A 69,797-nucleotide genomic window follows, 5' to 3' on the forward strand; every position below is an offset into this window, starting at 1 on the left:
GTTCCCCCCAGAAAGTAGAAATTACCATTTCTACTTGAGTCAGCTTGGTATCTTTTAGGAAATAACAATGTCCCTCCAGGGAGGACTTGGGGATTGGAATTCCGGCCACCAGTTACTATGTGACCCTGTCACCTTGTGGCATGGACTAAATATTTGTGTCCCCCCTCCAACTCACCCCTTTCCTATCTTAAAACCTAATGTCCAGTGTGATGGCATTAGGAGGGGGGGTCCTTTGGGAGGCTACCAGGTCATGGGTTGGAGCCCTCTCTGACACCATTGATGTCCTTATAAAGGGGACCCCAGAGAGCTCCCTTGAGCCTTCTGCTGGATAAGGACCCTGGTTTTGGCTCTCTTTCAGGCTTGGCTGAAATGCCACCTGGTCCATGGCTCACAGGCCCCACCTCCTCGTTGGGACCCGTGCTCCTCTGCCCCTGGAGGCTCTATGTCCCTTACTGCTGTCCCCCCCCAGACCCGTCCAGGTAGCACGGAGCAGGAGGAGCTCAAGCCAAGGCTAGCCAATGTGTCTGGGAGAAGTCGCGGCTTCCCTCTGCCCAGCCCTCCTCCACCAGGCCCTTCCCAGTGCGCTCCAGGGCGAAAGCTGCCGACTGACAGGTCAGTCCCTGGCTGGGCTGAGTGGAAACGTCCAGCCTGGGTCTCTGTTGCTCCTGTTGCTTCCTGCTCTCTCAGGGTGCACAGGCCTGCGCAGGCCTTACCCCGGGACATACTGCCGGCCACCTCTCCGCTCTCTCCTTCCGGCTCAGAAACAAAAATGACACCAAACCCCTCTCGGTTCCAATCAGCCCTAATGTGGAATCCTGATGCCTTGTCTGCATCTATGATTGTTGCTGAGGGCTCGTTGTTACTGTCACCGCAGTTCTGAGATCCCCGAGGCAAATTCGGACTGCCCAAAGCAGCATCTCTGGGTGGGTGGGGCCAACGCCCTAGCGGAATCGGGGCTCCAGCTCGCTCATGCTGGTCCCCACTCCTGCTAATCTCTCTCCCCAGTCTGCCCTGGCACCTCCCGTCGGCTTTCATGGCTCAGTATGCAGCCCTGAGCCAGGGACCCAAGTGAAGGCTCTGTCTCCTCGCCCTCCCCACCACCTAGACGCAGGGTCTGAGCTCTTCAAGAACCCCTGGCACTCAGCGGGGGTGCAGCTGTGCGAGGGAACTCGGGCCATCAAAAGGAAAAGCAGGGAAAGGAAAAGGCTGCTGGCCCTGGAAGGAGTGGGGGTGCCACTGAGGACCCGAGAATCTGCAGGAAGGCCAATGGCTGGGGCTTGGCCGGGACTGTGAGACTCAGGTTACCCAAGCAGCAGGGCTACCCAGAGCTTGTGGGAACATTGCTGCATGATGGAGTAAAGGAGAGGGAGGTGGGGAGTCAAGGCTGGAACCTGGGTCTCTGGCTCTCCAGGGCCCCCGGGAAGCGAGGTCCACCTGGCAGGAACCCGGCCCTATGACAGTGTTCAGGTCCCGTGCCTATAGGCATTGGGCAGCCAGCTCCAATCCTGGCAGCTCTGGGCTTCGGTGGCTGGGAGCGTCAAGGCCTGGTAACGGGGACATGAGAGTCCAGGCATGACCCAGCCATTTGGGACAGCCTAGCACTGCTTGGTGCAGGCACAAAGACGACCTGGGGCCCAGGGGAGGGTCATCTGCAGAGGCTTGGCTAGTGGGATGTGGATGGCAAGTCCCACACCCGAAGCACCCAATCGGGACCCAGTGGAGAGCTGACCCGGAAGGAACCGGGCCAGGTGAGGTCGTAAGAGTGGGAATTATATTGATTTAACTATAAAATAAGCAAAGATACGAAGGCTCCTACCAAGCGGCTTGATTCCCACAGAATAGCGGGCGGTCTACCCCAGCACGCCTTGCTTCTGAAGTCACAGGTGTGGGGCAGGGGAGGAGGTTATCTTACGGGAGTGTCCCAAGCCTAACTCTGACCTTGGACATGCTTCTGGGCGGCAGACTCTGGGGCCTTTGTGCAGCGCACCACGTGGGTGTCCTGGACAAGCTTTGGGGGACTTTGCCTGTCACGGGGCGGGAGGGAGTAGAGGCTCACGGAGGGGACAACATAGAGAGGCCTGGGGTGGCAGTCTCCCTGTTCAACCTCTGGGGGACAGAGCGGGATGGAGGCAGAGCCTGCTGAGTGGCGAGAGTCTGGGGGTGCTCCGTGCCTTTGAAAATCTCCTCGGAGAAGGGAGGGGAAGAAATCAGATCTTGGTTTAGGTATCCAGCGGGGACAGGCCAGGAAGAGTTCTGAGGAGATGCTGGATCCTTGCCGGATGAGGGGCTGCTTCTATTGAGCCCCCGCTCCACACCATATGTTCCTACCTGGCTTTGGGCGCTGGACTGTGACCGCAGCCCCAGGGCCCCTTGCCCTCCACAGTACAAGCGGATTCAGCCAATGGGCTGCCAGGAAAGGTGGGGAGGACAGGGCTGGGGTATTCTCACCCCTCGCCAGGGTCGCACCTCCCACTGGGGAGGATACTGTCTGCACTTCTGCTCTCCCCAGGTAGGACGACGTCCTTCCTTGCCACCCCCCCTCATTTCAGGGCCCGGTTCCAGTTTCTGGGGCCTTTGTCCCTGTTGTTCCCCTTTACCTGGCCTCCCCTGCTCCCGTTAGCTCTCTTTCACTCACACCCTCTCGTTGGGACTACCTGGGGAAGGAGGGTGGGGAAGGGTCTAAGCTGGGGGTCTAGAGTTCAAAGGACCAGAGAGGAGGTGCCATGTGGAAGTGGGCACAGAGAGCAGCAAACCCCAGCCTCAACTTCAGGGGGTGCTGGTCGCCTCTCAGGGCCCCCTAACAGGTGCCCTGGAAACCATGGCTTTCGTGTGGGCAGAACTTCCGGTTCTTTCCATCTTTTTACGGGAGACCCTCAATTTTTTTTAAAGATTTTATTTATTTATTTGACAGAGAGAGAGATCACAAGCAGGCAGAGAGGCAGGCGGGGGGGGGGGGGGAAGCAGGCTCCCCACTGAGCAGAGAGCCCGATGTGGGGCCACGACCCTGGGATCATGACTGGAGACCCTCAATTTTTTTTAAATTTATTTTTTATTTTTTTATAAACACATAATGTATTTTTATCCCCAGGGGTACAGGTCTGTGAATCGCCAGGTTTACACACTTCACAGCGCTCACCATAGTACATACCCTCCCCAATGTCCATAACCCCACCCCCCTCTCCCAACCCCCCTCCCCCCAGCAACCCTCAGTTTGTTTTGTGAGATTAAGAGTCACTTATGGTTTGACTCCCTCCCAATCCCATCTTGTTTCATTTACTCTTCTCCTATCCCCCTAACCCCCCATGTTGCATCTCCACTTCCTCATACCGAGACCCTCAATTTTTAAGTGTTATCCATTTTAAAACATTTTTAAAATACCAGAAGCCAAAGACATTCACTGTGAAGAGTTACTCTCAGCCGGCGGGTGGGCTGCTGGTGCTCTGGGCTAGAGAAGGTGAAGCTTGGCGGGGGGAACAGGGGGACAGTGGCTGCTGCATCCCTCTGCAGGACACAGGTTTGAATCCTGTGTGGAGGCCCGAGAAGATCAGGGGCTGAGGTTTGGGGAGGGGAGAAGCTGTTATTTCAGGCAGGTCTGAACTTGGCCTGAGCCCAGCCAGGTCGCTGCTCTGTCCTGAAGGTCCAAGGCCGGGCGATGCCACGGAAAACTTAAGAATAACGGTGCCTGTGGGGCATTCCCTTCCCAGAGGCTGGCCCTCCACCTCATCCTGATACAGGTCCCTCCAGGTGAAGCTCCAGTCGGAGACCCTATTGCATTCATTTGGCTGTCCCGGCCCACTGCCTCTCAGTCCTCATCGCCATCGCTTCTGGGTAAAACGCTCACATTTAGCAGCGTTGGTCCCGCAGGCACTGGTGGTCCAGCAAGCAGGGCCGGTGAGCAGTGGACACCCGACCCTCCTGCTACGGTCGCACTTGCTCATCACCTGCAAGGGATCGCCCTCGTCCCTGTCCGGTGTCATGGCCCGCGGAATGGACAGAGCCTCCACGAGGCCTCTCCATAGGTCATCGCCTACCTCCACGGTCTCAGGACCTGGAGAGCGACCCAAAGCTGGGGGTGGGTCTGTCTCCAGTCTGGCACTCGGTCACACTCTCTGCACGTTGGTTGAATTAGGAATTCCGACTGGGCTTGGGAGGGGGCTAGGCTCAGAGCCAAGGGATCTCATGGGGAGAATCAAGGGGGAGGACGGAGTTGGGGTGTCCAGGGGTTGGGGCCACGGTCTCCGGGTGGGGGGCGCCGGGGTCTTCAAAGGAGGACCCAGGTCTCAGAGGGGGGGGAGGGGCGCTGGGGTGTCCAGGGGAGGAGTCAGGGTTTCGGGTCAGAGCAGGGAGCTCTGGGGCTCTCAGGGAAGGAGTCGGAGTTTCGGGGTGTCGGGTCCGGGCAGGCGGGGCTGGGTGTCCAGGCTGAAGTCGGGATCTCAGGTCAGAGCAGGGGGCGCTGGGGTTCCCAGGGGAGGAGTGGAGGTCTTGGGTCGGGGCAGAGGACCCTGGAGTTCCCAGGAGTGGGGCACCAGGGTCCCCAAGGGTGGGGCCGGGATCTAGAACCCGGAGCGCCCTCTCTCGCACCAGAGGCGTTTCCAAGCCCTCCACGCACGCCCCCTCCGGGAGCCGCGCTCGACCCCGCGTGACCGGAAGTGGCCCCCCGTGGGCGCGGGCGGGGCGGGGCCCGGCGGCGGCACTTCCGGTGCCCACGCGCCGCCGCCGCGCAGCTCCGGGGCCGTCACTTTGTGTAGCGCGGGGCGCGCAGGCCCGCCCCGGCCCCGGCGTCCGGCGGCGGCTCGCGGCGGCTCGGCCGGCCCGGCGCGCGCGCGCGGTGAGTGGGCGGCAGGTGCGGGCGGCCGGGCGCGGGGCGCGGGCCGGGTCGGACCGCCTCTCCACGCCGGCGCGGGAGGCCGCGGGGCCGGCGGGGCCCGGCCTGGGCCTGGCGGGGCCGGAGCGGCGCGCTGGCCGGGTATTCGGGGGCCGCGCCCACGGCCGGGGCGGGCCGCGGACCCCCGCCCCAAACCGCGCGAAGGGGGCGGGCTCCGACCCCCTGGGGCGGGCGGAGGCCGGCGGTGCGGAGCAGGCGGGCTGGGGAGGACACGCGCGAGTCCTCGGGAGGTGCCGCCGCCGGCTAGGCCCGAGGGGCGGGGGTTGGGCCGTGGCCGCCCCCGGGGACACACCCATCCAGAAGGGGCTGTCACCGCCACCGCCTCTGGGGAAGACCGGAGCCCGATAGCTTGCCCCCTGGAGAGATGGAAATGCTTGGCTGGGGGCCCCCATGAGCTTGCTCAGTGATCTTGGGGGCCTCGTCGGGGTCTTCGGTCTCTGCCAGTGGAAGCTCCGGTGGGGTCCTGTTCTGTCTTCTACTGCTGGTAGTCCCGTAGGCGAACCCATCCCTGGGGTTGGGCAGGGTCTGGGCTGCCCCATGTGGCCACATAAGTGGGAAGGGGGCGGGCCTTCGGTAGAGGACTAGGTGGGTAGGAAGAAGGGGAGGTGTGCAGGAGGTTCAGGCCCCTGGCTGCACCTGTGTGGGGAGACCTTGGTACTTAGTTTGGCTCAACAAGTGTTGGCAGGTGTGGGGAGCTGGCCAGCATGGTGAGGGGCTGGCCTGGGGGGAGCTGGGATGGCCTCACGCATCCAACTGCACTGGGAGTAAATCCTGGAGGGTAGGCCAGCCTGATCCATGGAGTCACAGTGAGGATTGTAGTAGTCAAGGAGGGCAGGCTTTTTGGAGGAGACAAAAACCTGAAATGCCTTGAATAACGGGTGTGGGAGGGACAGGGCCTAGATATATGGGCACCCACACATTTCTCCTGCTTCTCTACATAAGTTCCTTGAATTTGGAACTTTCGTGGAGAGTTTCTAACAGTTTTCAAACTTTTTTTCTGTTCTTGTGGTCCTCCCTTCCCTCCGTGGAGGGCGTCTCGTCATCCTCAGCTGTAAGCACCTGCAGTACTGTATCCTAGGATGGAGGGCCCCGGGAAAATAAAGGTCCGGGATGATGTGGGGGTTTATGTTGATGAGGTTGCTTACCTGACCCTCTGTGACTTCTGACCCAGAATCAGATGCCTGGAAGTAGGCAGAGTGAGTGTCAGTGGGCTGACAGGCTGGGAAGAGAGGAAAGGAAAGCGTGTGGGTCTGGGGGAGTATGCCCAGCACCCAGTCGCGTGGGGAGGCAGAAAGCTTCTGGTGCTTGAGTGACTGAAGTCTGTTTTCCAGAATGATTCTGTTCTGGATTCCGGGTTGAGGTATGTGAGGTGTCTGGCTGTGCTAGGTCACAGTTCCGTCTGCAGGGTAACTGCTGACCTCCCATAGCTGCTGAGCCCTTCCCGTCTCTGGTCACCAGCACATGTTATTTTTTGGGAGCAGGGACGTCAGGGCCCAGCCTCTTTGAAGGCAGAGACTCTCAGTGCTTCTGGCGTGGGTTCTGTTTGGAAGGATCCTGAAGAGTGATCAATTTATTCTGGAATGTGGCAGTGGGGCCAGAATACTGAGGTGTTTTGCTTTGTTCTAGTGAGTTCTATACCCAGTGCCGGGCTTGAACTCACACCCAGAGATCAAGAGTCGCATGCTCTACTGACTGAGCCAGCCAGGCGCCCCTGAATTTTTAAGATCCCACGTTCTTCACATTGATTACAGACATTAGACTCACTTCCTTAATAAATATTTGAGCGTTAACTCTGTGTCTGTCGTGGGGGGATTCAGGGATGAGCAAAGGGAACTTCCGTCTTCCTGCAATTGACTGTGTGTTTGGGGAGACAGGTGGTAAGGAGACAGTTCCTTGAATATATAAAAATGAGGTGCTGTGAGGACAGAGTTCAGGGAACTGGGTGAAATGGGGGCCCAGGAGGCTCCCCACGGAGGATCAGAGAAGAAGAGGGGAAGCAAGTTCCAGGGAAAGGGAATAGGATGGGCAAAGGTCCAGAGGTGGGACCAAGCACCGGGCCACTTTATTCCAAAGCCCTGGGGTTTTCTTCTGTTGCGACTGGGTCCTTGGATACAGCAGACCTGCTGTGGGAGTCTGCTCTGGATCGTGGCCAGGCAGGAGACAGCCGGGCTGGCCTTGGTGTGGTGTCTCGGTTCAGCCTGGATTTGTAGCCCGAGGCCTGGGTGAGGAAAGTCCTCCGCGGGATCCTGAGGTGGGTGGCGGTTAGGAAACCTTTGCTGAGCGTTCTCAGTGCCCTGAGTGCTGGGTAGGGCTGCTGCGTCTTCCTGGAGGTGGCTAGAGTAGCGCTTGGCACGTGCGTTTCTACACTCGGCGCCTTCACGTGGCCAAAGAGCTATGGAGGCCAAGAACCATAGGTTTCTGGGGAGAGGCTAGGGCAGCCCCACCTAGGCATAGCTCTTCACCTGTGACTCTGAGTTCCGTGATTGTGAATTTGCAATTCGGTCAGCTAGAGGGGAGCATGAGGGGTGGGACAGAGGGTGCCCATGCATTTCAGCCCCTGGACCTGGAGATTGTCTCTGGGAGGCCTTCATGAGCGCTCCAAGCTCCTAGCTTTTCAAAGTATGGATTTAAAGCAGCAGCTTGGAACTGTTCACCCAAAAAGGAGCCTTGGACTTGTCAAAACTGTGACCCTGTTCTGGCCTTGGGCCTCCTGGTAAAGGGCGTTCACCTGGGAGGGAAGACTGGCCCCTGGGCCTGTAGCCTCCTGTCCATCAGGTCCACAGTCTTTGGCTCTGGGCCATGCGGCCGCATGGCTATGTCTCTGCCCAGCACCTGGACTGAGCCAGCTGTGATGGTAGCACGAGTAGGACCTTGTAAGCCACTGGGGCACTGGTGGTTCTTTCCTGGGATTTTCTGATCCTTAAACTTGAAGAGATGTCACGGGGTGTTTTAGATCATCGTTGCTGGTCCAGCGATGAACCAGATCTCCGCGATCCATTGAACTTTCTCCAGATGCTCTGGACGGGGTGAGGGGCAAGGGAGACACAGAAGGTAACCCGTACTCAGCACCTCTGGTGTGCCGCTTCTGGCAGGAGGAGCCTGACCTGCTGGCCTTCCCAGCAGTGGTGAATAAGACCGCTGGTCTCCTTGCACACCTGCCCATGCCCAGGCCTCTCCTCCCTCACCCCTGCTGGCACAGCGTGGGTGCTGAGAGCTGGGCGAGCTCTTGTCAGGTGGGCCGTTCCTCCCAGGCTGCACTCAGCTCTTTCAGCCAAAGTGGGCCACTCTCGGCCGTGTTGCCTGGACTCCCTCTTTTCATGGCCCTGAGGATAAAGACCCGGGCTAAATCCCTGATTTACTCCAAGAAAGCGCGACGATTCGTATCCAGCACATAATTGCTGACAAGGAAGACCTGAGACTGCATAATGGGGTCATGGAGAGGGACTCTGGTTACTTTTTCTGGGTACAGAATGTCCCAGTTGTGCCATGTGAGCTTGTGGAAAGAGCCCCGGTCGTCCCTCAGCCTTGGCGGCATTACTGTCTGGTGGGGGAGATGAAGCCCGCCTCCCGCGGGACGCTGCAAGGGGCAGCTGGTCACCACCGCCCGTCTATTTCAGGCCGAGCTGAGGCTCTCCTCCGGGGAAGATGGCAGCGCTGCGTTCAACTCCAGACGCACCAACCACGCAGCTGGCGAAGGCGGAGGATGGGCTGGAATGTGGTCCTGCTCAGGAGGAAGAAGAGGAAGAAGAAAAGGGGGAAGAGGTCGAGATGGAGGAGGAGGAGGAGGAGATCGTGGTGGAAGAAGGGGAGGACACGGAGGTGGTGGAGGAAGAAGAGGGGGGGCGGGCCGCGCACGTGGACCAGGTGGAGGTGGAGCTGGAAGAGGACGAGGACGTGGAGGAGGTGGTGGCCGAGGAGCAGAGTCTGACCTTGGGGACCCAGGAGCGCCTTGGCCGTGGCGGTGATGCCAAGTCCCCAGTTCTTCAGGAAAAGGGTAAGAAAAGGGAAGCGGCTCCTGGGGGCGGAGGCAGCAGGGGCAGTGGGGGGCAGGCAGGGACACCGTGGAGCTGGGGCACCATTGCCCAGGTTTTGAAACGGAGGAGCCGGGAGCTCCTGACCCTGCTTGCTGTCCGGGCAAAGGGGATGGTGGCAGCGAGGCTTGATGGCGGAGGCAGGCCCCTAAGAGATCCTCCCCTCAGCGTGGCAGGCCACCCGGCTTCCAGCCACACCTAGGGATGAGGACGTGGAGGAGGAGGAGGAGGAGGAAGAGGAAGAAGAGGAAGAGGAGGAAGAGGATGACGATTCCTTGACAGCTGGATCTCAGGTGAGCTGCTGCCTCTGGAGCTCAGTTAACAAGGCGGGGTTTGCTTGGGGTGACGGGGCAGGGCAGGGGGGAAGCTTGGCGCCTGGTGTTCTGGAGACCCCTGTGGGCAAAGCAGAGGTTCTACGGTCCTCGGTGGATTCAGGCTGTGAGCAGGGATGGGGTAGCAAGAACCGACTGGGGGTCTCTAGCCCCAAGCCCATGGGACATGATGGTTCCACTTTCCTGAGGTCCGACTCTTCCCAGGCCATAATGTCCTGAGAATGTTGACTGCCCCTCCCTTGGCTGCGCTATGACCCCTTACCTGGAGGGCCTGTCACCCGTCCAGTCTTGGGATTCCCACCGAGCCTAGTCAGACTGGACGCCAGGGCCCACAGTCGGTTGAGTTGATCCCGCTTGTGCACCCAGGCATGGGCCCTCACATTGTTGATGTGACCACTGGCTTCAGCTGGACAGTAAGTCGGGGAGGACACAGCCTCCCTGCACAGCCATGGACTTGAGCTTTCTTGTTTTCTGACCTTAGTGTGAGTCGCGGCTCTGCCCCCCACACGCTGAGCATTCTCTGCTCGGAGCCTGGGTTCCTAATCTCTGAGTGGAAATGGGGTCCTTGCTTTCAGGCCTGCCGCCAGGCTTGGTCACCCATCAGTGACGGGATGTCGGGCTGTGTCCTCACGAGCTCCGTGTTGCAGGACCACGGTCACCTCTTCTTGAAGAGACTCCCTGTTGCTTGCCTTCTCTGGGCTCCCCACTCCCTGTCACCGCGGGCAGCTTAGGGCAGTAGCCAGGGCTCTGTTTTCCAGGGGCTGGTGACCTTTGAAGATGTGGCTGTGTACTTCTCCCTGGAGGAATGGGAAAGGCTGGACGCAGACCAGCGGGACCTTTACAAGGACGTCATGCAGGAAAACTATGGGATCCTGGTGTCCTTGGGTAAGCAGGGAGGCTTTCGGTATGATGGATGCCAACAGCCTATCCATTTGAGAGAGTGGCTTCTGAAGCCCCAGGGTCTAGGAGAAGGGGGTCCTGGAGCCAGCCCGCTTTTTGGGGGAGTCCTAGGGCCCGGGGTCTCCACTGTGGGCCGGCAGTGCCGTGAGCCGGTGGATGTGTTGTGGGAGCCGTCCTTCCAGCTCCGGTCTCTGTGCCGTCTGCTCCCCAGAGGCCTCCAGGGGTGAGGAATCAGGTGCTGGAGGGGATGAAAGTGTGTGGAGGGCTCAGCAGGGCAGCTGCGGGTACCAGGGCAAAAGTCTAGACTTGTGAATGTGGGATTTCCCAGGGTGGAGGCTGGGAGCCGGGAGGGCTGGTCCAGGAAGGATGGAGAAGAGGGAAGGGAGAGTGAGCAGCCGGTTGGCATGGCGGGGATGGCACTGTGTGGGGTGAGGGGGGGCCCTGCCCAGCGCAGCCTGCAACCGCCAGCTGTTTTTCTCCTGGCCAGGATACCCAATCCCCAAGCCGGATCTGATCTTCCGGCTGGAGCAAGGGGAGGAGCCCTGGGTCCCAGATAGCCCCCGTCCTGAGGAAGGAGACATTGTCACTGGCGTCTACACAGGTGAGTGGGAGATGGAATCTCGTGGGGTTTCTGCTGACACAGCTCCTCGGAGCTTTGCCAGACTTTGGCCTTGATCTTACCCCTGTGCCGTGGCCTTGGTGCTGATGGTCCGGGATGTGGAGTGGGCCACGTGGAGACAGGGAGGCCGCCCTGGGCTAACCTCTGCCTTTGTGGCCCATGGAAATCGGCCCATGGGCCCATTCTAGCCCATGGAAGTCCAAGGTTGGCGAATCCTTAGAACCTACAGGTTTCTCTTAGGAGCCTTGGAAAATGTCCCTGTCCCTGCCTTGGAGCCTCTGATTTTTTTTTGTGTTTTGTAAGTGAGGGCCATTTGTTGAGTGTTTGGCTCAGAGAAAGTAAGTGCAGGAGCTGGGCAGACTCTGGCTGAGAGTGCTAGAACCTGCCTTTCTGGTTCCCACACTTGAACCGGTCCTGTGGCTTCTCCACCCACTGGGCTGTCTCTGAGCAGAGGGTCTGGGGGGCAGGCCTCGGCCTGGGTGCGCAGCTTTGCCCTTCCAGAAAGGAGGTTTTGGAGGGAAGCGTTCAGGGTGTGTTCAAGGGTGGCGAATTTCCCTGGGGACCACCGATGTGGCTCTGGGTGTTTCTCTAAGCCTCTGAGTCCCACTTTGCTCACATGGAGAATGAAGTGTTTGACCGAAATCCATCATTTCCAAGCAGAGGATGTGGGACTCTGGCTTCTGTGGCAGTGCCTCACGAGGACTGTGAGTCGGGCTCAGTGTGTGAGAGATCGTGGAGGGTGTGTCTGCCTGGGCGCTCAAGTGACATCCCCTACTAGATGGCTCCTGCCAATCACGGACCTGGATAGACTCAGAGTAGCTCATGGACGTGTTTTAAAATAAAAATATAGAGAAACACAGACCATGTTAACTGTGCCTACAAGCGAACTCTTCGAAGTGTTTTCCCGTTTACTCTGTATCCTGGCGACAAGCCCGTGCGGTAGCAGGGCACAGGCAGCCAGCTGACCTCGTAGCTGAGGACGTTGACTTTGAAAGCTGGGCTCAGCCCCAGGGCTCGCTTGCCATGGGGTTGCTGGACAGCCTTCCCGTCCCGGCTCTCCATGTGCTGGGATTCCTCTCTCGGAATCGTTCCTGGGCTTCGGACTTGGGTGGGCTCTGGCTGGCGAGACCATGGCAGCTGCTTCCGGGACGAGTCTGGGACAGGGGTGATGTTTCTCAGGGGGTCTCAGTGGGAGGTGGGCCCTGTTTATGGGCAGAGCTCAGAAAAGCCACGTGCAGGTAAAGGGGCCACAGGCCTGTCTTTGCCAGTCTCTCATCATGTTAGTAGATGTGCCCCCATTCTCCATGCTTCTCGGAGGGTCGTGGAGTATAGGCATTTGCAGGTTCCGGTGTGGGCGGTCCCCACAGTGTGACCTGTGCACCGGGGTGGGGTTCGGCAGCACCCTGAGGAGGCTGGCTAGCTGGGCCAGTGCCTCCCTGTCTTCCCCTGTGGCTTGTTGCTATAGTAGGGCCACATGGCCTCGAGTGCTCCCCCTATCCCCGCCCCTGCCACCCGGCGAGCCCGAGGTCGGTGCAGGACCTGGGCATAGTTTTAGATACATCCCTGTATGCTGGGGTCAGCTCAGGTAGGGCAAACCCATCTAAGGCTTTTCTTCCTTTTAATATCTATTTATTTGTTAATTTGCTTATTTGAGAGAGACAGAGTGTGCATGCAAGAGCAGGGTGGGGGCACAGGGAGAGGGGAAGAGAGAGAGAGAAAGAATCCTCAAGCCAACTCCCCTGCCCAATGCAGGGCTTGATCTCAGGACTCCGAGACCGTGACCTCAACTGAAATCAAGGGCAGACCACTTAACTGACGGAGCCCCCAGGCACTCCATCTAAGGCCTTTCTAACTATGACTGTAGTCTGTTTGCCAAAGGTTTTCTCCCCGTACTCATTTCCGTGTGGCCGAGTCTGTTGAGAATTGAGAATTGCTGGGTCTGGACGGGACAGATCCAGCTGTCCTGGGCCCGACAGAGTTCCTGGATCTCTAGACTGTAGTCTGGCAAAAGACAAGTGTACTCTTCTTGTGCTTTTTGGAGAATTGGGCCAAAAGGTTTGGACTCTGGCCAGATTCTCCCCCTCAGATGCCCCATCCCGTCTGCCATACTGACCTGAAGTCCCCTGCTCTGCCCTTCCAGCTCTGTGCTCGGCCCCTCCACCGCTCGGCCATGAGCCCTGCGCACTGTGCTCTCTGTCCTCGCCCCACCCCCTTTCCTGTGCCTTTTCCCTCGCCTGACTTGGAGAGCAGCACCTCACCCCTGTTTGCGATAGCCCCGTGTAGTCGCCCGCCAGGTCCCTGCCGGTGGCGGGACCCCACTTCCTGGCCACAGCTGCACTACAGCAGGGTCGTGGCTGGAGAAAAGCGTGCCTGCCGGCTGACCTCACACCTCCTGAGGACGCTGCCACCACCACCTGGGGCCAGTGGTCCGGCTCTGTGTCCTCGCTGGGTTGGCTTTCTGCTCTCTGAGGTGGACCCTCTTGGCCTCTGATTTCTCAGCTGCCTTCCCGGCTGCTTCTGCACCTGCCCTCGCTTGTTCCCAAGACCAGGATGGTCCTGTGTTGTCTTCTGTTCTCTCCAGGAGACCGCAGCCAGAGCTTACGTCAATGCTGCCCATCCTCAGCTTCCTTCTCCAGCCCTCACCTTGTCTGCTTGTCCATCTGTACCCTTGACCTCTCCACTTCTCTGATGGTCATTTCAGAGTGAACATGAACCTGACGGGACTTCTCCTACCTCAGTCCCCTCTTGCAGCGTCCTTGCACCTCAGTGGGCCTGGTTGCCTGCCTGATTAGTCCTTGTCACTCTGCCTTCCTCACCCTACCCTGTCCCAGGCTTCCATGAGGCCGGCAGGTCTGTGGCCACAGGTGTTCCCGAGCTGCCTCTGCCTTTCCCTCTAGGGGATTCCCCATGAACTTGGCACAGCATCTGGGCCTTGCTGTGGCCTTGAGGCCGCTGCCCCTCCAGGCTCATCTCCACCCTTAGCTCTTCAAGCTCGGCCCCACAGACAACCTTTCTCTTCAAGCCTGCCTCAGGGCCTTTGTGCCTGCTGTTTCCCCTGCCAGGAGTGCCTTTTGTGTGGCTGGCTCCACTGTTAGGACCCCACTCGAGTCATGTGTTTCTGAGCACACAGACTTGAGCACGCCCTCCTGCATTATTCCAGGATGTTCCCTGCATGTAGAGCAAACAGCACTGTCTGAAATGGTCCTGCCTAGATGTTTGCTTCCTCATTTCCTGTCCGCTGCTGCCAGCCGCCTCTGTAAGAGCTGGCACTGGGTATTGTCTACCCTGTGCTGTCTCCACGGTGCCTGGTGCGGGCCTTGCACCCAGCGGGGCTGGCGGCTGATCCCCTCCCTCCTTTGACTGCTGTTCCTCCCCCTTGTGTGAGAACGAAGGACAGAAGAGAAATACGGCATGCAGGGTTACACCTGCTTAAAGATGACCTGGGAAAGGAGAGACAGAAAATTTAAGAGCAGTAAGAGGTAAAACACCAAGGTGGGGGAATCTCAGGGTCGGTGAGCACCGTCAGCGGTTCTGGAGAGGTGGAGGTGCAGGCCCGGCCCCAGCCTGCAGGTGGTCTTTACCTCACACAGCCTGTGAGCACCTGGGCGGGGCACCTGGGCTGAGCACCTGGGCTGGGCTGTCTGCCAAGGGAGAACTGGGTTCAGGGGAATATTAGTCCCTAGCGTGGACCTTCCCTGCCTTTGCACACCCCTGAGGGGGCTGTGGGTGTTCCTGAATCCCCCTTCTTTGTCTGAGCCAGGAGAAGGCATTTGGGTTCCTTCTTGCCTCCGACCCCTGGGCGTGGTGTAGGCAGAAGCTGATATTATACTCATGGTATGGATGAGGAGACTGAGGCCAGAGAGGTCACCAGCCAGTGATGGGGGACGGGCCCTGTGCTCGGAGGACAGAACCCAGCACAGAAACCTGGCCCTGTCGGGAACTGCCGCCTCCCTCACGCTTGAGTACAGGTCTGGTTACCAGACACCTGCTCTGTGGGAAGGAAGGGCAGCTGGCCAGCAGCCCTGGAGGCAGGAACCCACCTGTAGCTTGGGGCACGCCACCCCTGTCCACATCCTCGCCTTGTAACTGTCCCTTGGGGGTGGGGGGCTCTCTGCAAACGCCCCTCGAGTCTCCGGGTCTGGATGGCAGAGTTGGCGCGGGTGTTGACGGCAGAGGCTGACTCACCGTGGGCCTGGGGGCAGGCCTCCGGGTTCCCGGACAGGGGCAGAGGTGGCTTGGGAGTGCGAGTCATAGAAAACGGTGGCACGGTTCTCAGGGTGTCGTGTGTCTGTCATGCTGAGCGGCCCGCAGTGGGCCTCCCAGCAGCTCGGGGATGGAGGTGCACTGGGGGCGTGGCTCGGGGGCTTTCATCTTCTCCAAGGCCCTGTGATTAGAGCCTTGGTAGGGCACTTACTGGAGGTGCCTTGGGGGCTCTCCTGACAAGACTACTGGACAGCCCCTGGGATTGTCATCGGGCCTCAGAGCACTGGTTCCAGCCTAGCTAATCATCACCCAGGGTCATAGTCCTTGGGAGCAAATGTCTCAGGGAGATGAGACAGCAGCTCCCAGTTCCCAGGGTCCTCTTCTCTACCCTGTCCCTGTACATTCTGAAAGGAGCAACTGTGTTTGACCCTATGGGCCACTGTTACAAAGTGTCCCCTCACCCACCTTGTAGAAACATTCTCTGCCCTGGCTCTCGGCTCACAAGCAGACCTGGTAAGTGCTCACTTGGATTCCAGCAAACTCCCTGGGAACCTGGAGTGACCCTTCCATTGGACACCCCCACTCCAGGGCCCCACCTCCAGACCCTGACCCACTTTGGTGACAGAAGGGAATGGAACCCGGTCTCAGGTCAGGCTGGTCTTCGTCTGCCTCCCCCTCCAGTGGCCCTGCTCCTCCCGGCGATCTTGGGGTGCAGCCAGCCCTGACTGCCCAGGGACACAGCTGCCCTTACTGCCCCGCATTTGGTGTCATTGGCGCTCCCCGCCACCTTGCCGTGTGCTCAGTGTTTTCTCACTCCTGGACAAGTGGCTGTGCCGGCTGTGTCGCTCCCCTCTGCCGGGGCTTGGGGGGGGGGCTGGGTAGGGGCTCACCTTCCCCAGTGTGTGTGGGGGCTTTCTGCTGCTCCTAGACCCCCAGGAAGAGGTGTTGTGTGTGAGTCACTGGGACCTCGCCCACCCTTCCCAGTTCTGAGTGGCTGAGGTGGCCTAATGGCAGGCCCTCATTTGGCCTGCGTGTCTACTTTGTCTCCAGCAGGGATGACCCTGGGCTAGGTCCTGCGGTGCACACTAACCCCACTAAGACAGTGAACTTGTTCCTCAGCTTGAATTCCCTCTGCCTTGGCGAGTCTCTAATTCAAACTAACAAATTCTTGTGCTAAAATTCCTTTTGAGACTCATGGGAAGAATTCCCAGCTGATCTGAATATTTGCTGACCTGCCTGTCCCTGCACCAGTCCCTCTTGTCTCACGGGTGCTCCAACCTTCCCAGGGAGGAGCTGGGCCATTTCTGTGCTTGTGCCAGGGACCAGCCACTTCATGTCACCCACTCATGGCCCTGGGTGATAAACTGAGTGTAGTTCAGCAAACTTTGTGTCTTATTTTAAAGCTTATTTTTACTATAACAGTATAATATTACTAACTGTAGAAAACTTGAATATGCAATTACAAAAAAATAAAATAACCCATTTCTGTATGCCTTTAAATGATGCGTGTTTTTTTTTCACAGCCGCAATCATGCCCGAACAGTTGTGTGTCTGCCTTTATTTCCCCCCACGCTGTGCTGTTTTCTCATGTGACCATGTCACCGTACATGTACAGTGCCATACAGAATACAGGACGAGGGCCGAGCCAGGCTGGGCAGCCCTCCTGGGCCCCGACCTGCCCTCGGGGGCGGGACTCAGTGCTTCAGGCTCATCTAGCCAGGTGATGCCTGACACCGGCCACAGTTTTGGTGGTGGACCCAGGTGGGGTGGGAGAGGGGATTTGCACCCTCAGAGCTTAAACCTTCCAGATGCTAGTATTCTGGAGCGGTCGGCAGCACCGTGTGCGACCACTGTGGACATACACGGGGCAGAGTGTGCGTGAGAAAGTAGGCACCCAGGTGCTTTGGGACACCTGGGTCCACCGTGGGTCAGTGTTCTCCCTTCTCTCCCTTGTGAGACTTCGTGCCTATCCCATAAACAGTAGTTCCCTCCTGAGTATGATGGCAGCCACATCAACACCCCATTTTCCAAACCAGAAAACCCTCCAGGCCGCGCAGTGTCCACACTCTGCCGTGAAGGGAGAGGTCAGTTTGGTGGAGGAGGTGGAGAACTATTAAGACCTTGGTGGGGGGGGGGGGGCAGTGTCCTTGGCCTTCTGGGATAGGAAGGTGCTTGCAGTTCACCCAGTCTTAACCAGCTTGAGACTGTTTCCCGAATCCACAGGCACTCGGAAAGAGCCAGGCTTTGGGGTGGCTTACAGGGAAGCTTGGGCTGTGGATGAGTGCAGGGAGCTAGGGCCCAACGGCCCCTCTGGGTGTCCTGGGCTCAAGGCAGCCTGGTCAGGCAGCCAGGTCTGGCAGCCTGCTCTGAGAGTGGGAAGGAGACCCACGTCTGCTGGCCAGCCTGAGGCTGGTGGAGAAGGACTCCGAGGGGAAGGGATGCCGAGCAAAGCCGAGGGCTTACAAAGGCTGGTTCTCAGCTGTGCTGGCCCTGGAGACTTGCTGGGCTTGGACCGAGCAGGGTGGGGGTGGAGTGCTCTGGAAGACAAGGGGTTTTGGGGGAAAACAGCTCAGGGGTCTCTCTTTTCCTGGGTACAGGGCCGCTGTTGTGGGCTTAGGTGACCAATTTTGTAGCATGTTCCTGCTCCTCAGCAGGGTGGCAAGCCCTGGAGATCTGCCAGAAGGATTAGTGAGTTGGTGCCATTTGAGGATAGTCCAAGCAGTAATCTCGGCCTCCCCTAAGAGGGACACCCACCCGCACATTTCTGTCTGCAGCCTTCCTCCTAACTGAGGGAGGCAGTGGTTCTACTGCCCCAGGGATGCTGGAACCGGTCCTTGTGGACCAGAGAGGCATCCTGTCCAGAAACTGGGGATGGAGGCTAGGGGAGCTTGGGGTCCCGCCCAAGCGTGATTTCTCTAGGGAGGAACCTGCAAGGGGCTGCCTTGGCCTCCTCTCACTTCTCTCTTCCGGCCTTCCTTTGTTGCCTTCAGGGGCCTGGTTCTGGACTGACGACCTGGACGACCACGAGGAGGAGGAGGATGAAGACTTCTTGGCGGAGGTGGCCGAGGAAGAGAACGAGCCTCCCGGGCTCTGGTCAGCGGCCTACGGCGTGGGGGACGTTCCTGGGACGTGGGGCCCGGATGACTCAGATTCAGCGCAGACTCCGGAGGGATGGGGTCCCGACCCCGGGGGCCTCGGGGTCCTAGCGGAGGGGTCGGAGGCGAAGCCCTTCTTGCCGGGCCGGGAGCCTGGTGCGAACCTGCTGGCGCCCTGGGCATTTCCTGCCACTGTGGCTGCCCCGGCTGGGCGGCCCGAGACCACGTGCGACGTGTGTGGCAAAGTGTTCCCGCACCGGTCCCGGCTGGCCAAGCACCAGCGCTACCACGCGGCCGTCAAGCCCTTCGGCTGCGACGAGTGCGGTAAGGGCTTCGTGTACCGCTCACACCTGGCCATCCACCAGCGCACGCACACGGGAGAGAAGCCCTTCCCGTGCCCGGACTGTGGCAAGCGCTTCGTCTACAAGTCGCACCTGGTCACTCACCGGCGCATCCACACGGGCGAGCGGCCCTACCGCTGCGCCTTCTGCGGTGCGGGCTTCGGGCGCCGCTCCTACCTGGTCACACACCAGCGCACGCACACAGGCGAGCGGCCCTACCCGTGCCCGCACTGCGGCCGCAGCTTCAGCCAGAGCTCGGCGCTCGCGCGGCACCAGGCGGTGCACACGGCCGACCGGCCGCACTGCTGCCCCGACTGCGGCCAGGCCTTCCGCCTGCGAGCCGACTTCCAGCGCCACCGACGCGGCGGCGGTTGCGCGGAGCCCGGCGGAGACGGCCCTCGGCGGGAGCCCTGCGACATGTTGCCCGCGCCAGGGCCCGAAGAGGCCGAGGCCGAGGCCGGGCCGGAGGGGCCCGAGGAGACCGAGGCCGGCGAGGCGGACGGAGAGGCCGAGGTCGAGGCTAGAGAGGAGGCGGCGGCGGCGGCGGCGGTGGGGCCCACTGCCGGGAGCAAGGAGGACCCCGAGCCGGACAGGCGGTTCCTCGAGCTGGGCAACGGCCTGGGGGAGGGCGAAGGCCCTTCCTCGCACCCACTCGGCTTCCACTTTCCCGTGCACCCCAAGTCCTGGCTGCACCCGGACGGCTTCCCGATCCTGGGCCTCCCGGACTTCGGGGAGCGGCTGCCGGCCGACGGGCGTCCCCTGCCGGTCCCCCTGGGGGGCCGGCTCGCCCTGGTGGAGGGCGCGGGGCTAGCCTGCGACCCTTTCGGCGGCGGCGGGCCGGGGGCCGGGGGCGGAGGCGGGCTGCGCGCCTTCGCGCCGGCCGTCGGGGGACTGCTAGGCGAGCCGGCGCCCGCCGCGCTGGCAGAGGAGGAGAGCCCGTGGATCTGCTCGGACTGCGGCAAGACGTTCGGGCGCCGCGCCGCGCTGGCCAAGCACCAGCGCTACCACGCGGGCGAGCGGCCGCACCGCTGCGCGGACTGCGGCAAGAGCTTCGTGTACGGCTCGCACCTGGCACGACACCGCCGCACGCACACGGGCGAGCGGCCCTTCCCGTGCCCCGAGTGCGGCGCGCGCTTCGCCCGCGGCTCGCACCTGGCGGCGCACGTGCGGGGCCACACCGGCGAGAAGCCCTTCGTGTGTGGCGTGTGCGGCGCGGGCTTCAGCAGGCGCGCGCACCTGACGGCGCACGGGCGCGCGCACACCGGCGAGCGGCCCTACGCGTGCGGGGAGTGTGGCCGGCGCTTCGGCCAGAGCGCGGCGCTGACGCGGCACCAGTGGGCGCACGCCGAGGAGAAGCCGCACCGCTGCCCCGACTGCGGCAAGGGCTTCGGCCACAGCTCGGACTTCAAGCGGCACCGGCGCACGCACACGGGCGAGAAGCCCTTCCGCTGCTCGGACTGCGGCCGCGGCTTCGCGCAGCGCTCCAACCTGGCCAAGCACCGGCGGGGCCACACCGGCGAGCGGCCCTTCCCGTGCCCCGAGTGTGGCAAGCGCTTCTCGCAGCGCTCGGTGCTCGTCACGCACCAGCGCACGCACACGGGCGAGCGGCCCTACGCCTGCGCCAACTGCGGCCGCCGCTTCTCGCAGAGCTCGCACCTGCTCACCCACATGAAGACGCACCGCGGCGCGGCTGGCGCTCCCGGCTCCGCGCCGGCGGCCCCCGCGACCAAGGCCGAGGCCCCCGCCAAGGGGCCGCCCGGCGCGGGCAGCGGGTCGGGGGAGCGCGGCAGCACCCTGCTGGAGTTCGCGGGCGGAACGAGCTTCGGCTCTGAGCCCACGGCCCCCTTCGCGGGGCCCTCGGGCGCCTACGAGGAGAGCATCCTGTGATGGCCTGAGGCCGACGGAGGCGCAGCCCGCCGGGCCGCAGGCCCCCTTGCTCCTCTGGCCTCGGGGTGCTGAGGGTCCCAGTCCTGGTGCGGTGCCTTCCCCTCAGCCCCCCGTGCACCGCATCCCCCGCCCCAACCTCGGGCGCCCTTCCTGCCCGGCTCCGGGAAACCGGGCCGCTGAGCTCGTCCGGCCGTGCAGGGGGCGCGTGGGGAGAGGAGAGCCACGCGCGGAGGAGGCGAGGGCAGGGGCGGCCACCCCCACCGAGACTGCTGCATCCCACGCGGTAGGGATGGCAGGCGAGGTTATTTATTTCACTCGGATTCCGATTTGGGTGGCCTGGGGGACCGGCGGCCGATGAATCTGTAAGTGGGTTGTACAGCGAGGGAGGGGGAGCCCTTGCGTCGAGGGGAGGGTGGGGTGGTCGAGGGCAGAGCATCTGGCTCCTCCGGTGGGTTTGGTTGACGACGTCTTCCCATTCCTCAGTGAGGGACTTCAGGGACCTTCTGGTCGTTTGAATGTGTCCGGGAAGTTTTAAGGACTGCGCGGGGCTAGGGGAAGCCTTATGGGTTTCCGGAGGACGATGTTCCTCCCTACGGAGCAGGGGACAGAGATGCGACTGGGAAAGCTTTTATTCTGTCTACTGTGGATATTTGTTTCCATCTCTTGTATGGCCTGAAGAATCTGGGAGGAGGAGAAAAACCCAGAAACCAAATTTGTGGCCCCAGGCGGATGGGTTGCAGGTGTTCCAGGGTCCTGAGCGAGTTTGAAGCCTTATTCTGGGGGGAGGGTCACTTACTCTCACCCCACTTGAGCACCGAGATCAGCCAGGCACTAATTCTGCCCGGCTGGGTTTTGGTCTCCACCTCCCCCTTTGAGTCCTTCGGTACTCTCACCTCTGGCAGCTGGACGCGACACACTCAGAGATCCTTGGGGGCCCCTTGCTGGCTGCTATGGCCATGGCCCCAGCCTTCAACTTCCTGGGCCGCCACCTCCCCTGGAGCAGTTGGACACATGGGCCCCTGCCCTCTAAGCCCAGTGCTTATTTAGGTTTCATGACCAATTGTAAAGTGACAGGTCGGCAGCAGGATCAATTCTCACATCCCTACGGGGCTAGGGCCCTATGACGCCTGTGGGTCCCTTTAACGCCGCTTCTGTCGTTATTCTGTACTAGAAGCAAATAGTGTTTCTGTTTAGAATCCCATGTCACAGGGTGGGCCGTCTGTACAGCGGAAGTCCACCTGCGGGGGTGTGGACTTGAGCCTGTGGCTCAATGACAGGCCAGGCACCCAGCTATGCAAATCCTGCACCTGGCGGGCACCCCACCCTCTGGGTTGGGCCATTGGGAGCCACTGGGCAGGCAGCTGAAATATGGCTCACATGAGATCCTTCCCTCCCTGAATGCCTTGTGGGCCAGTGAGTGGGGCCAGAAAACAGATTTTGAAGCAACCGCATTCCCTTTTAGACCTAGTTCCTTCTGTTTTAGTGTAGACGTGGCCTTGGGAGAGCCAGCAGCCAGGCTGCTGGGGCTGGGGGCGGGGTAGGAGGCGCAGTAGTCGGCGGGTGGGAAGGGGGCGTGGATGGTGGCGGTAAAAATTCGCCTGGCTGGGTGCGGTGGTGGGGTGGGGTGGGGTGCTGAGGAGGGCAGGGGTCCCTGGAGGCATCAGCAGTGCTGGGTGGTGCCTTCCCTGTCCTCACTTTCTTTCCTCTCCCTGTGGGACAGGAAACTCAGGGGCCAAGTTCAAGGCAGCGTAGCCCCACATGGCTGGGGTGTGGCTCTGTGCTCATCCCCGCCTTGCACACCCCTCAGAGTTCGTACCTTTGGTGCTGCCCTGGGCCCCAGCTGCTTCTGCCCTGGCCAGGAGCCAACAGCAGGAGGACCTAGCTTTAATAAAGACTGGAGAAATGAGCTTTCTGACTGGATTCCATGCTGTGCTGCTCCTTAGTGCCCTCAGGGAGGCTCTGCAAGGTCCTGGGCCTTTTTTTCTGCAAACAAAACGAAACACAAAAAACTCTTTTTTTTTTTTTTAGGAGTTTCTCCTTTCAGAGACTAGAAATGACCCATGAGGAGTCAGCCCAAGATGAGCTTTGGCTCCTGCTGCCTGTGTCTACCAAGTCTTTCCGGGAGTCCCCAGCGGACCCCCCCCACACTGCCACAAACTCTTCGTAACACACTTATCTTGGGACCTTCCTGTGCTTAGGGTTGTTTCCTCCAGCCTTTCTGAGGTCAGAGGAGAGGGGCCAGGTCCCCCTCCCGGGGGGTCCAGACACATGCTGAGTCACAGACGTTTCGTAGGCTTGTCTGGGCTCCTCTGCTCTGTGCCAGGGCACAGGGCGCCTCCTGTGACCGCCCAATCTCCTTCCTTTGTACTGATTTCTTGACTCCATTCTTCTCACCACATGAGGTCCCCACAACCAGATCTGACCTCCCATTCTTGGCCCACGGATTTGGAAAATATGAACTATGAAGTAAATTTTCTTTCAGATGTGATTTGGAGGCATCAGAGCAGAACCCAATGTTTCAGTTAAAAAAAAAAAAGGCTTTGAGTGGCAGATGGATGTTAAGACCTAGTTAAAAACTGATGGCCTTGAGGATCTTAAAGTCTACTCAGAAAAGGTAAATGATTCCCTGATAGAGCTTATAGTTGTGCGGCCAAATTCCTTTTTATTTGGGGGGGGGAGGGGGCGACCCAATCCTGATGGTCATAGAAAAAAAAAAAAAGTAGACAGCCTTCCTGGCTTTGAGAGGACTTCCAAATTTCTGGAGTCCCTGATTGATTTCCCCCGCGTGTCAATTTGGGGGAATCTGGGGCCATTCGGGGGGCATCTTCAAACATTGCCAAGGAGTGGAAGCCCCCAGGAGATGTGACTTGTGCAAGGTGGTGCTTCGAGGCTCCGAAGCACCCCTCTGGCCTCCCCCTACCTTTGTTATTTTCCCGTTTCTCTATTGCTTGCATTTCCCAGCCTCCTTCCTCGCTCCTGACCCTTTCACTTCATCTCTTCACACACCTCCCTCTAACTCTTTTTTTTTTTTCTTTCTCTAATTGGCTACGGATGGAATAAAGTATTTTGAAATTTTGGGGTTATATTTATTAAATAAAGCTTTATGATCCTTGTTCATTATTTAATTTTTTTCCTGATTATAAAATACGTGCTAGTTGTAAAAATCCAGCAGTACAACCAAATGTGTTACGTGCACACTTACGTCCTATAGAGTCACCACATCCCGCCATGGGGTACCAGAGCCGGGCAGGAGCTGTGGGAGCACATTTCTTCCATGCAATGGAAACGTCTCACCACTGGGGACGTACTTTACATGTCCCCTTGCAACTAACTTTCTTTCTTTCTTTTCATTTAACACTATATTAGGACATTCTTTCCTAGTGGACAGAACTACCTCACTCATTTTAACCGCTCCATAATAGCATTTCATTTGCGGATGTACCAGTAATTGGTGTAACTACTCCCCCAACATCCTGACAATTACAAACAATGCTGCAATGTAGGTTCTTGTACATATTTCCGTGCAGTTATGTAGATTTTTAGTTATCTGTGTAGGAAAAGTCCTAGAGGTGATGTTGCTGGGCCAAAGGCATGTGTTTCTAAAATTCGGAGTACAGCTAAATTGTCCCTGGGAAAGGCTAACTCCAGTCCAGCAGTGTGTTCTCCCAGCGCAGTTAAGAAAGTGGGGATGGTCCTCCCCCTCGCCAACAGAGGGCATCAACAATCGTTTTCATCTTTGTTCTAAATTTTACAGAGGTGAATGGCTTGCATTGTTCTATTTCTTTCAAACGTGTAAACAGGTTATTAAAAACAAACAAACAAACAAACAAACAACCCATAGCCTTGGCTAAGGTATTTCTGGGGTTCTGGCTATAATATACGCTTACCCAGTTCAAGTTCATAGCTTCCATATTTTCTGGAAGACAAGACATCTCAGGTTTACCTTGAAAATTTCCCACCCCAAACCTGCAATGGCCAACTCTGCAAGCATCTGGGATTCCTTTAGTGGGAAATGATATTCAAGGACTATTGGTGCTGGGGCGCTCAATGCTATCAGGTTGATTTTTATCCCCCTGAGGAAAAAATAAATTTTCCAGCTAGAATTCTATCTCCAGCCAAGCTATTCTCGTTGTGAAGACAAGTGATATTTTTAGATCTGTGAGAATTTCAGAAAATTTACCATCCTTTAACCATTCATAGGAGGCATGTCACACAAGGAAAGAATCGACCAAGAAAGAGGAAGACTTGGGGTGTAGGGAAGAGTGGAGCCAGTCCGGGAGGAAGAGCTAGCTGGGACAACAGCTACACAGCAGTCCTGTTGCAGCGTGAGGATGGGGAGCGTCAGGAATTAGGTCTCTGTGGAACAGGGGAAACCAGTGGAGTCAAAAATATCCCTGAGAGGTCATGCATGGAAGTACAGAGCTATGGTGAAAGGCGGGCCTGAAGGTCAAAAGGGACCTCGGCTGGGAAAGCCAGCGTGGCACATCTCAGGGCCATGAAGTAAACGCTCTTCAGACAAGAACCGGGTCAGGGAGGAACCAGGATCCTGGTTCCACCTTGAGACAAAGACTGAATGCGGATGCCCAACCAGCAGCCACAGAAGCCACTGTGAGGCTCTATGCAGTTTTTTACTTTGTATTTTTTTTTTAATTTAGAAGTTATGTCTCCAATTATATCTGACCAGCCTGAACACACTTATTTAGGTTCTTGCCATGTTGCTCCGTAAACTTAATTTGTATCACGCTTTGGTAAATTTTGTTGACTGCTCTTCTTGGCATTCAATCTCTCCGTCTTTTGGATGCTTACTTTGGAGACAGGCTCATTTTGAGTAGGAGGGTTTGTATTTGGTTCCTTGGGTCGTGGTTGGGTTTCATTCTCTCTCTCCCCCGTCCAGAAGTCCAGCAGTTGCGGCTTACCTCCATGGTAACGGAGACATGTACTAACAGTGCTCTGAGATGGCTCTTCCATGAGGATACCGGGCGCGCTGAGACCCAGGGAAGGAGGCGACATGCGGCTGGGCTGGACTCCTGGTCAGGAAGCCGACTCTCAGTCCCCTTCGCCCACCTCCCTAGGTCCTCAGCTCCCTGTAACCCACAGTCCCCAGCAGCAGGCGGGCAGCCCTTGTTCCCAGCTCTGTTTCACCCGGTGAACTTGCCTTGGGTCCTTTTCTCACCAGAAGATTTACAGTGCCCCCCCCCAAAAGCTGAGCCCCAAGTACTTCCTGCTCACTTCCAAATCTAGAGCCCACGAGGCCTTTTCTCTCACCACTCACGTTGCTTCTGCTCATTTTCGATCCAGAGAGATGTTTACTTCGCTATTCAATCCTGGTTATATATGGACAAATTTTATCTTTCATTGCTATGTGACCAGAACAAGGAGCAGGTTGGAAGCAAACTTGATGTGCTATCTTGCCCAGATTGATACTACTTTTATTACTTCCCCTTAATAACTTTGTTCCCTTTATCTTCCCTGGTTGTCTACTATGTATCCATTCTCCCCTTCTTTTGCTCTTAGAAAATCTCTGTCCTGCTCGGGTTGCCAATGTGCCCCAGTGATGTGTATATACCTGTACATAGGAATCTCTGTAGATAGAAACGGCCGATTAAATGCAAGGGAAAGAAATTACGTGGGGCTTCCAGGGAAGTTCTTTAAAAGTTCTGGTTGTGGGGGGGTGGGGGGTTATACCTTTTTGCCCTTTTATCTTTCTTTTCTTGTACCCGGAATGCAGATGTGATGGGTAGAGGTCATCGGCCATCATGAGACAAAGAAGTCACTTCAAGGATGGGAGCTACATGCTGAGAATGGCTGAACAGAAAAGCAACAAGAACCTGCGTTCCCCAAGAGCATGATCAAGGTGGGCTGGGCATGGGAGACACAACCAAGGTCCTGCCCCAGGAACTTTCCAGTTAGGATGACCAACGTCTGCCGTTGCTATCAGAAACAATTTCCCAATAAACGCTCCGTATTTGCATCGTTCCCCGGAAATTCAAAGTCCCAGGTAGAAGCATGGACTTGGGTCAGGGGCACATTTCCCAGCAGCCAGGGGGTTAAGAATACCTTGCTCCTTTGGCACCTGTTGTGGGACATGGGCACTGCCTTCCAAAAGACCCACGCAGAGGATTCCTCCCTGGAGAGTAAAAAACCGTGGGTAACATCCACTGTACCCCTGTAGTAAGTGATAAATAGGGAAATCTCTGGCTGGAAATCCCTCCCCTTGATGAGGTAAGCTGCGGCTCATTTCTACTCACTATCAGTGTGGATGTGGAAGAAAACACGGGGATAGGCTCGGGTCTTGGCAGGCCTCCCGCCTTTCCAGGGTTATCCAGGCTCTGTGGTGCAAATCCTGGGGAAGCTTCTTTCTTTAATCTTGGTTCACAGCCTTTTGGGCTTTTGGCACGTCTCCCAGCTCCCATCCCAAGCCTAGCCCTTTACAACATCCGATGTACACAAGCCCAGCTGTAGTTTTCCTTCAGGGACATCCGTTCCAAATGACCGGCCCACTCTTAGAGGGTCTGGGCCAAGTGCAAGTCAGCTGAGAACAACCCTAGGACCCGCCGTGCCTTCCTGATCACTACGCCAAGATGTTGATTCTCATGTCCTCTCCCCTTTAGGATTTCTTTCCAGGCAGTGATAGCAACATGTAGGACAGGTGACAACAATGTGATCTTGCTTTATTTCCACTTGTCATTCATGGAGCTGGCGGCTGAGCATTGGACGGCTTGCAAAACAAACAATGTTTGTGCTAGCACAACACTCAGAGCGTTAGGAAGAGGCCCCCTCCTTTCCTCCGACTGCCAAACCTTGTACAAGTGCATCTCACTGGAAGGGCCTGATCTGAGTCCAGAACGCTAGCAGCAGGGAAGGTTGGGAAAGGCAGTAGTTAGCACCGCAGCAGGGACTCTTAGGAAGAAATGAAAATGGGTACGCATGTCCATTCACCAGTTCCTTCCCCCTTGCCATCAAGAGGGAACCCTTTCTGGGGCGCCTGGGTGGCTTAGTCATTGGGCGTCTGCCTTCGGTTCGGGTCATGGTCCCGGGGTCCTGGGATCGGGCCCCGCATCGGGCTCCCTGCTTGGCGGGGAGTCTGCTTCTCCCTCTCCCGCTCCCCCTGCTTGTGTTCCCTCTCTCGCTGTGTCTCTCTCTGCCAAATAAATAAATAAAACAAAACAAAATTTATTTAAAAAAATAAATAAATAAAATAAAGAGGGAACCCCTGTTGACACCAGGATTTGGGGGGTGTCACTGCTGGGTCCCGATGTTGTCATGTCGGCCAGGCACAGCTCCCAGACAAAACTCCCTGCCAAAGGCCAGCAGACACCATGATTTCCACGCACAGAAGGTGGCAACCCGGTGGCTCTGGTCTGTTTTTGTGAATCATCTCAGGAGACTGTGGGTGCGCCATCTTCTGACTTAGGGTACCTTCTGGAAGTGCCTTCAGAGCATTAAGGAACCTTAAGTGAGAGGGGTCAGAACACGCGTCCTCCCACTGGACGTTATTAACTGCTTCAACTAGAGGCCGTTCCGAATGCTCTGGATCCCCCTTCTGTAGAATCCCAGGCAGATTCTTTATCTTTTTTATCTTGAGGTGAAATGTACATGGCATAAAACTAACCATTTTGAAGAGCACAGTGGAGTGACATGAGGTACCGTTACAGTGTTCCCAAACATCTCCATCCCTCCATCAAGTAGTCTCTGCTGATTCTCCCTCTCCCAAGCCCCATTCTAGTTGAGTTAAAACAATCACTTTCGGGCGCCTGGGTGGCTCAGTGGGTTAAGCCGCTGCCTTCGGCTCAGGTCATGATCTCGGGGTCCTGGGATCGAGTCCCACATTGGGCTCTCTGCTCAGTGGAGAGCCTGCTTCCCTTCCTCTCTCTCTGCCTGCCTCTCTTGTGATTTCTCTCTGTCAAATAAATAAATAAAATCTTAAAAAAAACAAAAAACAAAAAACAATCACTTTCCATTTTTGGCTCCGGCTCATTTGAGCTGGATTTCTGTACTTGAACCAGAAAGAGCCCTAACCGGCAAACCATCCCTCAGGTTCCCGTGTAAACGTCTGTTTGTCAGGTCTTCTGCTCCCCTAATTTAATTTAGATCGCCCTGTTCCCCCTCTTCTGGCAAGGCGCGGTTCTCGCCTTCATAGGTCTTAGCACAAATTGCAGTGTTACATGTGTTACTGATTTAATGGCTGTCTCCTCTGTGGGCCAGTACAAGGTAGGGACAGTCTGTTTTGTTCTCTTTCTCTGACCAGCACAGTGGTATAAAAAGAATCCGTGCAATAAACATGCTTGGGGTGGGGGGACGTGGAGGGGGACAGGTGACGTCAGATCTAAGGACATCAGGTCTGGAGCAGTCCCCAGCTAGCGACAACTCGCTGTTGAGTTGGGGAGCCTCTCTGCCTACCTCAATCTTCCACAGCGCCATATACGTCCTCAGCCCCAAAGAAACAAACCCACACAACTTTTTAGAGACTTCTGAGAAGAGGCAAGACAAAAAGGTGACAGGGACATTAAAATACCATTGATACAAATGTTTTTATCTGTTTGAAAAATTCATACACATTATACAAATTCAAATATACTAGAAGGCTTTTTAGTTTAGGGTGAAAATAAAAGGCTGAGTCTTTTTCTCATACGTACTCCCTGGTTCCATCCACTTGCCATTCCCTTCCAGAAAGGCACCTGCTGTTATTAACCTCTTGGGTCCCAGAGAAACTCTATGCATATTCAAATGCACATATATTCCTACCTTTCTTTTTAAACAAATACGGGAATACCAAATACAATGCTTTTATCCTCTTAATCTTATAATCCAAAGTTAGTTTCACATTAGCACAAATGGGATCTACCTCTTCATTTTAAAGCTACATAGTTGCATTGTATGAATGTTGCTATTTCTTCATCAGCTCCCCTCCAATGCACACTTTACTTGCTCCCTGTCTTTTGCTACAACAACCAATGCTAGAAGGCATCTATGCCCTTTGCACGCACCTGTTAATATGATCAGTCCAATAAATTCCCAGAATGGATCTGCCGTGTCAAAGGGCACATTGATTTCGAGTTTTGCTAAAGTAATTATAACATCATACATTCTCATCAACAACACCGGAGTCTTGTGTTTCCCAACAGGCTTGCCAGCAGTATGTGTTATCAAACCTCTAGATCTCTGGCAACCTGATGGGTAAAACAGAAAACCATTGTCTTATCTAAACAATTTTTTAAAACCTTCACAGAGAATATACTACAACGAACAACCGTGAACTTTTTATCCATATCCAGACTTGATGTTTTTCTATATTGCTTCAGAATTTTAATATTGTTAGAAATAAATGTTACAGGTGCAGTAAAACATATATGAATCCCTGTCTAATTTCATTCTCTTCCTTTCCCCTATGGAAGTGATTATCATTAATTTGCTGTTCATTGCTCACATGGATTACAGTTATACTGCATATTTATGTCTAGAGAACAATATTTGTGAGTGTTTCAAACTGTACATATTAGCCATCAAATTCTGTGTATACAGAACTGTGTTTAAATTGTATCTATCACTATACATAATATACATTTGTAACACTGAGTAATATATGCTAATTATGTACTGGAGTCATATACAGTTATTTCAACTATGTGTAATATTCATCAAATTCATATATTTCAATGGATACAGAAAGAATATTAGATAAAATTCAGCTAGAACCAGAAGGGAACTGTCTTAACCTCAAAAGGGTTATATAGCAAAAATCTATGAAAACATAATACTTAAAAAAACATCAGATAAATTTCTTTTAAAATTAGAAATGGATATGTCCACCATCCTCCTACCATTTAATGCAATACTGGGGTTTCCACGCAAATAAAGAGGGGGTATAAGAATTACAACGGAATAAATTAAAATGTCATTGTTCTCAGATAACATGACCGTCTCCCCAGAAAAACATAAGAATCCAGGGCGCCTGGGTGGCTCAGTGGGTTAAGCCGCTGCCTTCGGCTCAGGTCATGATCTCGGGGTCCTGGGATCGAGTCCCGCATCGGGCTCTCTGCTCAGCAGGGAGCCTGCTTCCTCCTCTCTCCCTCTCTCTGCCTGCCTCTCTATCTACTTGTGATCTCTCTCTGTCAAATAAATAAATAAAATCTTAAAAAAAAAAACAAAAAAAAAACCATAAGAATCCATTGCTAACAGATTAGAACTTATAGAAGTGTTCATACAAGATCAACCTACAAATATCAACAGTGTTTCCCTACCAGCAATTTGAATACATGCTTGTATCATCCTTTTGGAGGGGGCGACTTAATATTATAAAGATGTCAGTTGTCCCCCAAATTAATCCAAAAATAATGCAACTTCAAGAAAAATTTCAGTTGAGCTCTTTGAGGGTCTTGGTAAATTTCTGTGGGAGAAGAAGAGTAAAGAGGGGTTCACTTACCCTACCAGTGACAAGAAAGCACCCATTGTTTAGTAGATGTCAGGGAAATTGAGTAATGCAGATGCCAGATACGTTGAAGACCTAACTGCAAAAGTAAAACCACAGTATTAGCAGAAGAAAATGGAGGTGGTATCTTTATGATCTTGGAGTAGGAAAGGACTCAATAAAACTCCAATATCAAAGCCACGAGGCAAATACTGATGAAAAGGATTACTTCAAAATTTATAACTTTTGTAGTATGAAGGACTCCAGAGATAAATAGATATCGGAAGAGGAAAATATTTGCAATATCTAGAATTCACAAGGAATTATCATCTAAAATACTCAAGGAACTCCTATAAATTTTTTTAAAAGGTAACAGTTGAATGAGAAAATGGGGATTTTTAAACTTTATCCTGCTCAGAACCCATCTTGTGAATTGGTGTATGAACATATTTCCTAAGTCTGGAAAACTCTCAGCACTCTGTAATATTGCCTTTCCATCATTTTCTCTACTTTCCTCTGAATTCCTATTTTACTACTGGACTAAAACTGCATTTTGATTCACACCTCCCTGAACAGATCAGAATTAGCTCAAAGGAGATCAGAGACCCAAATGTAAAACCATGAAGCTTTTGAGAAAACATAGGAGAAATTTTATAAATGTTTGGTTAGGCCAAGAATTTTTTAAGATACAACAAGATCCATAAAAGAAAAAAATTAATTGCACTTTATTAAAACCAAGAACTTCAAAGGACATTGCAAAGACAATGAAAATGCTGAAAGAAAATGTTTATAAATCACATACTTGATAAAGGGGTTGTATCCAGAAACATATTTTTAAAAAAACCTCTAGGGTGCCTGGGTGGCTCAGTGGGTTAAACCTCTGCCTTCGGCTCGGGTCATGATCTCAGGGTCCTGGTATCGAGCCCCTCATCGAGCCCCACATCGGGCTCTCTGCTCTGTGGGGAGCCTGATTTCTCCTCTCTCTCTGTCTGCCTCTCTGCCAACTTGTGATCTCTGTCTGTCAAATAAATAAAATCTTTAAAAAAATGAAAACACTTTACATAACTAGACAAACTGACCATACCAAGTGCTGGCAAACACGGGAAGCTACTTTAACTCTCATTTATTGATGGTGGGAATGGAAAATGATCAGCCAGTTCGGCAGTTTCTTAAAATGTTAAACATATCTGTACTATACGATTCAAATCTTCAATGCCTAGGTATTTACCTAAGAGAAGTGAACTGGAATCTACCCTACCATCCAGTAACAGGTGAATGGGTAAATGCAATGGTTTGTTCATACAGTGGACTACTTGGCAATGACAAAGAATATGGTATTGATACCCTCAACAACATTGATGATCCTCAAAATATTTATGTTGGCTTGCAGAAGCCATTTGAAAAGGAATATATAATCCCGCTTTATGTAAAAATCTTAAGATTCTAGAAAAAGCAAACTCATCTCTAGCGACAGAAAGCATATCAGTGATTGCCTGGGAATTACTTAGCAGGGGAGTGCAGGGAGAAGTAGGAGGCAGGGATTACTTTGGGGGGTATAATATATTCATTATCTTGATTGTAGTGATGGAGTTATGAGTATATACATGCACCAAAACTTATCAAATTATAAACTCCATACATGTTCCTTAAACTCCGAATAAAACTTGTATCTCTGTTACCTCAACACAAGGACTACCTCCCAGCTTTGTCCTGAGAATCAGATGAGTGGAAACCATTAGAACAGATCCTGGCTGGTTAGTGGTAAGTTCTCAGAAAGCATTGTTTCTTGCAGTTGTTATAAACACAATGGCTCAGAAGAGAGTTTTTTTTTTTAAAAAGATTTTATTTATTTATTTGACAGATAGAGATCACAAGTAGGGAGAGAGGCAGGCAGAGAGAGAGAGAAAGAGAGGAGGAAGCAGGCTCCCCGCCAAGCAGAGAGCCCGACGCGGGACTCGATCCCAGGACCCCGAGATCATGACCTGAGCTGAAGGCAGCAGCTTAAACCACTGAGCCACCCAGGCGCCCCTCAGAAGAGAGTTTTAAGAAAGCCATTCATTTCCCACTAAGCAGGAAATGTTACCTTCTACGTGGGTAGGAAAATAGTACAGGAATCAAATGCCTTGAAATTAAAGGCAAAATTTGTTGCTTTCTTTTCTTTCTAAAAAGAAAATTTTATCTTAAAAATTGCAAATAGTAAAAAAAATATCCAACTGAGAGCCAAACCAAATCTAACTTCAGATGTTGAATACTGATGCTCGCACGATAACTTCCTAGATTCCCTAAAATTCTTACTTTGCTACAGTTTAAATCCTTTGGAGAATCCTGGGACATTTCCCCAGGAAAACAGGTGTGTGGGAGAGAAAGAACCAAGAGTCTTTCTGGTGCAGAAGATATTACTCTTTCCCATTAATCATTGAGAACTTACATTTCCTACGTCGAATTCCTTTAATCAATTTCTGCAGCCCCACAGAAAACTTCTGCAGGTTAAGATGGCTTCTGCAAAGGGACCTTGGCAGGATGGATTGGAATTGGCTGAGTCTGTGAAGTTCTTCCCGCCTTCTCCCTGCCGCCATCTTGTTTTCCTTCCTCTTTGCCCTCACTACTCAGCCCCTGGGAGTGGGGATGCTTTCCTTCTGGGTTTGCATTTTTGCCCTTTCCAGGCTCCTCAAGACTTCCCTGGGAAGCAGGGTTGGCATCCCTCATGGATACAGAAACTTTGGGCCAGAGATCTGGCTAATTCAATGCGTGTGGACAAGGAGCTTTATCAGGACGCTGTGGTCACCAAGGAGGAGGGAGAGGGGGACTTTAAGAGCGATCCACATTTTTCTCTCCTCCTGAAAGATGAGAGGGGGCGAGGTGCAAACGCAACTGTCCTGAATAGTTTCTGTTCCCATGTTTTAGGTGGAAGAGAAGGGGAGAAAGAAGACACCCGGACAGATGAGCTGTTTCCTGGCCTCAGTTGGCCTCTCCATTCTCGATGGCTTTCTTTCCCCAGGGCCTCTGGGATGGCTCTCCCGGAAGGTTTGCTGGCAGCATGACTGAACAAATAGTTTTGTGAGTAGTGCTAATCTGGCTTTAAGCTTAGGATCGAAGTCTGGGGAAATGGCCATGGTTCAGATCTTAACTCCAGCATGCCTGGCTTTATGACCTCTGTGGGTGACTTAACCTCCAAAAGCCTCCGTTTTTCCACATATGGAGGACCGCAGAGCTCATAACCCTGCCTGGTAGGGTTGCTGTGAGTTACACGTGGGAAGAGCTTGGGACAGTGTCGTAAGCTTTGCTGTGGTGACAAGTGACTGGCCCCAGATGGTGCATAGCTCCACACGACAGGTCTTCATTTCTGTTCTTGATAATACCTATGGTGTGGGTGGGTGGGCGGGGCAGCTGGTGCTCTACTCAGTCACTCAGACCACACAGACTGGTCAAGAGGTTTTGAAGCTATAGCATCTGAAGCATGTGGCCTGAAAGGTTGCTGCGGAAAGGATGGAGAGAGTGTGGAGTCCCATGCGGTCTGCGTCAGCTCAGGCTGTTGTAACAAATTACTGGAGACTGGATGGCTTAAACATCAAATATTTATTTCTTCCAGTTCTGGAGGCTGTGCTAGCATCGCTGCATTCTGGAGAGAGCCCTCTTTTTGGGTTGCATACTGACTTCTCCTCACGTCACGACGAGCTCTCTGACCTCTTCATAGAAGGGTAGGAATCCCATTCGGGAGGACTCTGCCCTCACGGCCTGATCACCTCCCAAAGCCCCTACCTCCAAATACCATCATTGGGGTTCGGCATTCAACCTGTGAATTTTGGGAGGACACACACATAACATAAAAAAAAATTATCACTTTCTTTTTTTTTTATTTTATTTATTTGACAGAGAGAGAGATCACAAGTAGGCAGAGAGTCAGGCAGAGAGAGAGGAGGAAGCAGGCTCCCTGCTGAGCAGAGAGCCCGATGCAGGGCTCGATCCCAGGACCCTGAGATCATGACCTGAGCCGAAGGCAGAGGCTTTAACTCACTGAGCTACCCAGGCGCCCCAAGTTATCACTTTCTTACTCTTTGGTTTATCTATAACCTTCCTTATTTCAAAGAAACTGAGGTCCCCCACCCACCACAATGCATATAATTGCACACCACACAAGATACAATATCCATTCAGATGGATTCCTTAAAAACACCTAAAAGTCACCAGTGTCTTGAACAGCACCTTGTGAGCCACAGAGAGCCACCTTAAGGTCCAAACGGCTGGTAAGCTGGAGACTTAGGGTTTGAGCCCAGGCACACTCAGACTCCGGACCTCCAGCTCCGCCCCTCTGCAGAGCAGCTTCTCAGACACACTCTAAGAACACACTTGTGCAAATACACACAAACATGTTTTTATCTACAGTCATATTTCCACAAACATGATGTCATATAGCCAGCTCTATGCCTATACAACAAGGTGGTGTCTTCCTTTCTTTCTTTGTTTTAAGATTTATTTATTTCAGAGAGAGAGAGCATGAGCACAAGCAGGGGAGGGGCCGGCAGAAGGAGGGGGAGAAGCAGAAGGACCCTCTCCCTGCTTGTGCTCATGCTCTCTCTCTCTCTCTCAAATAAATAAGGAAATCTTAAAAAAAAGAAAGAAAGGAAGACAAAAATATCTTAAACATTACACGTCTGTTACTTGTCACGAGGGACTTTTTTCATATATTTATTATCCCTTTTCATGTGTTAAAGGAGTGATAATCGTCATGCTGATCTTTTTAAAGATTCGTAAGAGCTGTTAGTAAATTAAGGTTATAAAGCCTTTGTTTCTCATGAAAGTTATAAAAACCTTTTCCTAGTTTGTCTTTAAGCTTTGTTCCAATTTTTTTTTTAAAGATTTTATTTATTCATTTGACAGGCAGAGATCACAAGTAGGCAGACAGGCAGGCAGAGAGAGAGGAGGAAGCAGGCTCCCCGCTGAGCAGAGAGCCCGATGTGGGGGCTCGATCCCAGGACCCTGAGATCGTGACCTGAGCCGAAGGCAGAGGCTTAACCCACTGAGCCACCCAGGCGCCCCTTTGTTCCAATTTTTAATCTGAAACTGAAATGTGTGACTTTCTAACGTAAAACCAGTCCATTTTCAGCTTAAAGGTTTCTTAGCCTGCTGTCCTGTGTTTCCCATCCATGGATTTTATGTTCTAAAATTCACTTATGCTTTAAGAATTTGCTTTTAGAGGGGTGCCTGAGTGGCTCCGTGAGTTAAGCCTTAAGCCTTCGGCTCAGGTCATGGTCTCAGTGTCCTGGGATCCAGGCCCGCGTGGGTCTCTCTGCTCAGCAGGGAGCCCGTTTCCTCCTTTCTCTACCTGCCTCTCTGCCTACTTGTATTCTCTGTCTGTCAAATAAATAAATAAACTCTTTAAAATTTTTTGGTGTTAGGGATGCCTGGGGGGCTCAGTCGGTTAAGTGTCTGCCTTCTGGCTGCTTTTGGCTCGGGTGGTGATCCCAGAATCTCTGGATAGAGTCCTGCCTGGGGCTCCTTGCTGGGCTCTGCCTGCCGCTCCCCCTTGCTGTGCTCTCTCTTTGACAAATAAATAAATAAAATTAAGAAAGAAAGAGAGAATTTGCTTTTAGACTTTACAATCTTGAATCCAGGTAAAACTACTCTGATGTGTGAGCTCGGTGTTTAACCTTGTGTTTGAGCATGGTCCCGGGTTGAGCTGACGATGTACGGCAAACTTCAGTCTCCCACCAATCCCAAAGGCCCCTCATCATTTGGAACAGAGTTACAGTGTCCTCGGTCTGTGCTCTGGCCTCTCATGATCCTTTTAAATTTTTCTTTATGATAAAACTGTCGGAAGGATGCTCACCCAACGCCTCCGTATGGTCACCTCTGGGAGAAGGTGCGAAACCCCTTTTTCTTCTCGTTTCTGTGCGTTTTGACTTAACTTCGATTTTTGTGTACTTTATCTTAAATGTTTGTGATCCCCCTCCCCCTTATTTCGTTTTCATTCACATCTTTTAAAAACTGCTTGGCTGGGCAGTGGATTGCAAGGGCTAATTTGGCTCAAACTTTTCATCTGTGCTCCCCAATCTGCCTCGTGGGGCGGCTTTGAAGAGCCCCCGCCACCGCCTGGCAGGAGAGGCCTCGGAGCTGGGTTTGGGGACACGTGCGGGACGCGGGGTGATGTGGGAGCCTGAACGGGTGGGGCTGGGGTGGGAGTCCGGGTGAAATTGGGGAGGGGCGTGTTCGCCCAGGTCCCGCCCCACACATGGGCGGAGCCTCCCACGGGGCTCGCAGCGCGCGCGGCCAGGCCGGCGTCGGGCTCAGTGCGCAGGCGCGCGTCTTTCCGCCGCGGGGTTTCTTGGGGGTCTTGGGCCTACCCGGGACCTGGGCGGTGGCGGACGTGCGAGGCGGGAGGCGGGTCGCGGAGGTTTTGACCCTGGTCCGCGCGGGGCGTGGGGGGTGGCGGCAGACCCCAGCCCGCTCAGGTCGCCTCTCCCCCTTCCCCCGGCGGGGGCCGTGTCCACCCAGAATGGGGGCGCCTCAGGGGCCTCCGAGCGAACGCGCAGGAAGGGCCGCGTTTTGGGGGCTGGCAGCGCTCGCCGCGGGGTCTCCATCCTCGTAGGTGCCGAAGGGGCCGGTGCGCGGCCGGGAGGACTGAGCGCTGGCTGCCACCGGCCGGGGGTCGCCGAGGTAGGATTGGAACCAGTGCCCTACATGCCGTACATCCGTGACCGAAATGTGTTGCCCGGCTCGCCCGCGGCGGTGTGACTCCCTGGGCTCCTTAGTGTTTCCCTGGGTCGGTGCAGATTGGGGGGCGCGCGGAAGCAGCGGGGCCTCCCCGCTGTGTGCCCAACCCCCGGGCGCGGGGGCCCCCGCGCATCTGTCCTGTCCAGGGTCTGAGAGCGCTTCTCCGCGGCCAGCCCGCCTTTGTCCTCCCACCCCTGCTTAGCGTTCTTTGAGAGGGGCCGTGTGTTCTCTGGGAGACGGGTCTGGGGTCTCTGATGAAGGCTCCAGCTGGAGGGAGTTTCTTCCCTAGGCTCTCCTGGAGCAGAGCAGGTCTACTGAGGCAGGAAGGGGCGGGCTCCGGGAGCAGGAATTCCACCGGGAGGAACCCTCTGCAGAGCTCCGGACCAGAGGCAGAAGAAAGGCAGAAAAAGAGCACAGCGGGCCCCGACTGATTTCACCACCTTCAGGAGCTGTGAGTCACTTTGCAGACAGGAGAAGGGAGCTGGGGCCAAGTGGTGGCAGGGGACGGATTGTGTGAGAAATGTCACCTAGTTGGCTCCACAGCTGGGAAGCTTTTGTTTTCAGCTCTACCGTAAAGAGCACTCTTTCCTCCCTTCATTCTCCACTGATTCTTTCCAGAAGGTGGGCTGCTTTCTAACCGTGACCTGTCACCAGGCCAGGCATCTGGAGATGTGTACTTGTGTCTTCCACGGTCTTTGCACAGCGGATCTTGATCTTACAGGGTCAAGAGTAGTAGTTCAGGAGGGTTTGCCAGGGTTTTCTGTTTCTGTCTCATTTGGTGCAAGAGGGGAAGAGAACCTGAAAGGAGAAATGACTTGTCTAGGATGGTAAGAGGTGAATAGAAGCCAGAGTTCTTGACTCCTGGCTCAGTCCTGTCCACACAATCACATCAAGATAAGTTTCCTCTTAAAAGATGCTTTTGAGGTGTCCCTGAGTGGCTCAGTGGGTTGAGGCCTCTGCCTTTGGCTGGGGTCATGATCCCCGGGTCCTGGGATCGAGCCCCGCATCAGGCTGTCTGCTCAGCGGGGAGCCTGCTTTCTCCTCTCTCTCTGCCTGCCTCTCTGCCTGCTTGTGATCTCTGTCAAGTAAGTAAATAAAATCTTTTTTTAAAAAAAAGATGCTTTTGAGAAACACCAGTTGAATTAGAAGAAACAGTTTCTTAAAATATTTATGTTTAAGGTATGTATCCCTTTTCCCCAAAGCTTGAGGATTCTTGGACTCGGAGTGAATGTTATTGTTAGTAAATCAGATACACTAAATAACCTTTAGGGTTTGCTTTCCCCTGCAACATCAAGGGTGTTTTTTTTTTTTTTGGTTTTTAAAATTTAGTTATTTATTTGTTATTTATTTACTTTATTTGCCAGAGATAGAGTGAGAGAGCGAGAGCAAGAGGGAGAGAGAGGGAGGGGCAGGCAGAGGAAGAAGTTGGCTCCCTGGGACCGTGACCTGAGCCGATGGCAGACACTTAATAAAATGAGCGACCCAGGTGTCCCTGATTTTACATTTATTTAGAAAGAGCACTGGTGCACAAGTGGTGGGGGGAGGGGCGGAGGGAGAGAAAGAGAATCCCAAGCAGTCTCCACACTCAGCATGGAGCCCATGATCACGACCCCAGCCAAACCCGAGTCGGTAGTTCAACCAGCGGAGCCACTCAGGCGCCCTACAAGATCAGTTTAAATGAAGACATTGTATTTCATATTTTGACATGCCAGCATTTGCTCAAATAATTCTGTTTTAAGGGGCACCCTGGGTGGCTCAGTTTGTTGGGCATCTGACTCGATTTCTGCTCAGGTCATGATCTTGGGGTCATGGGATAGAGCCCCTTGTCAGGCTCCGCACACAGCATGGAGTCTGCTTGGCCCTCTCCCTCTGCTCTCCCCCACGCGTGCACACGCACACACTCTCTCACAAAATCCTCCAATAATAAGTTTTGTTTTAAATGTTTCTGTGTTAGTGGGAGGGGGACATAGTTAAAGCAGTAGGAAACAGTGCAGGTTTAACAAGTCAAAGGGGGACGGATGTTACCTTCCTTCTCTTTTCCAGGATCAGAGGTTAGCCAGCTGGTATGTAGGAGTTTGTATGGGAACCGGGGAGCTGCAGGGCCGGCGGGCTATCATTACCCTGGTGGGCTTTCCTCCTCTTAACAGGTGTGCCTTCCCAGCGTTTGACATTTTACCCAGAACAGCAGGAAATGAACAAATCCCAGGTGAGTGGTTTCTTTTCTTTATTCCGTATTTCATTTTTCAGCAGATTTTGTGGTTTTTATAAGTGTCTTCATAGAGTAGAAAAGTCAAAATAGATGAAAAGCTGCTTCTGGGTAAATAAAGAGTGAGTGGTACCTTTGAAACCTGCGGTGGTGGCTGTGAGTCATGTGACTGCTTGATCGTCACAGGTGAGCCTCACGTTTGTCCTTGAGCTTCCTTATCTACATAGGATTTTCAGTGACCACAGAGAGGCCCCGGCCAGTTACTCCTGGGACGAAAGACTTAGTGACCCTGGAGTCTGGCGATGAATCGTCTTTGAAGTTCTTCAGGTGGTGAAGAGCCTTCTGGTCACCCCCTGTTTGCCTGTAATCATTCTCCACTGGAGGTAGAGGTCAGAACTCAGGTTTTATTAGGGACCAAAGTGCTGCTGGACTCTGGAGAGCTTTCTGAACATCCGCTCTGATCTAGGGACAAAACCGTCAGGCTCTCTGGAGGCACGAAAGAAAGGGATAGCTTCTTCTTAACTTCTCAAACAGTTGGATGGCAGATGGTTCAAACTCCGTTTTTGGCAAATGCTTATGCACTATTCGCTCACGTTTCTTTCATTTTGATAAAGTATATATAACAAAATTCATCATTTTAACCATTTAACTGGAAGTGTACAGCTCAGTGGCATGAATTACTTTCGCAATGTTGTACAACCGTTACCTCTATTTTCGTAACTTTCTCGGCTTCCCAGACAAATCTCTGTCATCCTTGGCCAGTAAGGAACTCGCTGTCCCCCCAGCCCCAGTAACCAAATCTCCTTCCTGTCTCTCTGAATTTCCCTATTCTAGGTATTTTATATAAATGGAATCACACAGTCTCTGTCCTTTTGTGTCTGGCTTCTTTCACTTCATGTAGCATTTTCAGGGTTCATGTCGTAGCATGTATCAGAACTTCCTTCCTTGCGGTGTCTGCATAATCTTTCGTTTTACGGATGCTTCACCTTCTGTTCATCCATTTGTGTGTTAATGGACACTTGGGGTTGTTTCCATCTTTTGGCCCGTGAGAATAGTGCTGCTGTGACCATTCAGGTACAAGGATCTGCCTACCCGTTCGCATTTCAATCCACTGGGGTATCCTCACTTCTGCATTACTTGCCTAAATATGTCCTGATAAAACTTGGCAGTAATGGCTCTGCCGTGGACGCCAGCGGATGTTTTCCAGACCTTATTTTACTAGAACGTTCGGCTGCATGTGGCCGTTAACCCACTTTGGCCTTCTAGAAAGGCCTCTTTCTATGGCATTTTGTGACATCGTTCTTCTGGCTTTTTCCCTACTCTGATTTCTTTGTCTCTCCCATGGCATCCTCCTCCTCTTTGGCCCATTCTCACGGCTTTTCCCCAAATTCCCATCCTGCACTCCGTCCTCCTGTTACTCTGCCGGTCCTTTCTGTTTCCTGCCCCCTGTGGTGGTAGTACCAAGTGTTGCCAGAGCCTGGGCTCTCCCCTCACGTCTTGTCCTTCTTCATGCCGGTGCCTGGAGTCTCCTCTGTTTTCCATGTTCCGAAGTTAAAATGATGGTTTGCAGCCTCCCCCAGCCCCCGTCTAATCTTGTCTGCCCATCCCCTGTCGGATGGTGGGCCAGCCGCGGGCCCCAGTTAAAGGAAGCGCTGGAATGGGATTCATCCTGAAGCCTTCCCTCCCTCACCTCATCATGTGTGCATCTCAGTTTTACTACTTTTAAGATGGCAACAGTTTTTTGTTTGTTTGTGTGTTTGTTTTGGTTTTAATGGCAACAGTTCTTAAACCTATCCTTCCTACTGAGTTCTTTCTCCCCTTGCAGAGCTTAATTTTCTCTTCCCTGAACTGTTGGAAGAGCTGCTCGCTTCTTTGTCCCCCAGATTACGTCTGTCCTCCTGAGTAATCAATCTGAAATGTGATTCTGGGGTGCTTGGGTGGTTCAGTTGGCGACTGTCTGACTCTTGGTCTCGGCTCGGGTCATGATCTTGTGGGTTGTGGGATCGAGCCCCATCTCGGGTTCAGTGCTTGGCGGGGAGTCTGCTTGAAGATTTTTTTCCTCTGCCCCTCTCCTCCCTCACATACATGTGTTTTCTCTCTGTTTAAAATAAATTCATAGGGCGTCTGGGTGGCTCAGTGGGTTAAGCCTCTGCCTTTGGCTCGGGTCATGATCCCAGGGTCCTGGGATCGAGCCCCGCATTGGACTCTCTGCTCAGCGGGGAGCCTGCTTCCCTGACTCTCTCTGCCTGCCTCTCTGCCTCCTTGTGATCTCTGTCAAATAAATAAATAAAATCTTTAAAATAAATAAAAATTAAAAAACCAAAAAAAACCCCCAAACAACCCATAGCTCTTTAATCTCAAATGTTATTCAGACGGCGCCCCTGCAATACGGAGAGCAGGGGAGTAGCTTCCTGCCACCTGTAGGGGCAAGGCTAAGCTCCTTAGGAAGTTAAGGCTGTTGGGAGTGTGACCCCTTCCTAGTTCTCTGTTTCATTAAAACTTTTAAAAAATTTTTAATTCTCTCCTTTTTTTAGATTTTATTTATTTATTTGACAGAGAGAGACACAGTGAGAGAGGGAACACAAGCAGGGGGAGTGGGAGAAGGAGGAGCAGACTTCCTGCGGAGCAAGGAGCCCGATGTGGGGCTCGATCCCAGGACCCTGGGATCATGACCAGAGCCAAAGGCAAACGGTTAATGACTGAGCCACCCAGGTGCCCCATAATTTTCATACTCTTTCCACTTTATTCAACATTGGCGTATTGGGTATTTGTTCAATGTGCCAGACAATGAACTGTGTGCCACAGACTCTAATCAAAGCGATGTAGAGACCCGGTCCCTTGTTGAGGGAATTTACAGTTTGGTGGTACTGTGCAAGTAAAACTGTGATGTGATCCCAAACCTGACCTAATTCTCTAAGCATGTGGGTTACTGCCTGCCTGTGCATTTTGTTCGTGTTCCTGCTCTGTGGGGTGACTTGGATCCTTGCTGCATTTCATATTCTGAGTCTCTGAGCTAAATTGGGGATAACTCAGCCGGGAAGCCCTTCTTGTCCTTTTTCTTTGCCCCCCCCCCCCCAGATTAATTGCCTTTCTCCCTTGTATTCCCACAATATCCCGTGCTGTCCCTGTCACTGTACTTTGTCCCTCGTGTGGAGATTACTTGTGTGTGTCCACAGAGCGTTAGCCCTTCAAAGTCCAGACACACATCGTGCTCATCTTTGTACTTTGACTTCCTCACCCTGTGCCTCGCTCCTAGTAGGTGCTTGACACGTATCCATGGCTGACTAGACAAATGGTAGGCTTTGTCTTATTTGGGAACCAAACTCCCCTCTTCCTGGGTAGACCATCTTACCTGAACACCCACCAGGGCCATCCAGGAGAACTGGGGTCTCCTTTCCCTTCTGCGAATACTGTCTCAGATCATGCAAGGTGGAGTGTTGTTGATGTGGCTTTGAGAATTTATTTTTTGCTAGAACAAGGTTAGGCTTACAGCAAAATTGAGTGGAAGATACAGAGATTTCTCATGTGCTGCTGGGCCCCCAACTATAGCCGTCCCCGTTATCGACATTCCTCCCCCGCCCAGAGCGGTGCCTTTGATATAATTGATGAACCTGTGCTGACTCATCAGAATCACTGAGTCCATAGTTTACACTGGGATTCACTCTCGGCACTCACTCTAGGTTTTTGACAAATGTATAACGTGTATCCACCATCACAGTGTCCTAGAGAATATGGTGACTCTTGAACAACATGGGGATTAGGAGTGCCAGTTCCTTGCTCAGAGATTTACATCTAACTTTTTTTTTTAAGTTTTTATTTATTTCACAGACAGAGACATCACAAGCAGGCAGAGAGGCAGGCAGAGAGAGAGGGGGAAGCAGTCTCCCTGCCGAGCAGAGAGCCCGATGCAGGGCTGGATCCCAGGACCCTGAGATCATCACCTGAACTGAAGGCAGAGGCCTTAACCCACTGAGCCACCCACGTGCCCTGTACATCTAATTTTTAACTCCCAAAACTTAACTACTAATAGCCTACTACTAACTAGGAGCCTTACAGATAACACAGCCAGCTGATTGACACATATTTTGTATGTTGTATGCATTATGTACTGTATTCTTATGATATAAATAAGCTGGAGAAAAAAAATCATTAAAAAATCATAAGAGCAAATATATTTATAGTACTGTATTTATAGAAATCTTGAGTATAAGTGGACCCATGCAGTTTAAACCCTTGTTGTTCCAGGGTCAACTGTGTTTTCACTGTGCTTAGAAATCCTCAGTGCTTTCCCTACTTATCCCTTCCTTCTCCCTCCCCTGGCAGCCACTGATAATTTATTTTATTTTTATTTTTTTAAAGATTTTTAAAAATTTATTTGACAGGGGCGCCTGGGTGGCTCAGTGGGTTAAGCCGCTGCCTTCGGCTCGGTCATGATCTCAGGGTCCTGGGATCGAGTCCCACATCGGGCTCTCTGCTCAGCGGAGAGCCTGCTTCCCTTCCTCTCTCTCTGCCTGCCTCTCTTGTGATTTCTCTCTGTCAAATAAAAAAAAAAAAATTTATTTGACAGCGATAGATTACAAGTAGGCAGAGAGGCAGGCAGAGAGAGAGGAGGAAGCAGGTTCCCCGCTGAGCAGGGAGCTGGACGCAGGGCTCGATTCCAGGACCCTGAGATCATGACCTGAGCCGAAGGCAGAGGCTTTAACCCACTGAGCCACCCAGGCGCCCCGACAGCTCCTTTCATTTTAGCCCTGCATAATGTTCCGTTGTCTGGATGGACCACAGTTGATTATGCAGAGTCACGTACTAAAAGACATCTTGGTCGCTGCCAAGTACTGGAAAGTGTAAATGAAGCGGAAATAAATGTCCATGTGCAGGTTTGTGCAGTTTTTGTGCGGACACAGGTTTTTAACTTCATTGAGAAAATGCCATGAAGTGTGATTGCTGGATTGTATGGTAAGAATTTGTTTAGTTTTGTGGCGCCTGGATGGCTCAGCCGCTAAGCGTCTGCCTTTGACTCAGGTCATGATCCCAGGGTCCTGGGATCGAGCCCTGCGTCTGGCTCCCTGCTCAGTGGGAAGCCTGCTTCTCCCTCTCCCACTCCCCCTGCTCGTGTTCCCCTTCTCGCTGTCTCTCTCTCTGTCAAATAAATAAAATCTTAAAAAAAGAATTTGTTTAGTTTTGTAAGAAGCCATCAAACTGGCTTCAACACTGGCTGTACCATTTCGTATCCCACCAGCGCTGAATGGGAGTTCCTGTTGCCTCGCGTCCTGACCAGCATTTGGCATTACCAGTGTTGTGGATTTGGGGCATCGTAATAAGTGTGAAGTGGGTTTTCATTTTAATTTGCATTTCTGTAATTATATTTGATGTGGAGCACCTTGTCATATCCTTATTTGCCATTGGTATATCTTCGGTGAGGTGTCCCTTAAGGTCTTCGGTTGTTTGTTTTCTCAGTGTTGAGGTTTTTTGTTTTTTAAGTTTGTTAGTAATCGCCACGCTGTGAGATCAAGAGTCGCGTGTTCTGACTGAGCCAGCCAGCCACCTCTCTTATTGTTGAGTTTTAAGAGTTCTTTATATATTTTGGGTAACGGTCCTTTATCAGATACGTTTATTGCAAATATTTTCTCTCAGTCTGTGGCTGGCCTTTTCGTTCTCTTGACAGTGTCTTTCACAGAGCAGAGAGTTTTAATTTTAATGAAGTCCTGTTCATCAGTTCTTTCTTCTGTGGAGCATGTCTTTGGAATTGTATATAAAAAAATCCTGGCTAGGGACTCCTGGGTGGCTCAGTCACTTAAGTGACTGCCTTTAGCTCAGGTCATGATCCCAGGTCCTGGAATCGAGTCCAGCGTCAGGCCTGGGCTCAGCGGGAAGCCTGCTTCTCCCTCTGCCCCTGCTCGTGCTCTCTCTCTCTCTCACACGCACACACTCTCTCTCTCAAATGAAGTCTTTTAAAACACCATAATTTCATGTACATTCACCCAGAAACCAGGACACAGGACCCTGGGATCATGACCTGAGCCGAAGGCAGATGCTTAACCGACTGAGCCACCCAGGCGCCCCGAAATTGAAGTTATGTTTTTAATTTCAAATTTCATTTGTTTATTGCTATTATATAGGAAAGAGATTGCTACATGTTAATCTTATATCCTGCAAACTTGCTATAATCACTTAATAGCTTCAGGACTTTTTTTCGTTGTTAATTCTTTTGGATTTTCTACATGGACAATCATGTCATCTACAAAGACAGCTTGTTTCTTCCTTCCCAGTCAGCATAGCTGTTATTTCCTTCTCTGTGTCAGTGTATTAACTAAGACTTCTCGTAGGATGTTGGGGAAGAATGGTGAGAGGGGATATCTTTGCCTTGTTCCTGATGTTAGTGGTGTAGTTTCTAGGTCTTCACCATTAAGTATGACGGTAGCTCTAGGGTTTTTTGTAGATATTCTTTGTCAAGTTGAGGTCATTTCCCTGTATTCCTAGTTTATTGAGAGTTTTTTTTTTCATTTGTCAAATGCTTTTTCTGCATCTATAGATATGATCATGTGATTTTTCTTCTTTAGCTATTGAGGTAATGGTTTATTTTAATTGATTTAGAATAGTGAACCAGCCTCTTGCATATCTGGAAAAAATCCTACTTGGTTGTAATGTATAATTCTTTTTATGCGTTGTTGGTTTCATTTTGCTAAGATTTTGTTGAGGATTTTTGCTTCTGTGTTGATGAAAAATACTGGTCTGTAGTTTTCTTTTCTTGGGAAGTCTGTCTTATTTTGGTATTACGGGAATGATGGCCACATAGAATGAAATAGGAACTGTTCCCTTTGTGTCTGTCTTCTAGAGGAGATTGTAGAGAGGTAGTATAATTTCTTCCTTAAATGTTTGGTAGGATTTTTACCAATGAACCAATCTAAGCCTGGTGCCTTTTGTTTTAGAAGATTATTAATTATTTTATTTGTTCATTTATTTATTTATCTTTAAAGATATTATTTATTTATTTGACAGAGAGATAGAGAGCATAAGCAGGCAGAAGGGGCAGGCAGAGGGAGAGGGAGAAGCAGGCTCCCTGCTGATCAGGGAGTTCGATGTGGGTCTTGATCCCAGGACCTTGGAATCATGACCTGAGCCGAAGGCTTAACTGACTGAGCCACACAGATTCCCCAAGATTATTGACTATTGACTCATGTTCTTTGATAGATATAGATGTAGATTGTGTATTTCTTCTTCTTCTTTTTTTTTAAGATTTTACTTATTTATTTGAGGGGCGCCTGGATGACTCAGTGGGTTGAGCCTCTGCCTTCGGTTCTGGTCTTGATCTCAGGGTCCTGGGATCGAGTCCCATATCGGACTCTCTGCTCAGCAGGGAGCCTGCTTCTCCCACTCTCTCTGCCTGCCTCTCTGCCTACTTGTGATCTCTGTCTGTTGAATAAATAAATAAAATCTAAAAAAAAAAAAGATTTTATTTATTTATTTGAGAGAGAAACTGTGAGAGAGAGCATGAGAGGGGAGAAGGTCAGAGGGAGAAGCAGACTCCCCACAGAGCAGGGAGCCTGATGTGGGACTTGATCCTGGGATTCCAGGATCATGACCTGAGCTGAAGGCAGTTGCTTAACTGACTGAGCCTTCAGGTGCCCTGTGTATTTCTTCTTGCATATTTGACAGGTTGTGTCTTTGACTGGATGAGTCCACTTCCTCTAGGTCATCAAATTTGTGGACATAGAGTTATTCATTATATTCCTCTGTTACTCTTTCGCCACCCTGAGGCTCTGTAGTGATATGTCACCTCTTTCATTTCATATATTCGTAAGTCGCGTCCTCTCTCTTTTCATAGAAAACCTAGCTAGAGGTTTATTGAATTTTTTTTAAAATCTTTTCAAAGAATCAGTTTTTGGTTTCATTGGATTTTTTTTTCTGTTGCTTTCGATTTTACAATTTCTTTTGACGTTTCCATTTGATTTCTACTCTAATTTTTATCATTTCTTTTCATCTTTTTACGTTTAGTTAGTTCTTGTTCTGGTGGTTGATCTTAGGTTTTCCCTCTTCTCTAATATGGGCACTAAGTGCCATGTCTCTCGCTCTACTGCTTTTTTGCATTGTGCACTTTTTTCATCCATGGTGTTATAATTTTTATTCAGTACAAACTATTTTAAATTTTCTTTTGAGATTTCTTCTTTCACCCATGAGTTATTTAGAAAGTATGTTGTTTAATCTTCATATATCTTGGAGTTTTTCAGTTATCTTTCTGTTACTCATTTATAGTTTAATTCCACTGAGGTCTGAGAGCAGAAATTGTATGATTTCTAGTTTCTTTTAGTTTATTAAGATGTGTTTTATGGCCCACAATGTGGTCCCTTGTGGTGAATGTTCTATGTGAATGTAAGAAGAATGTATTCTACTTCTGTTGGACGAAGTAGTCGATCGATATCACTCCAATCCAGTTGATGGATGGTGGTGTTGAGGTCACCTCTGTCCTTGATTGTCCCCTGGCTGGATCTGTCCATTTCTGATAGCGTGATCTTGAAGTCTCCTAACTGTAACCAGGGATTCATCTCTTTCTCCCTGTAGTTCTGTCAGGTTTTGCCTGACAGATTTGACTATCGACCCATGTTCTTTGATAGATATAGACATAGATTGTGTATTTCTTCTTCTTCTTCTTTTTCTTTTTTAAGATTTTATTTATTTATTTGAGAGAGAGTCAGTGAGAGAGAGCATGAGAGGGGAGAAGGTCAGAGGGAGAAGCACATATCTGTTAAGGATTAGTATATCTTTGTGGCGAGTTGACACTTTCTTCATTATGAAAGCCTCTCTCCTATCCTTGATGGCTTTTCTTTGAAGTCTGCTCTGTCTGAAAAGAAGATAGGCCCCTGCTTTCTTTTGATGAGTATTATCATGGTATATCTCTCCAGCCGTGTAGTTTGATGGGTTCATTCTTTAAGGAACAATTTTTTTTCTTGTGGCATAGAAAATTTACCATTTTAATTATTTGAAGGGTAGAGTTCGGTGGTGTTAATACGTTCATAATGTCATGCAGCCATCACCGTCTGTTCCTGTAAGTCTTTTAGAATCTTATAAAACTGAAGCTCTGTGCCAATTGAATAATAACTCTCTATTCCTCCCTTCTTGTCCCGAGCAACCACCATTCGGCTCGGTCTCTATGATATTCTCTTACGCATACTGTCTTAAAGGTTCATCTATATTGTAGCAAGTGTCAGAACGCCCTTCCTTTTCTCTGACCGAATAATACTCCATCTTATGTACATACCACCTTTGCTTCTCTGTCTGTTGATGAGCACTAGGATTGCTTCCACATTTTAGCTATTGTGAGTGATGCTGCTATAAATACGGCAGTACAGATATGCCTTTAAGACCCTGCTTTCAGTTCTTTGGGGTATAGAACCCGAAGTAGAATTACTGGGTCATATGGTAAATCTGTTTTTCACTTTTTAAGAACTGCCATGCCCTTCCGTACTGGTTGTACCATTCCACATCCCCACCAGCTTTTCTCCACGTCCTCTCAAGCATGTGTTTTATAGTAGCTGTCCTAATGGGTGTGAGGCGGTATCTCGTTGTAGTTTTAATTTGCATTTCCCTAGTGATCAGTGATGTTGAGCATGTTCTCATGTGTTTATTGGCCTTTTGTGTGTCTTCTTAGGAAAAATACCCGATCAAGAATTTTGCCCATTTTTGAATTGGATGTTTGTGGTATTTGTGGTGTTGTTGTTGTTGTTTTTAGGAGCCTTCTATATATTCTGGGAATTAATGCCTTATCAGATAGATGAGTTGCAAATATTTTTTCCCATTCTGTGGTTTGCATTTTAGTCTGTTGATAATGTCTTTTGATGCACAAAATTCTTGAATTTCAGAAAGTCCACTTTGGTTTTTTTCCTTTTGTTGCCTGTGCATCAGATCCAAAAAATTAGAGCCGGATCTAGTGTCATGAAGATTTTGCCTTATGTTTTTTCTAAGAGTTTAATAGTTTAAAATAGTATGTTTAGGTCTTTGATCCACCTTAAGTTAATATTTGAATGTGGTGTTAAATAGGAGCCCAGTTTCATTCTTTGCCTGTGGATACCCAATATTCCCAGTGCCATTTGTTGAAAAGACTGTCTTTTTTTTTTTTTAATTTTAATTTTTAAAAAAAAATAAACATATAATGTGTTTTTATCCCTAGGGGTACAGGTCTGTGACTCGCCAGGTTTACACATTTCACAGTACTCATCATAGCACATACCCTCTCCAATGTCCATAACCCCATCACCCTCTCCCGTCCCTACTCCCCCCAGCAACCCTCAGTCTGTTTTTTGAGATTGAGTGTTTTGTGGTTTGTCTCCCTCCCGATCCAATCTTCTTTCATTTTTTCTTTTCCTACCCTCCAAACCCCCCATGTTGCATCTCCACTTCCTCATATCAGGGAGATCATATGATAGTGGTCTTTCTCCAATTGACTCACTTCGCTAAGCATAATACCCTCTATTTCCATCCACGTCGTCACAAATGGCAAGATTTCATTTCTTTTGATGGCTACATAGTATTCCATTGTGTATATATACCACATTCTCTTTATCCATTCATCTGTTGATGGACATCTAGGTTCTTTCATAGTTTGGCTATTGTGGACATTGCTGCCATAAACATTCGGGTGCACGTGCCCCTTCAGATCACTACATTTGTATCTTTAGGATATATACCCAGCAGTGCAATCGCTGGGTCATAGGGTAGCTCTATTTTCAGTTTTTTGAGGAACCTCCATGCTGTTTTCCAGAGTGGTTGCACCAGCTTGCATTCCCACCAGCAGTGTAGGAGGGTTCCCCTTTCTCCGCATCCTCGCCAGCATCTGTCATTTTCTGACTTGTTAATTTTAGCCATTCTGCCTGGTGTGAGGTGGTATCTCATTGTGGTTTTGATTTGTATTTCCCTGATGCCGAGGGATGTGGAGCACTTTTTCATGTGTCTGTGGGCCATCTGGATGTCCTCTTTGCAGAAATGGGAAAGACTGTCTTTTACCCATGGAATGGTCTTGGCACCCTTCCAAATTGGCCGCAAATGTGAGGGTTTAATTCTGGGCTCTCTTCCATTAGTCTGTGTGTCTGTCTATGTACCTGTGCCACACTGTTTTGATTTTTGTGGCTTTGTAGTGAGTTTTGTAACCAGGGAGTATGAGTCCTCCAACTCTTCTTTTTCAAGGTTGTTTTGGGTATTTACTAGGGCAAAGGATCTCCCTTTGAGAGTCCATGTGAATTTTAAGATGAGTTTTTCTATTTCTGTAAAAAACGTCGCTGGGGTTTTGATAGGGATTATATTGATTCTGTAGATCACTGTGGGCAGTGTTGACACCTTCACAATATTAAGTCCTCCAATCCATGAATGTGGGCTGTGTTCCCACCTAGGTATGTCTTTAATTTCTTTAAGCAGTGTTCTGTGGCGTTCGTTGTGCAATTTTTCACATCCTTTGTTAATTCCTAAGTATTTTATCCATTTGGTGCGATTGTAAATGGGATTGTTTTTATAACTTCCTTTTCAGATTGTTGTTCCTGTACAGAAATGCAGCTGCTTCCTGGTGTTGATCTGTATCCTTCCTGCTACTTTGCTGAATTCATTTATTAACTCCAACATTTTTTTGTTTGTTTGTTTGTACTCCTTAGGGTTTTCTACATACCATTTGCAAATAGACAAATTTTACTACTTCTTTGCAATTTGAATGTTTTGTTTCATTTCCTTCCTTCCCCTCCCTCTCTCCCTTCCTTTCTTTCTTCCTTTCCCTTCCTCCCTCTCTGTCTCTCTCTCACAATTGTTCTGGCTATAATTTCCAGTTCTAGATTGAACATAAGTGAGTATCCTTGTCTTTTCCCTGATTTTAGAGGAAAAACTGTCTGCTTCCACCAGTAAGTGCCATGTTTGCTGTGGGTTTTTCATGTATGACTTTTATTTTTTTATTTTTTTATTTTTTTAATATTTTATTTGACAGAGAGAGAGGTCACAAGTAGGCAGAGAGGCCACAAGTAGGCAGAGAGGCAGGCAGAGAGAGAGGGAGAAACAGGTTCCCCACTGAGCAGAGAGCCCGATGCGGGGCTCGATCTCAGGACCCTGAGATCATGACCTGAGCCGAAGGCAGAGGCTTAAACCACTGAGCCACCCAGGCGCCCCCATGTATGACTTTTATTATGTTGAGGTGAGTTCCTGCTACCCCTAGTTTCTTGAGTCTTTTTATCGTGAAGAACGAGTGTTGGATTTTCTCAGACGCTTCTTCCACACCAGTGGTGATGATTGTTTTTCCCCCTCATTCCCTTAATGTGTGGTGTATTGTGTTGGTTGATTTTCATATTTGGAGCCATCCTCACACTCCAGGAATAAACCATACTTGGCCATAGTGGGTAGTCCTTTTTTTGTGCCGCTGAATTTGGTTTGCTAGTATTTTGTTGAGGATTTTTATAGCAGTGTCCATAAGGGATAATGGTCTGTAGGTTTCTCTCAGTGTCTTTTTCTGGCATTGGTATCAGGGTGATGCTGGCCTCACAGAATGAGTTAGGAAGTATTCACTCCCCTTCAATTTTCTGGAAAAGTCTGAGAAAGATTGGTATTATCTCCTCTTTAAAATGTTGGTAGAAGAAATAAATAAATAAATAAAATGTTGGTAGAACGATACAGTGAAGCCATGGGGTCCAGGACTATATTTGTTGGGATATTCATTACTGACCCAGTCTCCTTACTAGTTGCAGTTCTGTTCAGACCATCTGTTTCGTACTGTTTGAGCCTTGACTGGGTTTTGTGTTTCTAGGATTTTCTCTATTACCTCTTGGTTACCCAAATTGTTGGCATGCAGTTGTTCATACTACTCTTTTATAAACCTTTTTATTTCAGCAGAACTGGTAGAAATGTTCCTATTTTCATTTCTGACTTTAGCAATTTGAGTCTTCTCTTTTTTTCCTTAGTCCATTTAGGCAAAAATGTGTTCTGTTCATCTCTTCAAAAAACTGGCTTTTGTTTTCATTTTATCTGTTGTTTTTCTCTCTTGTTTATTTCTGCTCTAATCTTATTATTTCCTTCCAGCAGGTGGGTTTGGGTTTAACTTTCTTGTTTTTCTGGTTCTTTAAGTTGTAAGGTCAGGTTATTGATTTGAGAGTTGTAAGGCTGATTGCTTTCAAGTCCTTTATGGTTCCTCCTTACCCTCAGGCACACCTGCTGCCTGCCGAGGGCCCAGGATGCTTTGGCAGAAAGGAAACAGTAGGTTGTCTACATTTAACTTTTAGCCAGGAAAAAGAAACAAATTAAGCTTATCATTATTGTGTGGATTGGCAGTCTGTATATATTACCGTTAAGAAGTAAATAAATTGGGAGATACTCAAACTTTATTCTTAAGGCGAGGGAGAATTATTCTGGAGACACTGCAGTACAGGAGTGAACCCAGACTTGCTCTGTAGTGTATCCCTGGACACCTTGGCAAATCTCTGTCATCTTACAGCCCTACCCACTGTTCTGTCACACTTCTGGGTGCGTCTCCTGACTCCTTGGCCCTGCTCACGTCACATTAGTGATGACCGCCTGCTTAGTGAAGCCCAACCTGACAATACAAAACAGAACCCTATTTCCTGCCATGACTTAATACTCTCTGTAAATGACTCTAGCACAGCTCGTATGATACCTTATTACAGCGTAAGTGTTCATAAATCTGATTTGTCTCCTTATTAAGACTGAAGCTCCTGGGGCTAAGACTCGGTGGCTCAGTTAGTTGAGCATCTGACGTTTGATTTCGGCTCAGGTCATGATCTCAGGGGCCTGGGCTCGACCTCCCTGTTGGGCTCAGCGTGGAGTCTGCTTCTCTCCTTTGCCCTCTATTCCTTCCCCCAACTCACATGCTCTTTCAAATAAATCTTAAAAAAAAAAAAAAAAGGCTTAGGCTCCTTAAGGGCAGGAAAAAAGAACAGGATTTATTTAGCTTAATATTCCTTAATATTCCTTGCAGAGTAAGACAGTTTCAGAAACACAGTAGGAACTTCAGTTGTGGGGTTTTTTGGTTTTTTTTTTTTTTTTTTGAGTTAATAAGCCAATACTGGGTTTTCTGGGTTTTCCCATCATATTCACTTTATCCACAAAGTAAAAACAAAAGACATTATAGAGTAGGCCCCATATATCCTCTTTTACAGTAAACTTGCAAAGTAAACATGTTAAGACTTGTCTCCCACTTGTCTGTTTATGTCACCCAATGCTGCTCTCTTTGGCTTGAACAGAAATGTGCTGGTCAGGGATCCGTGTCATTCAGGGATGTGACTGTGGACTTTACCCGGGATGAGTGGTTACAACTGACGGGCACACAGAGGACACTGTACCGGGACGTGATGCTGGAGAACTACAGTCACCTGGTCTCAGTGGGTGAGGGTGTTCCCTGTGTCATGTCTCACAGCATGCATTTCCTTTCTTCCTTCGTAGCTGCCAGAGTTTGTGGGCCCCTGAAGGAGTGTTTAATGATACAGCATGTAGGGGCGCCTGGGTGGCTCAGTGGGTCAAAGCCTCTGCCTTCCGCTTAGGTCATGATCCCAGCATCCTGGGATCTGGGATCGAGCCCCGAATCGGGCTCTCTGCTTGGCAGGGAACCTGCTTCCCTTCCTCTCTCTCTGCCTGCCTGCCTCTCTGCCTACTTGTGATCTTTGTCAAATAAATAAAATCTTTAAAAAAAAAAAAAGTGATACTCTGTGTATGAGATGTTCCCATCGGGCACATGCAGTGTTCTTGCCTCCCTAATGCAAGGTGCACACGGGCACCTTTATCATGTGGTTCCTGAAGCTGCACCTTCCTCGTCCTCCAGGGGCCTTATATGGAAGCAGCTGTGACGAGTTTTACCTTGTGTTCCACTTACAGGGTGTCGCCTCACCAAACCAGAGGTGATCTTCAGGCTGGAGCAAGGAGGAGAGCTGTGGCCCTCAGAGGCAGAATTCCCAGACCAGGGTGATCAAGGTGAGTTAGTCATTGTGGAGGAAAGAAGAACCCTACAGAAATCAGGCCCCAGGTGGGTCGGTTCTGTTGGTGTGTGTCTCTGTAATTCAATTTTGGGCCCTCAGACCTTTGGAAGTAGCTAGCAGACCTTCAGTAACCCAAGTCACGCCTGCCTGTCACTTGTAAATGCCGTGTTGCATTCTTCTGCCTGATAGCCAGTATGGAACCCCTGCCTTCTTCGTCTTAGAAGTTTGTCTTTGGTTTCTTTCTCTAGTATTCATCATTCTCCATTTCATGGACTGTTTCCTCTTTATTTTTCCTCTGGCCATCCATGCATCCATCCGTCTGTCCACCCATCTGTCCATCCATCCATCCATCTGCAGATGGTCCTCCTGCATGCCACTCGGGTTCTTGGTGTTGGAGATACGCTGGTGAACTAACGTTGTTCCTGAGCTCTTAGAGCTTATAAGCGAGCAGGAAAAGATAGATGTAAACAAAAAAAAATTACTTATCAAGTGGTGACAAGACCCATGAAGAGAATTAAAGCTAAAAGGAGATCGTGAGGTGTGCTCTTTTAAAAGGTGGTCAGAGAATGCCTTTTTGATGAGGTCCACATTAGAGCGGGATACTGGGGTTTCCAGGGAGAAGGAAGAGCCAGACCACGCTCTTGTGGCAGCTGTTGGTTGGAAGAGCTCTGGGAATGGCAGGGGGCCACCGTGGCTCTAGGGGTGCATCTGAGAGGGACGTTGGTAGGGGCTGACTTCAGAGAGATAGCCAGAGCCCAGATGATGCCTTACAGGACAAGCTAAGGGCTTTAATTCTGCTTTAGGTGAGAGGGACAACTGTTCATGGATTTCCACAAAACAGTGTTTTAAAAGAATTTCTCTGGCTACTGGCCAGAGAAAATCAGAGATGGGCGTGAGGGTGGTTGACGAAAGTAGCAGAGACAGAATGCAGAGCTGCTTCCCCCAGAGCGCCGCCAGAATTACCCACTGATCTGGCAGATTGCAGTTTATTGCTCATGCTGACAGTCTCCGTAGTGCCATGGAGGAAGCTGAACAAAATCAGGTTATTTATAGCATTTGAGGGCATGGTTCCAGGTATATTTTTAACATTGGAACTTGATAACCATTGAGTAAGGACTATAATATACTTTAGGATGTGTGGACACAAGAAGGATTGAAGGGTCCTGGAGAATAAGTTTATTATTTATGGGAATGTTGAACAGTTTGTTTAAAAGGTTGGGGGGGGAAGATTCTGAACTGAACAGTAAAACTGCTTGCAAATTTTAGCTTCCCGGGCAAGTGTCCCAGAGTAGTACAGTCCTGTTCTGAAGACAGAATACTGGTCAGGTTAACCTAGGGAGTGGGCTGTGTGGGTGTGAATGGTTTCAGTTCTCAGCAGAGCGGACTTGCTTGCAGTGGTTCAGGTGAGCAGTGATGGGGGCTTCGAGTTCCGAGCTGGTGCGGGTGAGGAGGCGGGGCTGCAGGGTGTGGAGAAGCAGGTCTGCCACTGAGTCGGAGGTGGCCTTTGAGAGAGGGACAAGGGTAAGGGTTAGGCGTGGGAGGTGTTTACCGATGTGGCAGATTGGGGAGAAGATGTTTGGGGGAAGTTTAAAATTTAACATCTACTAATTCTAAAACCTGAAGTCCTTTAGATTTTAGTTTTATTCTGACCTGCTTTAGTTCTAGACTTGGTAAGCAAATCAGTTCTCAAAAGCAGTCTTCTGCTCTATTACATTTCACCATTTCTTGACCAAAGTTCATTTGCTAGTAGGTTCTTTAGGAATTCATGAGAACAGTACTTCCCTGCATTCTTACAAATACAGACTTGCTGGTCTTACTTCAACTGAGTATCCCTTTGTCTACATATAAAATTATTGGGATTTACTTGTAGTCTGTAAGGATTTTGTAATTCTTTCTCCACTGCTTTTAGCACTGAATTCTATTATGGATGCCTGAAATCAGCTTGATTTTTTTTTCTCTTCTTAAAAATGACGGACTTCGGGTTCTGGGGATGTGATGTGCAGCAGGGTGACTGTGGTTACTAGTACAGTAAGTACTGTGGAGAGTAGATGCTGATTGTTCTAACCACACACAGTTTGCCTGGGTTAACCGAATATGGTGACAGATGTTCTGATTATCTTGATTTTGGTAATCATAGGAAATGTGTTAACATTTTTGAAGTACACTTAATTTTTCTTCTTTATGACCTTACAGACAGAAGCCAGAAAGACCAAGACAAACATCTGTGGCGAGTTTCACTCATCAACAAAAAATCACTGACTAAGAAGAGAGAAAATGTTTTCAGAGAAATACCCTGTCAGGATTTCTCTCATGGAAAACGTCTGGAAAATGTTCCAGAATCAATTATTAGTAATAACAATTATTCAGGTAAGAACTCTGATGAAATTAATGCATTTGGGAAGTTACTCTCTGGTAATAACCAAGGAAATACTCATCCTGGAAAAAAGTCTGGTGAACAGAACCTAGGTGGGAAATCCCCAAGTCATATTGAGGGCTGTACTGAGCAACAGAAAATTCAAACTTTGGGGCCACTTTTTGAAAATAATGAATGTGGAGAAATCTTTCTTAATAAGGCAGCTGTCATTACACCTACGAGGGCTCAAACAGAAGAGCAGTCCTGTGATTCTAAGGAACAAGGGCGAAATACCAGAGATGAGGCAGCCCTTGAAGTCTTTCAGGAAACTCACACAAGGAAGAACCGCTGTGAGGTCAGTGAGTGCCTGAAGTCAACCCTCTTAAAACATCAGAAAGTTAATGTGGAATGTAATGAAAATCAGACTAATTTCAGCAAGAAGTCCCATGACACTCAACCTTCTGAAACTCACACAGGAGAGAAAACGGTTGAATGTAGTCATTGCCAAAAATCTTTTGACCAGGAGGCCCACCTGATTCAGCACCAGAAGACACACACAAGAGAGAAACCCTGTCGAAGTAATACATCTAGAAACACCCTTCAGAAATCACAACTCATGGACCCTCCGCGATCTCAGGCAGGGGAGAAACTCAGTGACTACAGCGAAGCCCCCGTGCCATCAGGCCTTACCGATCAGCAGAGAACACGGTCAGAAGGGAAGCTTTATGTGTGTAACGAGTGCAAGAAGTCTTTCCGTCATAGCTCAGCCCTCAAAGTCCATCAGAGAATTCACACAGGAGAGAAGCCCTATCAATGCACCGAGTGTGGGAAATCCTTCTATGCCAAATCAAACTTGAACCATCATCAGAGGACTCATACAGGGGAGAAGCCCTATGAATGTAAGGAGTGTGGGAAATCCTTCTGTGTGAAATCAAACTTAACTAAACATCAGAAAACACATACAGGAGAGAAACCTTTCAAATGTAATGAATGTGGGAAAACTTTCTTACAGAAGTCACAGTTTGCTGACCATCAGAGAACACACACGGGGGAGAGACCCTATGTATGTAATGAGTGCGGTAAGTCCTTCTACTATAAGTCAACCCTGCATGTACATCAGGGGAAGCATACAGAAGAGAAACCCTTTAAATGCACTGACTGTGGGAAATCCTTCTGCTATAAATCTGCCTTAATTATCCATCAGGTGTCTCACACGGGGAAGAAACCCTATGACTGTAATGAATGTGGGAAAACCTTCTGTGTGAAGTCAAACCTCACTAAACATCAGAAAATTCACACTGGTTTGAAACCTTATGAATGTAATGAGTGTGGCAAAGCCTTCTCTATGAATTCGATCCTAATAGTACACCAGAGAACCCACACGGGGGAGAAACCCTATGGATGCAATGAATGTGAGAAGTCCTTCTATAAAAAATCAGCCCTCACTAAACACCAGAAAACACACACAGGGGAGAAACCACATGAGTGTAACGAATGTGGGAAGGCCTTCCATATGAAATCCACCTTGATCATACACCAGAGAACTCACACTGGAGAGAAACCCTTTAAATGTAATGAATGTGAAAAGTCATTCTATGTGAAGTCACTTCTTAACATTCATCAGAGAAATCACACGGGAAAGAAACCCCATGTATGTAGTGAATGTGGGAAAGCCTTTTCTATGAAGTCCAATCTCACCGATCATCAGAGGACACATTCAGAAGAGAAACCCTATGAATGTAACGAATGTCAGAAGACCTTTCGCCATAAGTCAACTTTAACGGTACACCAGCGAACTCACACAGGGGAGAAACCCTATAAATGTAATGAATGTGGGAAATCCTTCTATATGAAGTCAGCCCTCAGTCAACACCAGAGAATACACACAGGGGAAAAGCCTTATGAATGTAAAGAATGTGGGAAATCCTTCTTCCAGAAGTCACACCTCACAAAACATCAGCGCACACACACAGGGGAGAAACCCTATGAATGTAAGGAATGTAAAAAAACCTTCTTCCAGAAGTCACACCTCATTGAACACCAGAGAACACACACTGGGGAGAAGCCCCATGAATGTAACAAGTGTGGGAAATCTTTCTGTTATAAATCAGCCTTAACCATACATCAGAGAACTCACACAGAAGAGAAACCATATAAATGCAATGAATGTGAGAAATCTTTCTGTATGAAATCACACCTCACTGTACATCAGAGAACTCACACAGGAAAGAACCCCTTTGAATGTAAGGAATGTGGGAAGACTTTTTATGTGAAGTCAAACCTCATTAATCATCAGAGGACTCATACAGGGGAGAAGCCCTATGAATGTAAGCGATGTGGGAAGTCCTTCTGTATGAAGTCGACCCTCACAGTTCATCAGCGCACACACACGGGGGAGAAGCCCTATGAATGTAACGAATGTGGGAAGTCATTCTGCAAGAAGTCGACTCTCACAAAACATCAGGTAATTCACACAAGGGAGATACCCTAAGGTACAGCAAACGTGGAAAGCCCTCCTGCGTGAAGTGGAATTTCATCAACACCAAGAGCTCCCGTGGGAGAGACCTTACTGTAGTAATGTGGAGAACTTTTGGGGAGATTCAGTCTTCAGTTGGCATCGAAAGACACAACATGGGGTGGAGGTTGGTGGGCTCTCTCTGGAACGGATACTGGGAAAGTTTCTGTGTCAGATCTTATGAAATACCAGAGAGCCCGCATGGAGAGAGCCGAGAACGTCCTGTATGTTAGTGTCCACCTATGAATCTGAGAAGGTGTCTCAGAGGAATCGGTCACAAGGCTCAAATCACAAAGAATGCCACAGAAGTATAAAAGCATTTACAGAAGCACAACTTACTGATCTTCAGGTAATTGATACTCGAGTGGAACTGTTATCAGTGTTTTACATGCATGAAAGATTTTGAGGAAAAATAATCAGACTCTGTGTAAGAAAGGAATTAATCTTGAGGGAAAATCTATCAATTTGGGAAATGTGGATACATTTTCTTTGGAAATAATGTAACACTAGAAGTCAGGATTCGGATGTGGTACAAGATTTTGAAGCTGTGGCATAAGATACCTCTGATGCTAACGGTGCTCATTGTGGGATCATGAGGCCTTCGGTGGCACCGCTCACAGCCCCAGATGCGTGAGGTGCACCTGAGGAATTGAGGCTTTGGTATGTTGTACACAGCATACACACGTTATGCACGTTTGGTTTACGTAGCGGGTGTTGAAATAGGTGTCGGTAGGAAGTATCTCCCCATAGATTAATAATTACCATGACAGACTTCTCACACTACAGGCCCCCCGTGTGTTTTTGTATGTTGGTAGTACAGAATGCATTACAGGGGACATGCCTGACAAATTCTGAAATTCTATACCCCAACATACTGTTAAGTGAGGAACACAGAGTACAGTCCACCATATGGCATGCTCCCTTCTGTGTAAGTTTTTTTTTGTTTTTTTTTTTTTTAAAGATTTTATTTATTTATTTGACAGACAGAGATCACAAGTAGGGAGAGAGGCAGGCATAGAGAGAGAGAGAGAGGAGGAAGCAGGCTCCCTGCCAAGCAGAGAGCCCAATGCGGGGCTCGATCCCAGGACCCTAGGATCATGACCTGAGCGAAAGGCAGAGGCTTTAACCCACTGAGCCACCCAGGCGCCCCCCTTCTGTGTAAGTTGAGAGGGAGTAAGATACACACACAATTGCTCAGTTTTGCAAAGAGAAAGGCTAGAAGGATAAACTACAAGCTAAGAAAAATGAATTCCTATGGAGGCAGGAGTGAACAGGGTGGAGTTAGGGATGGAAGTAGGTTTCTTTGGTTACGCCTTTGTATGACATTTTGACTTTTGAACAATATAAATTATTTATATATTCAAAAATAGAAAATAAAGGCATTTTGAAATCAGAAATGGAAATGAACTTTATATCAAATTGGTAACAACACAAAGAAAATAATTCTTACAGAAAACTTCGAATACAGAGTTATGACTATATATCCTTAATGGTACGTTTAAGGACAAAGATTTGCAAAAAATTATACCACTCATTTTTTGTTAGTAATAATTGGTGTTATTTTAGATCTAGTTTGTGTATGTTGTAAGATAAAGCAAAAAGAAACTGTTAATGTTACGAGGAATCGTACTTCCCAGTTTACAAGAAGAGATGACCATAAAAATGAAAGAATTTATGTAAAACTCCCCATAAGAAGTATGAACTGATCAGACGTTATTTTTAAAAAGTGTATGTATGTCTGAGCTCTGTCCGCTGAGGGCCGGGAAGCAGGGGCAGCTCCACAGACGTGCAGCCTCCGTGCCAGCAGTTCCCTCTTGAGGAGCCAGGACTCCCTGGAGAGACAGACCGTTCTAGAAACAGTCCGGGCCCTGAAGTATCCAGGGTGAGGCCGGGAGCTCTTGGGTCGAGAAACCAAGGAAGTACTCAAGATTAGCGGGATGCGTCAGTGCTCCCAGATGCTACCTTGCAGGGTTTCTCCCTGGCCAAATTTGAGGTGGTTTGACGGTCCAACAGAATGACTAATGGACTCCACGTTTGAATAAACAAAAATCTATGTCCACATCAATACGGAAAAAGAGAAAGGGGCATGAGCTTATTTCCATCATTGTAGGTGAAATAATGTTTCTTTTTAATGAGAAGGAAAGCATCTTCACCTCACCCTTTCAGTAAGAGCAGCTGTGGGAAGGCTGCATGTTCTAAACAAGTGTTAGCTAATACATATAGAAGGGATGACAGAATTTGAAAGATCACTAATTTGCAGCCCCTAGGGTGTCTAGGCAAAGAGCATCTGTGGACGCCAGCATCAGTAGGTGTAAAGGACCGGGGATCTGTGCAGGGCCAGAGACTCTCCCACAGGCGTCTTCCTCACTGGCCCTGGAAAAGGTCTGCCTTTACAGTGGAATGACTAACTGCCCCCCTTTCACCATCAGCAGTGGTAACGCCATGTGCCTCTTGTTGGGGGGCAGCGCGGCGTCCACACATCAACCTGGGGTGTGCTCTTGCCCAAGTACTTCGTAGGAGTTTAATCAGGTGATTGGTTTACAGCAGGTATGAGAGAGCAGCTTCAGTGGAGGAAACCAAAATCCAGAATGTGGGGGCATCCACCAAGACAGTTGGCCTGGTGTCTCGAAAAGTCAATGTCATTTTAGAAAGAAAAAGGTCGGGGCGGGGGGCTCTTTCAATCCAGAGAGACTGACGAGACCTCACCAGACGCAGTGTGTGGTCCTTGATTGGATCCAAACCTCACCTGGCTAGAAAACACATCCACATGGGTACTTCTGAGACCTTTGGAGGAACTGAAACATGGAATGGCATTGGTAATGTTCGGGAACTCGAGCAGTTTTCTTCAGTGTGGTAACAGTGGTTCTGCGTGTGAGTCTCTAGGACACCATACAGAACAGAGGTGAGCTGTCCGTTCTGCTGCTGGGAAGTGGTTTGGGACAGGAATGTGCATTATTAGAGGAAGCAGGAAATAGGGCAAAAATCTCAGCAAGCACTGAGCGTGGTGCTTGGGACATGGGTGTTCACTCTCTTTTTCTTTACAGAGCTCTGATAAATGCTAACCGTTTTTGGAAAAGCACTGTTTTTTGGCATATATAGTGATGCCACTGCTACTAATCTGTGCATCAATAAAGAAGCCGAACAATTGCCTTAAAAAAAAAGTATGTGTCTTGGGCTTGGCTGATTTAACGAACACAAGTTCATCGAGTGTGCAGGGGCAGGGGTGTGTTTGTTTGCAGGCAGTGGTGCTTGTTCCGCTGCAGACAGCGCCGTGTGTAGAAAACACCTTTCTCTTCCCACTCCTGGGGGGATTTGCAGGGCGCCTGCTGAGGCTCGGTGGCTGGAGCCCCCGTGGGAGGAAGAGCAGGCTCCAGAGACTGTGCCCTGGTCCTTGCTCCCCTCAAAGCAGGCTGACAGCTGCTGTAGCATCTTCCTTGGTAGAGGACCTTGATGGAGCCTGTGCTCCCTCCTTGCCAGAGGCTGTCTGGTGTTGGCAGGATGACCAGACAGTGAAGTATTCCAGGTGATCTGGGGGAAGGTTTTGTCATCGATAAAGAACTGGGGCCAGAATGGCACTGTCCGTATGGATGCCCGTTGATGGCATCTTGTGACTCAGGGCTGGTCGTCAGGATGGTGATCTGAGGGAAGGCCCATCCCAAGGGCAGGGAGCACGGGGAGTGGTGAATTAACTGGCTCCAAAGCTGCTCCATACTGGGAAAACTGAGGTCTTCAATCTCCCTTAGAGTTTACGCCTGTTGGAGTTGGGATTTTTCTGTTGCTGGGAGCTATAAGGCATCTTAATGTTGCAAAGGTATATATATATATATATATAAGTATATATATATGTATATATATATACAAAGATATATATATGTATATATATACACAAAGATATATATATATATATAAAGTACAGAATGTGTGTCTATATATACATGTATATATATGTAGTACATATCTTATTCTATAATCCAGAAGTGGTAGATTCTTGGGGGCAAGAATGATTTCATTCAAGAAAATGATTCAGTGACTGCTTTCTCCCCTGTACAGTTCCATGTGTTGATGAAATAATGCTATTTCTTGTTGGAAAGAAACAGAGCACAGGAAATGTCATTTCACAACCCAGTTACATATTAAATATTCTTTATTTCATTTATCATTCCCACTTTTTTCTCAACAAGATGTGGTTTGATGCATTTGTTATTTTCTTCCTGACCACTGAATTAATCTTTCTGTCCCTGACTTAATATACTGTCTTTATCGTGGATTAAATGATCATTTGCAGTGGCTTTGCTTTTTGTCTGCTCAGCCTCTAACCCACATCCTTCCAGAAAGGGAAGCTGATCCCTCCAGGGCTGGCACATTCCCTGGCAGGCCAGTCACAGCACCAACCTTGGGGCCCAGTTCATTTGTTCCTGGGAGGGACACTTAATCTAGAGGCCAGTGAGAGTCGGTGGAGTTCCAGCCAGGGCTTCTGGTGGACGTCACGGAGCAGTGGTTGGCTGGTTTGGATGTGGTGGAGCTGCCGGCCGCTTGGTTATCCAAGTTTGCTCCTGTTTGCAGTCAGTCCTGACTCACGACTTGTAAGTACTCTGATTCTGGATTTGTTTTCTGTTTTTCTGACCTATAATCGTACTGAACAAGATCATGTTTTCATTGGTCTTTTTATTTTTTTTTTTAAGATTTTATGTATTTGAGAGAGAGCTCACAAGCAGGGGGAGCAGCAGAGGGAGAGGGAGAAGCAGGGTCCCGCTGAGCAGTGAGTCCAATGAGGGACTCTTCCAAGGACCGACTGAGCCCCCCAGGTGCTTCTTCATTGTGCTCCATAATGTTTTTGCACATGTTGCAAAAAGCACATCTGTCTTCATTCTTTTCCAAATCTTTCTTGGCTTTTCCCGCATTATTTCTTAGGGACAGTCTCAGGTGTGGTTCCTCTCCAAAGCCTTTGGGATTCTGATTGTGTGCTTAGTCTCAACTGCCCACCAAGTGTGGCGCACTCTTGATCCAGCTGGCCGGGACCAATCCCCAGTGACTGGAGATGAGGGACTCACGGAGACAGATGTTCTCTTTTCTGGGAGTGGGTCATACTTTGTTTCTTTGCATGTTTTATCATTATTCATTGAAAACTGGACATTGTTTAAAAAGATTTTTTATTGACAGAGCGCACACACAAGCAGGGGGAGCAGCAGAGGGAGAGGGATAAGCAGGCTCCCTGCTGATGCAGGACTCGATCCCAGAACCCTGGGATCGTGAACTGAGCCAAAGGTAGAGGCTCAACCATCTGAGCCACCCAGGCACCCAGAAAACTGGACATTTTAAATATAATGTGGCAACTCTGGAAATGAGATTCTCCCCACCCCCAACCCCAGGGTTTTTGGAGGGTTTGGTGGGCTTTTGTTTAAGATTTTATTTATTTGACAGACAGAGATCACAAGCAGGCAGAGAGAGAGGAGGAAGCAGGCTCCCTGCTGAGCAGAGAGCCTGATGCGGGACTCGATCCCAGGACCCTGAGACCACGACCTGGGCTGAAGGCGGAGGCTCAACCCACTGAGCCACCCAGGCGCCCTGGTGGGTTCTTAAATGTGCTTTCTAAATGGCGTTTTCTGTTTCAGTAGTGTGTCATCTTTGTCACGTGCAGCCACTGGATGCTTTGTTCCATTAACTCAGGGATTAGGTGTGTTTTGTCAGAGTCTCCTTAAACATCAGGAGCTGAGAAAAGGTTTAAGGGGGGGTGGTGGGGAGAAAAAGGGGAAAAACAACTCCCCATCTCTGCAGACCTTCAGTGCTTAGCCAATCTGTTTCCTGTCCTGCCCTGGCCTTCACATCGTTTCTGTGGAGCCTGGAGGCCGATCCGAGGTGAGCATGTACAGATGTCTCTAAGCCTGTGTCCCACCCTAGGCACAGGTGATTTCCTGGCATGCATGGAAGCTTCTAGAAGCTTATGCCCACACAGCTCTCCTTTTCAACCTCCTCCTTCCCAGGTGTGTCAGTCTGCTGCTCACCATGACAGCCATTCCTGGCCCCTGCTGGCTTATAGCCAGGACCTGGGGCTTTGCGTGCTTGGGGCACAAGCTGTCTGGGAAGCTGCACAGACGTGTGACTGACAGGAGTCCAGGAGACAAGGGGAAGCCGCACAGCCCTCCTCCAGACAGCGGTCCAGCTGGGACACCCACTCTGCCGTGGAGAACAATGTCTGTCACTCGGCCCCGGCCCAGGGACTTGCCTGCACCACAGGCCGTCACCACGTGGCAGCTGATCTGAGGTGTGTGGGGTGGGGGGTGGCAGGTGAAAGTCGGGAGCTCTGCGGCTGCACAGTGCGCCTCCCTCACCACGCCTCCCCTGTTTTGGACTACAGTCCCGAGTCCTGCAGAGGTTACCTGCTCATTAGTTGTTTCTACCAGCGGTGGGAGAACCCGGAAGCCTCCGTTTCCCGCCTCTGCCACACCTCCTGTCAGCTCTTGAGCACGTCCCACTGACCAGTCAGTGTTCTGTGCTGTGAGCGCTCCTGAGCAGCCCTGGGGCCATCTGGTGGAAAATATTTAGAAATTAAGATCTGAGCACATATTTTCCTAAAGATAAAAAATACTAGATACTTTTTTAGGGACTTAAAATTTGTAAACTGTGCTAGTATTTTTTGTTAGGATTGCCGTGGATTCTGCTAGATCTCTGGTTACATTACAGAAGTTTCGACTAGGCTGCCCTCTCTCTTCCCATGACGTACTGCCGGCATGTAGCATGAGCATGAGATTTGAGAGGGACACATTGCAGTTTAGAAGAAACCATGGCAGTTCACTTTTTGTTGGCTAATTCTGTATCCGTGTCTGACCGGCTGCCAGGATAGAAGATTGCTATCTCATGTACAATTCCAGTCTAACAGGTGGTCCCCGGGAGGTAGGGTAGCCCCTTCCAGGTGGTTCTCCAGAGGGAAAGGGTCCCCTTTATCCAGTTGCTTCTCTGTCCCCAGAAAGGAGTCAGCAAGGGACAGTCATGGGCCACATTTGGTGCCTGCCTCTTTCATACAGCGTCTATGCCACAAACGGGCTTACATTTGCAAGTCGTATCAGGAGTATTTTATAGCATATGAAGTTGCATGAGCCTGAATTTGTGTCCCATGTCAGGTTTACTGGGACAGGTGCTTTCACATTAGAGGCAGGGCTGAGCGGTGGCAGAGGCTGGGCCCACCAAACCCGAAGTGCTCCCAGCTGGCCCCTCCCAGGGCCCGTGGGTCAAGCCCAGCCCTCAAGTGTTGTCCTTGTTCTCAGGGTAGAAACTAGCTCGGCACCACCGTTCAGCTGACGGAGAAAGAAGCAGTGAAGGAGGCAGTCCTTTTTTAGAATGTGACTCAGAAGATGCCACATCACCCTACTCACGCCCCGCGGACCTAACCTCAGCTAGCCGAAGCTGGGACACCAGAGCTGCCGTGCGGTGCCGGCTGGCACCGGACGGAAGGGGGCGCTGGCGCCCAGAGCAGTGCAGGCTGGCCCACTCGGTGAGTTCTGCGGGGCTATGCATGTCCTCCCCGGGGTGGGGGTGGAATCCCTGTCCCAGGACGGACGGTTCAAAGCACAGTGACCGGGGCGCCTGGCTAGCTCAGTCAGTAAAGCATGTGCCTCTTGTTTCAAGAGTTGTGAGCTCCAGTCCCATGCTGGGGTCGGAGTGTTCTTTAAAAAAATTTTTTTTTTAAAGTACTGAATGACCAACTAATGGAGCAGCTACAACCATTTACAGGAAGTTGGCTTGGAGTGCAGTTGCCAAAAAGGACAGAGACATCATTTAGGTACCTGGGCTCCGAAACTCCAGCTAAAACTGAACAGCATAAAACACGGGATTTTTATTTCTCTGCCCTTTAATTTTTGTGTAATTTTTCTGGAGTCCTGGGGAGCAGTGTGGATCACACCACTCAGTTCAAAACATTTTCAGTACCGGTTTCTGCCTGGAAACCGTTCTTGACCTGGTTCCCTTCATTCCAAACCCGATACCATGCACTTCCCATCAACAGCTATTCATACGTGTACGACCGCGAGCCCATTCCCCTGGAGCCGGTGTGGGAGGGTGTCATGGTAACGGATACAAGGATTTAGTTACATGAACTCTCATTCCACTTTTTGAAATTCTTCCTTATGCTTTATCAGATGAGCTCCGTGCGTGTACAGGCCCGTGCCACCCTGCTGCACAGCGAGCACCCCACTGCTTCATCTGCGTTTCGCTCGCCTCTTCCTGGACCTAGACAGTCCCACACGTCGTGCTGACAGAATTGCTCTGTGCACCCGTCCACGTGCAGACAGAATGTCTCTGGGACACAAAAGCACAGGAGCAGTACCACTCCACCAGGCACACACATGAATTTTAAAGGGTATCTCCAGGTCAGTTTGCCCATTTCCACATTGACGGTACACGCCGCTGTCGTTAGTGTAAAGGGTACTTCACTGGTTCACACACGTGCGTATTTCTGGTGACAGAGGATTCTAAGCACTGCCCTTTCTTGCTACTTTGCTGGATATCCTCATGTATTCTAATTACTGGTCTTTAGGTTAAACAATTTTCCTTTATAGTTGGCAGATTTTTCTGTACCTTTCCATTTGGCATCTCAGAAGCCCCTTTTAATTTCATTTTTTTAATTTGGAAAAGTTTTTAGTTAATTTTCTTCCCATCCTGTCTTAAGAACCCCAGGATATGGGTAGAATGGCTGTGGTATTCTGGTCTCAGTATTTCATTTTTCATATGCATATCTTCTCTTTTTTCTTGGTCTGACATTCCAGGCCAACCACTCCTCTCATCACACTGCCCACTAACTGGTTTTATGGCTGTGTTCCTGCCCTGTCCCCTACCTCTTTTGGAGTAACTGTCCTGCTTCATATAACCAATATACCTTTCTGTAAGGATGTCTCGTAAGACAATTCTGAAATCTGGATTTCCACATCCCATTAAGGTTGCCAGTTGTGGAGATGTCTGGTGTGCTCTCAGTGACTCCTCCTGTGTTTGTTTCCCCCAGCATTAATTTTCACGTGGATTCTGCAGATCAGGGACAATATGGGTAGCAGGGGAAGGTCTAATCCCTAGTTCCTGCTCATCAGGATGGCTTCAGTAGACCCATGTACAAGAGAAAGCCCGCCCCTGACTAGGAGGAACCCCGTTCCTGAAGGATCCTCTCTTCTCGGCATGTTAACTCACCACAAAAGGGTCCTCCTCCATCCAGAAACCTGTGTCTACTTACTGTAAGGACTTGGCCATGGCATGAGAAGAGGCTGCTCCGGGCAGGTGTGTGTTGTGTGCCCCCCACCCCCACTCAGATGGATGGAGCCTGTGCCTGCTGTTGCACGAAGGCACCACGCTGGGCCAGAAGGTGCTGGGGACACGACCGTGCGGGGCAGGAGAGTGGAGGAGATTCCAGGTTCCCCAGCGCCTGCCTCTGCAGTGTCTCTGGCTGCTCATACCTTCCCCAGGAGCCCCCCACTGCAGCCCTCTGGCCCCACAAACTGCTCTTCTATGGCAGCCCCAGGGTTGGGCTCGAGTCAGCAGCCCACGCTAGGTCATCAGTTTGGCAAGAATCCTAGGCTTTAAATTCAGGGAAGGGAAAAGCAATTTATCTGTGATGTAGTTATCTCCGTGATGAGAAGGAACAGGACTTCGCTTGTTCTATTTGCAGGCACTCTATAAAGTGGGCCGTTCTCATGGCTGTAGTCATTGGGGTGGGGGTGGGGGGGCTGGCAGCACAGCATGGCTCTGGGGTCTCGGAGAGGATAGGGTCCTGGTGCTAACAGCAGTCTTTGATTTGACCCACCTGAAGCTGCTTCACTGACTTGACAGAAAAGACTGGGGGAATCACACGTGTCCACTGGCCAGGAAGGGTCTTCCTTCCCCTCAGCCCTGGAAAACGCCTCTGAGTTCATGAGGTCCCTGTGTGTGATGCACACGCACTCCCGCTCTGCCCCATTCCACGTTTGGTCCTCGCTGTGAGATGGACGCAGATGTCCCTCTAGTGCTCTGCCTCAGACTCAGGCCTGGGTATCTTATACGCTTGCAAGGAACAGTTAGGAATTTAAGACAAACCATTATTTTAAGTGCCTCTAGGGAAGAAGACAAACAGAATCATTAAAGCAACAGCAGCCACTGAGCCCACACAGAGATGTGACACGAAAACACCGACAGCTTCGCCGTGATGAATGAACCCTGTTATTACGTCGTCAGGGATGCAGCTCAGGACCAGCTCTGTGCACCAGGCCCTTGTGTGCATGGCTCCGTGAGAAAGAATGTGTTACACCATGTACACTTTTTAAATATTTTACTTAATATGCATACTGTGTATTTAAGCTATGAGGACAAACTGGGAAATCTTTGTAGATTTCATTTCAACAAATAAACCATG

General features: G+C 50.3%; 2 protein-coding genes across 8 annotated transcripts; both read left to right on the forward strand.

Moving 5' to 3' along the window:
• Positions 1-4,683: 4,683 nt before the first annotated feature.
• ZNF316 (zinc finger protein 316) lies at positions 4,684-25,918 on the forward strand. 2 transcript variants are annotated; one of them, XR_006816690.1, is made up of 7 exons: positions 4,684-4,828; positions 8,503-8,879; positions 9,085-9,209; positions 10,007-10,133; positions 10,636-10,749; positions 17,961-20,655; positions 22,322-25,918. XR_006816690.1 is itself a non-coding variant. In XM_045993473.1 (6 exons), the coding sequence occupies exons 2-6, from the start codon at positions 8,531-8,533 to the stop codon at positions 20,291-20,293; spliced, it is 3,048 nt and encodes a 1,015-aa protein (XP_045849429.1). In that variant the 5' UTR covers positions 4,684-4,828; positions 8,503-8,530; the 3' UTR covers positions 20,294-25,918. The 2 variants fall into 2 exon arrangements, 1 of the variants encoding a protein (XP_045849429.1); XM_045993473.1 differs by having other exon boundaries at positions 17,961-25,918.
• Positions 25,919-37,037: 11,119 nt separating this feature from the next.
• On the forward strand, positions 37,038-60,409 carry LOC123933557 (zinc finger protein 658B-like). 6 transcript variants are annotated; one of them, XM_045992858.1, is made up of 7 exons: positions 37,038-37,355; positions 37,702-37,863; positions 39,560-39,618; positions 53,835-53,976; positions 54,463-54,558; positions 56,757-57,995; positions 58,121-58,300. In XM_045992858.1, the coding sequence occupies exons 3-7, from the start codon at positions 39,604-39,606 to the stop codon at positions 58,147-58,149; spliced, it is 1,521 nt and encodes a 506-aa protein (XP_045848814.1). In that variant the 5' UTR covers positions 37,038-37,355; positions 37,702-37,863; positions 39,560-39,603; the 3' UTR covers positions 58,150-58,300. The 6 variants fall into 6 exon arrangements, with proteins under 6 accessions (XP_045848814.1, XP_045848809.1, XP_045848810.1 ...); XM_045992853.1 differs by having other exon boundaries at positions 56,757-60,409; XM_045992854.1 differs by lacking the exon at positions 37,038-37,355 and having other exon boundaries at positions 37,661-37,863; positions 56,757-60,409.
• Positions 60,410-69,797: the final 9,388 nt, after the last annotated feature.

The sequence above is a fragment of the Meles meles genome, chromosome 21 (genome assembly GCF_922984935.1).
Source record: "Meles meles chromosome 21, mMelMel3.1 paternal haplotype, whole genome shotgun sequence".
Classification (NCBI taxonomy): Eukaryota; Metazoa; Chordata; class Mammalia; order Carnivora; family Mustelidae; genus Meles; species Meles meles.

Excerpts from the sequence above, each read along its gene's own strand:
- ZNF316 (XM_045993473.1), top strand. The coding sequence starts at position 8,531 with ATGGCAGCGCTGCGTTCAACTCCAGACGCACCAACCACGCAGCTGGCG. Across the intron at positions 8,880-9,084 it reads CCCAGTTCTTCAGGAAAAGG|CGTGGCAGGCCACCCGGCTT; the intron begins GTAAGAAAAGGG and ends TCCTCCCCTCAG. Across the intron at positions 10,750-17,960 it reads TGTCACTGGCGTCTACACAG|GGGCCTGGTTCTGGACTGAC; the intron begins GTGAGTGGGAGA and ends TGTTGCCTTCAG.
- LOC123933557 (XM_045992853.1), top strand. Across the intron at positions 53,977-54,462 it reads CAGTCACCTGGTCTCAGTGG|GGTGTCGCCTCACCAAACCA; the intron begins GTGAGGGTGTTC and ends TTCCACTTACAG. Across the intron at positions 54,559-56,756 it reads CCCAGACCAGGGTGATCAAG|ACAGAAGCCAGAAAGACCAA; the intron begins GTGAGTTAGTCA and ends ATGACCTTACAG.